Genomic DNA, 72,089 nt, shown 5'->3' with positions numbered 1-72,089 from the left:
TTAATTCTCTATGTACTCAAAATTTTCTTTTTAATTATGTCTTCGATTGTCATAAATTATGGCTCCTAAGACAAAATTCAGGCGTGGACAAGAATCTGTGTGTGGACAACAATTCCCTGAAGGACAATAATCCAGACAAAGTCAACAATACTCACGCGAGGACAAGAATCTAGGTATGGACAACCAACTTGTCTACATAATCAAATTATCTACATAACCAACTTGTCTACATAACTAAATTGTAGATAAGTTGTCTACATAACCAAATTGTAGACAAGATATTCATAGAATAATTACACAACCAACTTGTCGACATAACCAAACTGTAGACAAGATAACCAACTTATCTACATAACCAACTTATAGACAAGATATTCATAGAATAATTACACACAAACTCGGATTGGAAGACCAGTCTAAATGGTAAGTGGACTTCACCGAATACACATGGTGCACAAGATGGACAAGTCCTAATTATTTCGAGTCACTGTAGACAAGAGTTCCTTAAGTTGTCTACAAAACAACTTACTTTGTAGACTATTTCTTTTGATTTTCTTTTTTTTTTTGTTTCAATTTTTTTTTTACTTTTTATTAATTTCTTTAGATTTATTCGATGGGGTTGAAGATAGTTGTTGGCAAGACCGGATATGAATTATTATTGACAGGAGTGTGTTTGTTTCCAATCTCTTGGGGGGCCACAACTTTTTATTTGGATTTATATGATGAAATGAGTAAAATGAAGCAAGGGGCATTGCCGTTTTTCTCTTATAAGAGTGTGGTAAGGAGTTATCAAATGTGGTAAAAAACATAAGAATTTTTTTGAAATGTGGTAGATTTGTTAAAAAAACTCTTTTATTTATAAAAACTAAATGGTGTGTCTATTTAAATATTCATGTCTTTTGAACTCTCTTTGTATTTGTCTCTTCATTAGTAACTAACAAGTTCGTTGAAACAAAATTTTCATTTTATGTTGAATCTAAATAATCGAAAATTAATATCTAATATTCAATGTTATTTTCATGAGAGTCAATATATTATTTCCTACATACTAAGTGTTCTTCTCTCATCAACCTTCAACATGGTATAAGATCCACAATGATCTAATGATCGGCTCCATTCCTGTTTGTAAGCTATGTTCTTTTTTCTTCTCTTTTTTTTTTTCTTTTTTTCCTTTTTTTTTTAAGCTAAGTACTTCATCATGAACATTTGAATCTAAGCCATAGAGTTTATCTTATTCAATTCTACCATCTTAGACCTATGAATCTAAGCCAAATGCTTTTCTTTATAATTTTTATTTTCAAGCCAAAAGTGCTTCTATCATTCAGTTTATCATAAGCCTCTGAACTAAGACAAATTTTTTTTTTGAATATTATTTTTAGAAAACTGCTACTATCGTTTTCTCAAGCTATATAGTGCTTCTTTCTATTTAATTTTATTTAAAAAAAAAAAGAAATCGGATCTCATTCTCTAACAATCGTTGATGCCGACCACCTCAACATCACACAACTCATCACCAGATCGGGTCTTTAGCAAATCTTGCTCAACAACAACAACTCATCTTCTCAATTCATAACAGGATCTCCTTCTCAACACTTCAACTTGTCAATCTCAAACCGTTATTTCCGCTTTGCTTCATCACCCCAGGATCTAGAAGATCCTTCTGATAAAAAAACATATTATAAATATATTATAGAGATTTGTGTATATCTTATATGATTCTATTAAATAATTATGTTAATTCATTCCCTATCTAATATATTAAAGGAGAAGTCAAAAGAGCTCACATTAATCCTCACAAAATTTGACCTCTTTTACACTTAATAAAAAAATTCCCTTTTCAAAAAAATCGGACAAGCTTTTTTTCCCTATTTGAATTGCAGAAATGCACCACATTCATCCTCAGACCTGAGATTACTCTTTTGTCATTAATGAAAATCAATTCTTGACCTTTTTACCCTTTTCTAAGTTTAAAATTTTTTTTTTGATAAAAAACGGAAATTAAAAAAAAAGTATTTGTTTTACAAAATCAAAAATCTAATATATTTATGCAATATCTCTCTTTACAAAAGTAGAAGAAAAATATTAGAATATATTACAAATATTCGTTTAAAGAAAATTTCTATTTTTAAAATATTAAAATGCTAAAAATAATTATAATGATTTTCCTTCTAAGCTATATATATAGAGGCTAAGCCAAAACAGTAGAAGTCAGATTCATTAATCTAAACATATAGTTTTGAGAGTATATATATATTTTTTTGTATTATTGTGGTTCTAATCAATCAACTTTACTATTGTATGATTTTGATTTTTTCTTCATGTTGATGTACTATCGATATGCTTTGGTGCTTTGCATGATTAATTTTTATGCTGCTATAATTTTTAATTATTATGTTGAATCATATTGAAAGTTTTACTCATTTTGTACTGTTTGATTGTGTTTTAGGTCTACCTGTCATGGACCATGGGTGTTTTTTTGTATATAAAAAAAAGATTGGACGAACGAGTTGATGAAGCAAGCACAAAAAATCAAATCGGTAAAGTATTATTAGTAATTTTGTTTTATTTTTGGTGGTGATTGTTTTTTCTACAAGCAAAGGAGAAAAAACAACTTTTGATAATATAATATTAGTTATATGATTCATCAGATTCTAATTTTTATGTTCTCTTTTTGTAGTGGTCGTTTGGAAAGCAAGATCGAAAATCATAGACCATGTTTTAAAACATATATGTTGTATTATTTTCTATATTTTGTCTTGTAATTTAGTAATTTGAAATTAACTCTTATATGTAACCTAATACATATTTTTTTCTGTTTCAGTTGAATTCATTGATGATCATAGATCATAATTGTAAATCTACAAAATTGAATATAATGAAATTCAGGTATTAATTTTTACTAAACCGAATCCTTAATTTTTTAAAATAATATCGTTGCTAATGTTTTTTTTGTAATGATTATAGTTGCAGAAAAACTATGGTGGATTCTATTCATAAAAAATATGTTAATTTTCTAAAAACTTGGATTTATTTCTCTCTACAAATAGTTTTGAATTATAATTCTATTTTTATTAAATAATAATATAATATTTGTGTTTTTTTCTCGAAAATAAAATGTTTGTACATAATAAATATTTTTCTTTTAAATTAACAGAAAAAGGTGAATTTATGGATGATCATAATTGTGAATCTACAAAACTGAATTTAACAAAATTCATGTATTAATCTTTGCTAACCCAAATATATATATTTTTTTAAAAATACTATTGATGCTAACGATTTTTTTGTAATGGTTATAGTTGCAAAAAACCATGGTGGATTCTTCTCATGGAAAATTTTTGGTAATTATTTAAAAGTTTTGATTTCCTTCTGTTTACAAATAGTTTAAATAAACAGAAAAAGAAAGAATTTTAATTATAATTATGTTAAATTTTTAAATAATAATATAACGTTTGTGACTAATATTTTTTCTTCCTCATAAATTGATAGAAAAAAAGGAATGAGTATTAATTGGATTCGCGAATTAATCTCTCATATGATTATCAAGAAAGAAGGAAGATTAAGGAAGCTTAGGCAGAGTTTTTTAACAAGTTACAAGTATTGTTTATTTGAAATTGTTTTAGAAGGATATATACTATATAAGGAATTGTAAATTTCCCCTTTTTCTTATTAAAAATAAGAAATCTAAATTTTATATTCCATTTAAAATTTAAAAGTAATAGAAGATAAATACTAGAATATATTGCGGATATATTTTTTTAGAAAAACTCCTATTTCTAAAAATGTTATATAGAATAATTTTTCTTTCACCTTTAAAAATAATTCATTTTTAAAAACGAAAATCAGAAAATCAAATTTGCATATCTTTTTAAAATTTTTTAAAAATGGAAAATAAATATTAGAATCTATTGTAAATATTTGTTTCGAGAAAATTTCTATTTTTTAAAATATTAAATTTCTATAGATAATTATGAAGGTTTGACTTGGAAAAAAAGAACTAAAAAACTCAAGACCACAAATATCGATTTAATTTGAAGATCATATGACACAATCTTCAATGATCCAGAAGAAATTTCATAGGGTTGCTGCAAATCTCCGGTAAAAAACCATGTATTATCGGCTGGATACACAGAAGATCATGACGATTATAATTAGGAGGAGGATAAATAAAAAATAAAAAAAAATTGTTAATTTAAAAAAAAATTGTTTTTCACTTTCAAAAATAGAGGTTTTTAAAAACAAATTATTTTTTTATAAAGAAAATTAGAAAAAATCTGAAATCAAATATTCATATCCTCCTCCTCCTATAAAATGGAAAATAAATACCAGAATCTATTATAAATATATGTTTCAAAACATTTTCTATTTATAAAAAAGTTAAATTTTTATAGATAACTAGATTTTGAACCCACGCTACGCGTGGGTTTATTTGATAACTTTTGATGAAAATTATATATACTCACTCCGTTTCAAAATATAAGAAATGACCACTTTAAAAAAGTTCAACTAATCATAAATAAAACCTTATAATGAAATATATTAAACTAATCTAAAAGTAGCATAAAGCTTGAAAACATCTTATATTATGAAACAAAAAATTCTTCTCTAAAACATCTTATATTAGGAAATGCAGGGAGTATGTGTTAAAACATCTTATAAAAATAAATTACATTAGTATTAAATAAAAATTTTGATACACAATTTTTAAAAATATAAAAATGAGTTGTGTTATACATTCAAATCAGATCAAAAAAATCATGAATTTAACTCGACGTCCAGACAAGGCAAATCAAACTGGTGACCTCACATATCCTAAACCATTTCTTTGACCATCAGAAAAACGAAATAATTTTGTAATCTTGAATTTATCTCGTTTTTCATATTTAATTGATCGCTACCACCTATGTTTTCGTGTTTTTTATTCAATGTTTTCTTATTTCACATTCTTTCTTGTCATTTTCATTTCAAATTTTTTGGTAATTGTCATCATTACTTTTATCTTGTTCTTCGTTATAGTCTTCTTCTTTTTCTTCTTCTTCCTCGTCAACTTTTTCACATTCTTTCACTGAAAACCATTTTTTTAGACTATCATACAACTTGTTAACCCATCAAACTCCAAGACCAAAATCTTTTATTTTTTCATAAAATTTGTGCAATTCATAAAGACCAGCATAGTTAACACATGCATCCAATTATTGATAATTTCATCCATATACTTATTCGGTTTAAGATCCACATGTATTGAAACTTCTCGATCCAAAATACTTACTCGCAGAGAAAGTAATATGAACACATGTATAGTTAAAATAATATTTGTGCTTTTCGTCGATCCTTCTTCTTTAAACTCAAATAACATCAACTCAAGGTCTTGCGACGTTAATCCTTCTTTCTTAGACTTAAAATAAGAATTTTACTGCAAGAATATCAAATCATATTTCTTTTATTTCTATAAATTTTAATTTTTTTCTTCTTAAAATTCTTAATAATATAGATTACTACTATATTTCCAAAAATGTTAATTAGTGAAATATCTAATTCTTATTGGTTGTTTTAAATCCTATATGGACACCTTTAGGAGTTTATAGCTTCAACTTTTTTATTAGTATAGATATAATATTTTAAAATTTCTATGGAGGTTAAGTAATTGTAATATTTTCAAACATTCTATGAAGTTTAAATATTATTAATATTTGAACCTTTTAAAAGTTTCAATATTTATAATATTTTAAACTTTTAAAATTTATAAATTATTTTTTTAAACCTTTATAAGCTAATAAATTTTTAAAATTCAAAGATCATAAGATTTTGAAGTTTTAAAAGGTTTGAAAATATAATATTTGAACGTTTTAAAATTTTCAATATTTATAATATTTTAAACTATTTTAAAAACTTTTTAAAAGCTAAGAACTTTTAAAAGTTTCAATATTTATAATATTTAAACTTTTAAAATTTTCAATATTATAATATTTTTTTGAAACTTTTTAAAGTTTTAGTTTGATCAAATAAAAAATCAGATCAAACGAATAAAACATTTTAACTTGGACGCCTGATAAATCAAGATTTCCTGCTCATTCGCTGTTGGAAGCATATTAATCTTTATTTATACTGGTTCTGAACCAATGTCTAAAAGATTTCTAGCCGATGTGGAACGTTGTACCTAGTTCTTTTATTTCTATAAATTTAAAAATTTTCCTTTTCCTAAAAATTCAGGAAATTGTTAATGAATGACATGTCAAATCCTTATAGGTTGTTTAAAATAATTCTTAATATAGAAAATTCTGGAGATTTTAAAAATGTTAATGAGTGACATGTCTTATCCCTATTGGTGGTTTAAAATCCTATGTTGACGCCTTTAGGAGCTTATAGCTCCTACTTTTTATTAGTATAGATTATGAAGGTTTGACTTGGTAACTAAGCTATCAATATAGACGCGCTCAGTCACAACATTAGAAGTCAGATTCGTTTGGCCTAAACATATAGTTTTGGTAGTATATATATATATATATATATATATATATATATATATATATATATATATATATATATTCATATTATTTTGATTCTAATGAATCGGATTTACTATCATGTGATTTTGATTGTTTTTCCATGGTGAGATGCTATTGTTATGCTTTGGTGCTTTCATAAGTTGAATTTCTTATTGTAGTTATAATTTTAAAATAACAATATTTTTTAACTGATTTTAGCATGAATTTTAACATATTATTATTGCAGTTATACGGCAATGTAATGTCCACGAATGGTAAGTTATCCTATGCTAACCTCTTTCGTATTTTCTTTTCTTTGCTCCTGATTAAAATAATATATCATATCAACACCATTCAAATTTTTTTGTTATGTAAATGTTGGTGTTTGGGTTCCAGTTATGAAATTTACATACCATTCGAGTGACTACAAAACACTTTAAAAATGAAAAGGGACTGATTTACATATCCAACAAAATCAAACAGGCTAATTCATAACTAAAAAATATTCTTATTTATCTAGAAATAAAAAATAAAAAATCATTAAGACATTTCGTTGAATATTTGGTATGCAATAGATTTTAAACTTTAACTATTCAATCACAAGCTAATAAATCTATCACATCTTCTTATGCAGAGTTTATACTATTGTAAGAGGTGAATAACTATTTTTTTTATAAACATTTCCAATTTCAGTAGTAACATAAAATTATATCAAAGCTACTGTATAGAAATAGGATGAAGATTTCCATCGATAGAGCATTGAAGATGACTAATAATGCTTGGGAATTATATTTTGCTTTTGTTTTTTCCTCAGCCGTCCATCTCGTCTTCTTTTTGGGAACAAAAACACCTTTCTCCTCCTATACCATACGAGATGACCAGCCATCCTCCACAGCACTCCAAGCTTCCACACCAATGCTCAAAATGGTCTGCTTGACCATTACTTTCCATTGCCCAAAACTCTCAGAGTCGAATTTCAGTAGTTTTGGTGACACAACGAAACCTAGTGATTTCTCCATACCAATGTCGCAAGATCTCACCTGTTATAAAAGTATATCAGAACTTTTATCAGGTATCTGCTCTGATACCAATTGTAAGGGTATAGAGATACACACAAGCAATAAACTCACTTGGAACCGCGCCAAGCAAATGCTTCTTATTCAATCTTATACAAAAACTCACGTTTCTTACAAGACTTGAAACTAAGCTCACTCTCCTATCTATCTAACACAACACCCTGTGTAGATTTAAGAGAAACTAACACACTCTCCTTCTAAGCCTTTTTATGATTGCTTGAAGGTTACAAATCTCACAACTTATATCCCCACGAGTGCTACCTTTTTTCAGGCTAGCCCCCGTCTACTTATACTTGCATCAAAGATTTCTAACCTAAATCTTTGTGCATCCTAACAAAAAGGAAAACAATCTTTTACGAATATCCTTATTCCCTTATCGAGATATGCTCTCAATATCTTCGAGTATATTACGATCGCTCCTTCCTTCCAAATCCAATGACTCGTCACCTTGTCGAACAATCTTCCTCCACATCAGCTTCTCATGCCACGTCATCCAATCAGACCTCTTTGACCCTCCACAGCATCCTGTTCACAGACAGAGCTCTGTTGCACTTACAATCTCCCCCTTTTTGACTGAATCTTGCCACACAAGCAACCACCACATCAAACCTGAAAATACACAAACAACAGCCAAGACAACAACACATCCATACCAGCAAGATATTGCAACGCTCAAAAGCACAAACGGTTAACCCGAGAAGAACTTGTTAAAAAAAAATTGGATCATCAAGCAATCCAAAAACGAGTCTTAAAAAAAAAAAAACAATAAGTCTTAAGCTTAAACAGGGAACACAAATTAAACAAAAGAAACCAAAAAACTAAACAAATGCTCCCCCATAGTCCAAACTCCCCCTCAAGCTTTAGAATCAGACTCATCTCCCCCTGCTTGTTTGGCACAGGTTAGTCAAAAACATCAATAGAATATGCCAGGAAGAGAATACAAGTAGAGAGAGTACTACTTACCAGCGTCCAAGGTGTCTTGCAGGATCTTGATAGCCAACCGGATGGCTTTGTGCGCTGTAAACGAACCACTCTGAAGAACAGTGTTAGCAGGTACTGATGCAGTCTTCTTCCCCTTGGTCGTCTTCGTTGCCTGTGGCCGAAGACTCTTAACAGGTTGCTGAGCTTCCAAGAGCTGATAGATGAGGCTAGGAAACGGAAACCGGAAACCAGATTGAGCTTGAAGACCCAACTGTATGACCTGATCGTAGATCATCCTCCCAAAGTCGAACGGGATGTGATGCATGATCATGTAGATCACCATGGATCTGTTCGTCGAGATATACCCGGTGTTCACCGTTGGAGACCAGTTGCTGCAACATATCTTATGTAGCTCCTTGATGACTGGTTTCATGATTGCTGTAGCCACCAGCTGTTTGCAGGACTTCACCTTACCACCGGACAGAAACAATGCCAGATCCTCCTCCAGGATAGCAGCCGTCTGCTGTCGCTGTTCACGCACATCAACGGATTGTAGGCCGAACAGAGCATTGATTCGACCCGGTGAAAATTCATACACCCAGTCACGAACAAGAAAATCAACTGAATCCCCTTCAATCTTCACTGCATGGAGATTCGCCCAAAACTCATACACCACATCCGAATCAAAAGACCCGACTTGAGAGATAGTTTGCAATAGACCGGCTTGATCAATTAGCTCTCTGGCTTTATCATCAGCACCCAGAGAATAGCTAATTTCAAAGGCAAGGGTTCGTGAGGCAAAGAAACCATATTGTCGGGCTGCTTCAGCGGATGTGAACCGTTTCACATCAAACTCTTTCGAAGAGCCGCTGCGAGAAGTTGAGACGCCCTTATCCTTGGCGAGAGACGGACGCTTGGAATCGCGGCTGTTGGAATCAGCAGTCGCCTGTCTCTTGCGCGAACGAGACGAGATTCCATGACTCAACAGAACTGTCTTGGGAACATCACCGGTGAGATCAACAACCGGAAATTGAGATGGCACCTCTCTTGGCGGAGAAGACGAAGAGTCATAGGTTTTGTCATCCTCGCCGGTAAAGGAGGGTGTGGATGTGGGATTCTCCGGAGCGAGAATTGCAGTGGTCGACTCGTCACGAGGCTCGTAGACTACCATCACCGTGGTAGGATCAACCGGAACACAAGGAGTTGGTGGTGGTAATGACGACGGTGGCGTGTGAAGCTCCTCATCCGAGCTGGAATCGTAGTGGAAGCCGCTGAAGATTGATTTCATGGTGATTAGAGATTTGAGTACACTAGCAGAAGCGAAGAGAGGATAGAAGCTTAATCGGCAAAGGTTTGATATCGCAAGGATGAAGAGGAAAACGCCAAAAACCCTAGCTGCTCCTTTTATACACCCTCGTGTGTTTCAATGGGCTGCAAAGACTCAGCCCAAAACATAAAAGACAATCCTGAAAACACTCAATTAATCATTAGTGTACACTGAATTTTCTCCCCTTTTCAACTCCATATTCTTCCCTAATCATCAATTCCAATTAACGATAGGATCTTAATAAAACACGTTCTTCTCCCTCTTTCCTTGATTTCAGTTTTAAACATATCTTTAAAAAGTTCATGAACTCACACATAATATGCACAGCCACTTACAATGAACATGGAGGGACCAGATCAAGAAACAACACAAGAGCACAATTTTTTTTTTTTTTTTTTTTTAAATTAAACAAAAATCAGAACACTAGCCAAACCTGTGTCATGTCAACCACTTGTTCGGAACCTTTGCTAGGAACTATCACAACCTCTTGAATTGTCGAAGATCAGAGAACTGTTGCATGTGGGTAGTCTTTCACACTGGCATGCCTTCAGTCTACAATCCATCCCAACATGTTAAGACAGCTAGAGATCATCTCTTTGAAGAGCAAATTTTTTATTTTTTTTTATGTTATTCCACTCAGCCTTTTGGTAGTTGTTTTCACCACCTTGAACTTCAAAGACATCACTTGGTTTTGTCAATCACTGATTCTAGGCTGATCATTCAACAGGGCATTAATCCTGAGAATATATGTGCATGTCTCTTCACAGCTCTTTGACTTCCTTAAATCATGACAACATTTAACAGGATGGACAGACCGACATGACAGGCAGCTATTTCCCACAGCTATTTTTAGTGAGTTGATCTTCTATATATTCCAGGATTCCACGATCTGTCCTAGCGCACGTTCCTGTCTTAGGTTAACACAACTCAGAGAAGAAGGTTAGAATTCATAGGCATCAAAGGCTTAGTAAACAAAACAGCCAACTGAGAACTTGTGCTCATATGGTTCATCTCGATCAGTTTCACCTCAACTAGTTCACAAACAGAGTGGTGTCTAATATCAAAGTGTTCAGTTCTAGAGCGTTGAACAGAATTCTTAGAGATGTTTATTGCACTCAAATTATCATAGTGAATTATCAGAGTATAAGAATTCATACCATAGTCATACGACATGTGCCGCATCCACCCGGGCTGTGTGCAACAGCTCCCTAAGGCAATGCATTCAGCCTCAGCGGTTGAAAGGGAGACACTGTTTTGCTTCTTGATGTGCCAAGATATCAGATTGTTGCCCATAGTAATCTTTGCTCCTTTACTTCTCCCTAATCCAAAGCGCTGTACCCACTCTTTGGCATAGGTGCTTTGAAACATGAAAATCCCATCAGATGATTGTTCAACTTGCAATCCCAGAAAGTATTTCACCTCTCCCACAATACTCATCTCAAACTCCTATGGCATATTTTCCACAATTTGTTTTACCAAAGGTTGACAAGTGAAACCCAAAGATGATGTCATCGACACAGATCTGAACAAACATCAGCGCGTTGTCACTGTTGAGAACAAACAATGTTTTGTCTACACTCCCACGAGTGCATCCGTGATCCAGAAGGAACGTAGTCAACCTCACATACCACGTTCTCGATGCCTCCTCAAAACCATACAAAGCTTTCTTCAGCCGATACTCATGCTCAGGATGTTGTGAGTTCTCAATGCCTTTTGGTTGACCTGCAAGGACCTGATCTTTGTTTCTCAAGATGCATCCACTGGCATCTCTCTTATTCTTGAAAATCTACTTCGCTACCACTACATTGACATTAGCCCACCCTTTAGTGAGCTCCCACACATTACTCCGCTCAAATTGCCCCAACTCATCTTGCATTGCAGCAACCCATAATTCTTCATGAAGTGCCTCGTTGTGACTCTTTGGCTTAATAGTTGAAACGAAACAGGCAAATTGAACATTATCAGAGTCCTGAGAAACAGTGTCAGAAACAGCAACCATCTGATTCTTCCCAGCCAGCTGAGCGAAAACAATCTGCTTTCCTCTGGTAACTCCACCCCCCTGAATCGCACCGATAACACCATTAGAGGAGTGATTCCGATGAATCTGAGAAGACGCAGAAAGAACATCCGATAAAGACATGGTTCTAACCGAGTCATTGTGACTTGCAGGTTCTTGCTCTTGCTTCTCATCATTTGTTACCAGGTCCTTGTCATTCAGAATGTAGTGGAGACATCCAAACACATGAAGATAGTTTACTGTGGGAGACTTCCCATTCCACAATTCATAGGAAGTTTTGTCAGTTCCTGATTGAACATAGACTCGGTTGATGGTGTAGCAGGATGTATGAAGAGCTTCACCCCAGAACCGATGAGGAACCTTATCTTTATGTAACATAGCTCGTGCCATCTCCTGCAGTGTTCTGTCCTTTCGCTCTACAACTCTATTCCGCTCTGATGTTCTTGGGACAGAATGCTGACGAATAAGACCTGGATGTCCACAAAGTTGATCAGACCCATCATTCTGTAATTCTCCTTCATGATCACCACGAATAGTTAAGATAGAACACTTTTCACTCTTGTTGCAAGGACCACATATGAAGTGTGGATCATCCTTCAGCTCAGAAGTTACATGCGCAGCTTCTTGATTAGCAAGTCTCATCGTTGTGCGTATATTCAGGCAACCAAGCCTCAGGTGCCACAGATCAGTGCCCAACCCAGTGGTTGTGTTGACGCACTGCATTGCAGATTCCCACATGTAACAGTTGTTACTAGATCTCCTTCCTCTGAACCGAACAGATCCTTGCTGATCAACTACCTTGCACTCCTTCTTGGTAAAAGTGACATCTAGACCTTCATCACACAGTTGACTGACGCTTATCAGATTTGCCTTCAAACCATCGACCAATACAACACCTTTTAGGTGTGGTTGAGTGTCACCACCAGTTGTGCCCTTTCCTCGGATTATTCATTTTCTTCCATCACCAAAAATAACTTTCCCTCCATCGACAACTTCTACATGTGATAGAGTGTAGATCTCTTCTAGGGTAGATGTTCTTAATGCTGATCCTATATCTGAGAGGGTAGGATCTGATCTCAAGCATCTTAACATCACACCAATGTTTAAGAGGCATAGATAAGAGATTAGAGGTTTTGTTTGGTATGAGACATATTTCTTAATGCCTGCTTGTGTAGATTCTTCACTTTGTGATAACAAGTCTAGAGATGCATAGGTTTGATTGATTCTTGCCATGAGAGTGGAAGAAACTTGTCTTAGATTTATATGTCTAGAGATTAGCTTAAAGCTTTGCTTGAGATTTGTTGGCCAAAGTGTGATAACCTCATTCATTAGTCTAGCCCATGAATCCCTCCTCAAGGCCTTCTTTGTTTATTGATTTTTAAGTCTTAATCATGTTGCTTGCTTGTTGTTTGATTCGTATTTGCATTGCTCTGTTTTTATTGTGTTGCTCTGTTTCCCAGATTATCTAGCTCGACCCTGTACTCGATCTACACTCGATCGAGTTCATCCCCAGAATTCTTGTTTATGTTTTGTGGTTGTCCTGTCTTACTTTCTGCATTTTATATTTCATCATAGGACTGTTAGTGACAAACATCCTTTGCATTTGGTTTGACTTAGGCATAATAAGCATATCCTTAGTGATTACAGAACACTCAGATTGGATTGACACCTCTTATTCTACAACTGCATAAGGGGAATTGAAACACCCATCCATCCATTCCATATATCACCATTGCATACATTCATCATCACCCATCACACCAAAAAAATATTGTTTCAACTTTGCAGCCTGCAGGATTCCCATAAGCCGGAAAGCCACTAATCGTCCAAAGAAGCATTGCCTTCAGTTTAAAAGTTGATTTACTGAATGCATCATATGTTGTCTCTCCATTGTTCCAGAGATGGTTAAGATCCTCTATGAGCGGCTCTAAGTATACATCAATGCTATTACCAGGCTGTTGTGGTCCAGGTATCAACAATGTAAGCATGATGTTCTCCTTCTTCATGCATAAGTCAGGTGGCAAATTGTAGTTTACTAGCAAAATAGGCCAGCAACTGTAGTTGTTTTTCTTCATATTGAATGGATTAAATCCATCTGTTGAAAGACCAAGCCGCACATTCCTTTCTTCAGCTACAAAGGAAGGATATTTGGCATTCATCTGATCCCATGTTACTGAATCCACAGGGTGGTGGAGTTTACTATCGTTGCTCTTGTTAGTTTGATGCCACCTTAAGTCCTTATCCATCTCTTCGGACCTAAACATTCTCTTCAGCTGTGGGATTATGGGAAAGTAGCGTAACACTTTCTGTGGAACACCTTTCTTTACTTCACCAGTAACCATGTTCGTCTTCCATCTAGAAGCCTTGCATTTAGGACAATTTATCGAGCTTCTTGTACTTCTTTCTGAATAAGCAGCAATCATTAACACTTGCATGAATCTTCTGGTAGCCCATATCAAATGACTTAAGAAATTTCTTCACCTCATATAGTGATGTGTGTAGCACATTGTCCTCTGGTAACATTTCTGACAATGTCTCCAGAGATCATTGAAACTCTTATCAGACCAGCCATTATGTGTCTTAAGTCTGAATAGGGACACAATTGCCGAGAGTTTACTATGATTCACACAACTTGGATATAAGGGTGTTATAGCATCTGCAAGCTTTGCAAGAAACTCATCTTCTTTCTTGTCCTCACACTTTGCAATCTCACCGCGTTCAGCATTTCTAACAAAGTCATCATCCATGAACTCAGCAGCTTGATATAACCCATATATCTCATCATTCAAGTGACTGAACTTATTGTCACCTTCAACCCCAGACTTTAACTCTCCATGATGATACCAATCTGACCGCCACTTATAAGCCTCATCCATACCCCTTGTAACAAGATGGTCAACTACAACACTGGCTGAGTGACGATCGATGTTACGACAGTCAATGCAAGGACATATAATCATATCACCATCTCCCAAATCAGCAGCCACAACTCGTACAAAATTTGAAACCCCTCTCTCATAAGCTGGATCAGCTCTTCATTGCATAATTGAAGAGAAAAAAAAAAGTAAACTCTCTAAACCCCTACTTAAGTTAGCCTAACCTGTATAATTTATGCAATGATATACCTGCAAAGATGCACCAAATCCTTGTCCACCATTATATGATCTAACCTTAGTACATAAACAACATATACGATTTATTGACAGAATTTTAGACATGAATCACAATCACAAACACATATATCGCATATATTAAATCAATAGCAATCACAAACACAAAACAGTATTTAGACAACTATATCGCATATATTAAATCAATAGCAATCACAAACAGAAAACAATATTTAGAAACAACCAAACAGAAAAAAAAAAAAAAAAAACAAGATATACACTTAGCAAGATTATTCAATACACATAAGAGACGGAAAGAAAGAAGCTACTAACCTGTCCTGTGAATGGAGATAAATAAAAGCTTGTTCAATTCCAAGATGTACACTTAGCAACACTTGCAAAACATAATTAGAGAAAGAGAATAAGTTTCAATTGGATACATAACAAAGTCGGATACTTAAACAAAATCGAAGAGACTAATTGGATACATAACTAATTGGATACTAATGTGCTCTGAATCAATTGAACAAATCTATTGCATGTCGAAAACTAATTGTGTATTGTTCCAATTTCATAACTGTGAATCAATTTCATAACTAGTCGGATACTAATGTGCTCTGAATCAATTGAACAAATCTATTGCATGTCCAAAAATCAAAACTTATATAAAACAATCATATGAGGAAGAAAACAACCTTCGAATGGAGCTCAAATCCATAACTTAACTCCGGCGGTACTTCAGAGGGCGGTGATGGCGACGGCGATTGACAAACCAATTGGTGTGTGTAAGAGATTTACGGGTAACTGGGTGAAGTGCAGGAGAGAGACTCAAACAAACCAACCTTCAACCGAGATTAAGTCCGGCGGTGCTTCTGAGGGCGGCGACGGCGAGTTTAATAACGGAATTGCCTCTCGAGATTTTAGGCTTTCAGCAACTAAAAGAGAAAAGGGATGAAGTGAAGGAGAGAGAGTGCGATAAAGTGTTTAGTATTTTTATTTTTTGGCAAAATTTGCTAAGTGTTTGGCGGAATAAGTGATTTTAGTTCCCGCTTCTTAAAAAACTATTATAGTGTTTATACAATGCTATCATATGGTAACCAAATTATAAACTCAACTTCGATAGCAGTTTTGAAAATCGTGCTATTACGAGGTGCTATCAATATATATATTTTTTGTAGTGTACCCACAAATGCTACTCCCGTCTACTTATACTTGCATCAAAGATTTCTAACCTAAATCTTTGTGCATCCTAACAAAAAGGAAAACAATCTTTTACGAATATCCTTATTTCCTTATCGAGATATGCTCTCAATATCTTCGAGTATATCACGATCGCTCCTTCCTTCCAAATCCAATGACTCGTCACCTTGTCGAACAATCTTCTTCTAGATCAGCTTCTCATGCCACGTCATCCAATCAAACCTTTGTGACCCTCCACAGCATCCTGTTCACAGACATAGCTCTGATGCATTTACGACAAAGTGTAGGATTACATCGACGTTGGTTTAATATTGATCAGTGAAGTCACTATCCCCACCAAGAACCGGTCCTTATACGTGGCTAATCCAGTTTCAAAGGAATGCGTAGAAATACCTTGTCATGCTCATCTCAAGCAATATTCATGGCCCTTGGGAATTGCCACACAAACTGAGAATGACGTCCTTTTAGGTTACAAAGTTGTTCTGCTTGACTTTGATTACTACAGAAACAGAAGTATGAACTTGACTTTTCGTATATATTCATCTGAGACGGGGTTGTGGAGTCTCAAAACTGTCCATTCTCCTTTCTCTTTGTCCTGTCAGTATTTTGGAAATTCCTTTAGCTTGAACGAAAGTATTCACTGGCATGGCCTCAAAATGACACTGAAGAGGTTGTTGTGTCCATGGATTTCTACGCAGATGGCATGGGATATGATCAATATCGTGTTACGTCCTTCCCTGATTCAGAAAAGCATTTTGGATTCGAAAGAGTTTGCAGAATTTCTTGTGGATTTATTATGTATATGAACATATTCTCTGGATCTCGCCTCCAATGGCCTACAAAGATTCATGAAGATACTAAAACACAATTAAAAAAACTCTAACGGTACAAATTATATCATGATTAAAAACCGTAAAAACCCTCTGTAGATTCATATGAATCTCTAACGAAAGTTGTAACCCTCTGTCGATTCATTTGAATCTCTAACGAAAGTTGGTTTATATGGAAAGTGAAGTGTTTTGGTCGTTTAATTTGTGAAGATGAATGTAAAAGAAAACAAAACAACAAACTTTTATTTGAAGGATTATAAAATACATAAGGGATAGAGGTACATATGAACCAATCCTCTCGGATGGTCAACGTTACAAAGTAAAATAAAAAGGTTCGATGGGCTGTAAACCCAATTATTAGAACATAGAAAATATGGAAATTGATTCTTGAACAACAAACATGGATAAAGTTTAACCGTGATGATATTTTCCAGAACCGTTGATCTTTTCGAGAACATGGAACCTCGCCTCAAGGATCAGTTTGCTATGATTAGCCACAGTTTCACCAACCTCCTTAAGTTTCTCTGTTAATGTCTTTACTTTGTCCCTGATTGAGTAGAGGGCAAGTTGCGTGTCCACCTCATCTCCTTCATTTTCAATTGCCTCATCCACATATTTGAAAAGAGACGAGATATTTTTCTTTAGCTGGTCGACTAATTCAGATACGGTCTCCATCGATTCTTTGTTAGTTTCTGCACCAATCTCCACCGATGACATTTTTTCTTTCAGTTTCTTTAGAGCTTCCATCTGTCTATTCAGAGCATCCATCCGATCATTTAAGTGAACGTAGACGCCCGCCCATATACTTATCAACACTGGTGGTGCTGCTACAGCCAGTGCAATGCCCACAGGCGCACCCACTCCTGTTAGAATTAGAGCTACTGATCCTAACATAACAAGGAAACCAACAGCGCCGATAATCACACCCGAGAGAACACTCCATTTTTGTGCATAAGCATATTCATCAGCAAGCTCTTTTATTTCCTCATCAAGCTTTTTTTTAGCCTCACTCACTTCTTGCAGAAGGGACTCCTGCTGGTTTTGGATCAACTTGACCTGAGTCGTGAGCACTTGGCCATCAAAAGGATCTCCCATGGCTTTAAACTTCTTTAGCTCCTTCAAGATGTTTTCATACCTCTTCTGTTTTCCACCTACATTCTTCACTGCCGACTCTTTGTCAAACTGTGCCACGGCCTCTTGAATGTAAAGTCGGCCCATTTCTGCTTTCTCCACGCAATCCATTACATTATCGAAAGTCTCCAAAGTCTTCAAGGTATTTTCAAAATAGGCCTTGACCAAAGATTTTAGAGCTTCGCTCTCCTACAAACTGTCTTCGCTTTCAAGAATGAAGTTTGCCACATCTTGGGTAACTTCAAGTAGGTTTTTGGAGACCTCCATGTGTATGTCGTGTTGGGACACATACCCGGTCCCATTCTCGGCTACAGTGGTGAGTGAGTCTATCGCTTTGATGGTTCGCTGCTGAAGCGAAGAATCAAAGGCTTTGAGGGCTGGGTGGTCTTCACAAGCGGATTTGTAAGCACTCATGTTTTCTGCGTAGTTCGACATCGTTTCTTCGGATAATGCCATCGATGATATTACTGAAAGGAAAAAAAAGAATATCAAGAAAAGGTAGAGCAATTTAGCACAGAGTTTTGCATACACCGAGCTTCCCAAATCAGAGATGTTAATAACCACTCTCCCGTTCACCAAAATAATAATAGTGATAGTGATATATGTCCCGTGTTGTAACTAATCAAATTACAGTATTTATAACTTTTAACTTTTTGATCTATGCAATATTTTGGATATTTTAAAATTTAATAATATATTTTGTTTTTAAAATTTAATTAAATTGCATACATTAGTTTTGACTCATAAAATAATTTTTTTTTATGAAAATAAGAAATCATAACTAATATTTTTTTTTATCGAGAATGATGTATGAATATTAAATTAAATATATAAATAGTTTTACAAAATTAGGTTTCATGTAATCAAGGATATTATATCTTGAAAACATTATTTTTGTTATAAATATAGAGTTTAGGGATAAAGCTCTTGTGATTCTTATTAATAATTCCCAAGGATTACATGCATATATATAGTAGAGTACAATGTCTAGGGTTAAACCGACTTAGAGAGTTAATGGCCGAGCAAGGCCTCGGCCCGTGGGCCGAAGCTATATGGACTGAGTATGGCCGATGGACCGAGACTCCATGGCTAGTATATGGGCCGGTCTAGTGAGTCCACTAAGTGTTTCACAACACTCCCCCTTGGACGAACGACCGTGCCTATGTTGGATGGGATCGCTGCAATGTGCTTAGTGGATGCTGCCTCATTAAAACCTTACCAGGAAAACCCATTGGGACAAAACCTTGGTGAAGGAAAAAGAGTACAGCACACATTGCTCCCCCTGTTCGAAACATCACTCCAAGTCCCTAAGTCTCCGCATTCCAATCTGGTGCGCGAGCTTCTTGAACGTTGTTGTCGGTAACGATTTGGTGAAGAGATCGGCTGAATTCTCACTTGACTGAACTTGCACAATAAGAACTTCTCCGGCCTTTTGTAGATCATGTGTATGGAAGAACTTTGGTAATATGTGCTTCGTCCGATCTCCCTTGATGTAACCTTCTTTGAGCTTTGCGATGCATGCTGTGTTATCTTCATAGATTACGGTTGCTTCTTTGCTGTCCTCCAATCCACTGTCTGTCCGAATATGCTGAGTCATGGACCGCAACCAAACATACTCACGGCCGGCCTCGTGCATTGCTAGTATCTCTGCGTGATTTGATGAAGTGGCTACAAGGGTTTGCTTCATAGAACGCCAAGAGATTGCTGTACCGCCGTGTGTAAACACATAGCCTGTTTGTGATTTCCCATTGTGTGGATCGGAGAGATAACCTGCATCAGCAAAACCAACTAAACCATCTTTGTTATAGTTAGTGTAATATAGACCATAGTCTGTCGTACCTTGTAGGTATCGCAGAACATGTTTTATACCATTCCAGTGCCTTATGGTCGGACAAGAACTATATCTTGCTAGGAGGTTCACGGCAAAACTTATGTCTGGTCTAGTGTGGCTAGCCAAGAACATCAACGCTTCTATAGCACTGAGGTAAGGCACTTCAGGCCCGAGAACTTCTTCATCGGCCTTCTTAGGAGCAAATGGATCCTTATCCACTTGTGTACTTCTCACAACCATGGGGCTAGTCAATGGGTGAGCTTGCTCCATATTAAACCTCTTGAGTACCTTTTCTGTATATGCCTTTTGATGCACAAGGATACCATTGTTTCTGTACTCAAGCTGCAATCCCAAACATAATCTTGTCTTACCTAGGTCTTTCATCTCAAACTCTCTTTTGAGGTATTCTATAGTTTGGGCGATTTCCCCAGAGGTTCCAAGGATGTTCAAATCATCCACATAGACTGCTATTATCACAAATCCTTTGTTTGCAAACTTCTTTATAAATATATATGGACTGATGGGGTCATGACTATAGCCTTTCTTTGCTAAAATTCGCTAAGTCTATTATAACACATTCGACCACTCTCTTTCAGTCCATAAAGCGATTTGTCTAGCCTTATGCAGTACTGTTCTCGAGAACCACTCTTATAATCGAGCTCTATACCCTCTGGTAATCTTTCATTTTCCAGTGGACCATGTAAGTATGTGGTTTTAACATCCATTAACCACAAATTACAGCCAGACTTATTAGATATCTAAAAGTCGTTGCATCCATCACAAGGGAGTAAGTTTCCTCATAATCTACTCTTGGTCTTTGAGAGAATCCTTGTGCTTCAAACCGTGCCTTGTATCTCACGATTTCATTCTTCTCATTTCTCTTTCTTACAAAGACCCACTTGTGTCCTACTAGCTTTATCTCATGTGTTATCCGTGTGATCGGACCAAACACCTTTCTCTTCTTCAAAGAGTTTAGCTCCACATCAATAGCTTCTTGCCATTTAGGCCATTCTTTGCTTTGAGTGTACTCTAGTATAGATGTGGGCTCTAGATCCTCATTTATCTCAAGTGCTACCTTGCATGCAATTATTTCATTGATGTCGACATCATCTTTGCGGTTCCATTTTATTCTAGACATGATATAACTTATTGAGATCTCATTGTTATCAATACCTTCAGGTCCTTGAGGTTCAGCGTCCCAAACCTCAATTTGGTACCTTAGGATTTGTCGCGGCCATGTCTATATTTTCTGTAATTCCCTTAACCTCGGTCTATTTTGCACCTTTAGATTTCCGTGGGTTCTTATCTTTGGAACCTACTGGTCTACCTCTTTTCAAACGGGTTCTAGACTCTGTAGCAACTTGATTATTGTGTTCCTTCTAAACATCAATACGTACTGGTGCATTACAAGCTAGTATGTACGATTTTCTTATTCTCTTTGGGTCAAAAGGAATCTGGAATTTTATTAGCTAGCTTTCGCATATATATAATTCTTTGGACCTCTGCATCTCATGCTAGAGTCCGAGGATCTTGCCAATTTAAGGATGTTTGATTCCATAATATTTTCCTTGACCAGCTTGTCTTTCTCTGCATTTCTCTCCACCCAACATAGGGAACTCGGATTCAACAAAGTGACAATCCGTGTATCTGGCCATATATAAATCACCCATAGTTGGCTCAAGATACTTAGCAATGGTGGGAGAATCATATCCATCATATATTCCCATCCTCCTCTGAGGTCCCATCTTTATTCTCTTGTGATGATGCATTCGATACATAAACGGCACACCCGAATGTCTTTAGATGGGATATGTCTGGCTCATGACCCGTTAGTAATTGGGAATATTTATTCTCACTAGATGGCCTGATGCGTATAAGCTCTACTGCATGTAATACCGTGTGTCCCCAAGCCGACACTGGAAGCTTCGACCTCATTAGTAATGGTCAAGCAATACGTTTAATAAGGGATTCATCTAATCCACTCTCTGTATGTTCATGTGCCACAGGGTGGTCCACACTTCCCCCCATGGACATACCACTATTATTAAACGCTTGGGATATATGCTCACCAGCACTGTCTAGACTTATAGTCTTAAGTGGATAATCTCTTTATTTGCTGGTTATAGCCTTATAATGAGTTTCCCTTGTGTACATGCTACACACGTGAGATTCTTAGGGATAACTCTTCTCTCTTAGGAGTGTGCCCATCGGCTTACGCATCATGTTAGGACCTGGATGGCCAATCCAGTCATGCCATAAAGTGAATTATTGAACATCTTGTTCATTTATCATTCTGTGCTTTGCCAATTTAGCCTCTATCATATTAATCTTAGCATGGTATAAACCAGAGGCTAGTGTAGGTATAGTCTATAGGATCTTCTTTTGTCCTTTTACATTTTCTGTAATGTATAGGAATTCTCTAGTCCCTTCACCCTTGGTTTCCACATGATAACCATTTAATCTTATATCTTTAGAGCTCAACAAGTTTCTCTTGGAGCTGGGTGAATATAAGGCATCACTCAATTCAATGTGTGTTTCCTTAGGCAACAACACGTGAGCCTGGCCGTAGCCTTCACTTAGGCTTGCTATACCCGCTTATCTTTGCTAATATTGGCATTCTTAAAGTTGTGTGGCTTAATCCACTATCCACCACACTTATTTTCTTGTCCTTAGCCATTTCCAATAATGGACAAGAATTTAAACCACAATAATAATCCAATAAACATAGAAATTAAACCAAAGCTATATTTAGGCAACCAGAAATCTCATAATTTAATTGGTCATCATTCTCATGGCCAAATTTCCTTTACCATCGAGATGCACCAAAATTAGTGTCTGGATTCTTTTCAAATTCTCTTGATAGAGATTAATTAGATGTTTAGGAGTCATGCATGTCTTTATCCAATGGTTCTCCATACCATATCTATGACAAGTGGACTTGGTCTTATGTTGCGGTTTGAAATGACCCGCGGCCTTTCCCCCCAACCACGGCCGAAGCCTAATCGGTTTCTACGGCCTTGACCATCATAATTATGCCTTTGGTAAGTCCCACGACCAGGACCACCATGTCCACTTCTTCCTCGGCCACGGCCACTCTTGTCCCTACGGACATAGTTAGACTCATTGGTCTCTTTTGGCTCTATAGGCTCTTGAGGATTTTTCTTAGTCATATCGACCTTGTGGGCTTCATTGCACTTTTCATCAATAATATCTCATTGTTTTGCTTATCTAGCACTAAACAAGAGTTTTAGGTATGCGTAGGTTTAAAAACCTTTCCTCGCGATATTGCTGCTGGAGCACAATGAAATGTTGAGAATGTCTTCTCCAACAATTCCTTCTTAATGACCCTAGTACCACACAACCTTAGGATTTAGACAATCTTTAAAAGCTCTGAGTTATACTCATCCAGGGATTTGAAATCCTGGTTCCTTAGGTTTTCCCAATCGAATTGAGCCTTTGGTAGGAGCACCATCTTTTTGTGTCCATATTTGCTTTTAAGCTCTGTCCAAAGGTCAATAGGATCATCTGTTGTGAGGTACTGGCTTTATAAGCTCTCAGCAAGATAATTATTTGATATCTATATTTTTCAGTGCAATCATCATTGTTCTTAATGCATTCGCATAGATCATATTTGTAGATTATTAATCTTTGACATTCACAAGATTTATGACATGCATCATATCATTAGCATGCGGTATTAGCTCCCGTTACCATGCAAATAGGTCATGCGGATTTGCCCCCATTACCATGCCTTTAATTTGTTCATAGGCCATGTTAAAACATGCCTTGCCTTTCTTATAATTTTCGGCTTTGGTGTTTTATCTCATAATTTCGAACTTAGGACATGCGATATTTGAGATCAAACCATGCCTTAGGCCATGCGATATTTAAGATCGAACCATGCCTTATCTTTGCTTATAATTTTTGTGGTTTAATATGTCTTGTGTTTTATCTCATAATTTCGAACTTAGGACATGCGATATTTGAGATCGAACCATGCCTTAGGCCATGCGATATTTAAGATCGAACCATGCCTTATCTTTGCTTATAACTTTCGTGATTTAATCTATGCACACAAGACAACAAAACTAAATAGCATGCAATAGTTTCCTTTTCTTAGATAATCTAGAAATTTTCCTTTTTCTTAACCTTTCCTTTTCCAATTAGGAATTTAAACAAATTTTTATGGAACTAGACTTTCTCTAGATTCCGATTTTAATTTAGGGTTTTAGGGTTCTTATGCAACCTAAATTTATAGGAAAATTCTATGCCAAATTCGATTAACAATACTCTTATGCAAATCGATTTAATTTCAAAGATGCATGCATGAAACAATCCAAGTTTAAATCTCCTAGAACAGTTAGATCGAATCCTATCTTATGATCCTAACAATTTGATTCTAGGTTCTTATGCAACACAAACAATCAAGCAATCATAGACAATTTTAATCAACCAATTCGGATTTTAAGCTTGATGGAAGTTTGGTGCAATTATCAATCAATCTAACAATCCTAACAATCTGATCTTAAGTCTTAGGATTTAGGGAATTTAAAGTTTGTTAGATTGTGTACTTGGATGTTTTAGGGTTCAATAGTTTTAGATCCAAGTTCGACTATGGTTCTAAGAGAGTTTTGATCTTGTTTACCTTTCACCAATTAGGGTCTGACTGGTTTTGATCTGGGAGCTAAAGACCTCAGATATCCCTTGATCACGAACCACGAACCTCGGACCTCGATCTACTATGGACCTGATTCTCGTCCCGCTCGCGTACTGCTCTCGTCTGGAATCTCGTACCGCTATCGTCCGGATTTTCGTACCGCTCTCGTCCGGATACGTCTAGGAACCGCGAACCTCGACCAAAACTCGAACAAAACTTGATCATCGAACAGAAACCGGATTGCGAACGATGATGGATCACGAACAAGGAATAATCGCCGAGAGTTTTGGACTATCGTCGAGGGTTTTGGACTATCGTCGAGGAATATGGACTATCGTCGAGATTTCTTCGAGGCAAGGGGATAAATCTCGAAGAAGAAGAAGAAAGGCGGTTTAGGGTTTTGGAATCGGCAGCGGCTCTAGGGTTTTTAGGGCTAGAGGCTATCGTGCTGATAATGTGTTATGAATATAGAGTTTAGCGATAAAGCTCTTGTGATTCTTATTAATAATTCCCAAGGATTACATGCATATATATAGTAGAGTACAATGTCTAGGGTTAAACCGACTTAGAGAGTTAATGGCCGAGCAAGGCTTCGGCCCGTGGGCCGAAGCTATATGGACTGAGTATGGCCGATGGACCGAGACTCTATGGCTAGTATATGGGCCGGTCTAGTGAGTCCACTAAGTGTTTCACAACAATTTTTAATAGATCCCATTATTTTTAAAATCCATTCTTATTGTAATATACGAATTACTCAGATTAATTAATAATAATGCATTAAAACAAAAACTTAAATAATCATTTTTATAGAACAACACAAAAATTAAAACTAGTAGTAAAACAATTATTTACTTCTATAGTTTTGTGTATAACAGAATTTTTAAAAGATTGACATATATATATATATATATATATATATATATATATGAAATATTGAAAAGCAATGATGTGCCTAACAGATCAAATCGAGCTAGAGTTGAAGAGATAGAGAAAGAGGGAGGAATATTATCAGAAATTGGATCAGAATAGGAGAGAATAACCTTAACCTTCTATGCAACTCAGGTTTGTAGTTTGAATGATTTGTTAGGTTAGTGATCTACAAGTATTTATAGGAGAGGAAGGAGAAACTTGTGTTGGCTAGTTACTACTGTAACCTCAATAAATATAAAGTCAACCTTGTACATGTGACGCAAAGTAGTTAATTTCTTATTGGAATATTAAGTATCATATACTAAATATTACTATACAATAATGGGGTTGTCTTAGATATTATTGGCTAACTTCAATTATTATAAACTTTTTTGGGTAGTGATTATAGTTTTGCAGTAAAAACTCATTTTAATAGTACTTTTAAGAAATATCATTTTTCTTACCAGCAACAAATGTTGAGCTTAACGAACTCATCATAGTCAATATTGACATAATTTAATAAGTTTTATTCAATCTATAATACTATTTTGTTTTAAAATAGTTGTTGTTCTAAGGTTTATTTGTTTGTTTGGGTTTAGTTGTGGTTTTCGTTTTTCAATTTTATTCTTAATAGAAAATTATCTCATTTACTCCTTATTAAATAAATAAAAATTAAATCATTTAGAATTCTAATAGCCAAAAAGGGTATAATAGAACATTTGTTCAACTTTTTAATTTGTGTGAAAAAACACAAGTAATTAAAAACGAGGGAGTGATAAAAAATTGAAGCTATAGCTTCTTAATACGTCCACGTGAGATTTTAAATCACCAATCAAAATCAACTATTTTACTAATTATATTTTTGAAAATACAATAGTTTTATACATTAATTATTAAGTTTTTTGTAAAAAGGAAAAGGTATAATATATGGAAAAAGCAATATTTGAAAATAATAATTAAGGATTATTTATAAAAATCATTCAAATTTTCCAAATATTAGTCAATTGATAAATAAAATAAATATATGTAAAATATTTCATATCGGCTAGAAAATTTTAGGCAATGGTTTAGAACAGTTATAAAAAAGACTAATATGACTATAATAATGAATGAGCAGGAACTTGATTTATCAGGTCTTCAAGTTTAGATGTTTTGATCGGTATTATCCGGTTCTTTATTTGAGCAAATTAATAAAATATAATAATATTTATAAAAAAATTAAAATCAATATATACAAACATACCCGCATGTAATGCGGGTTAATAACATAGTCCATACTATATAAAAGTCTGAGCTATTAGTTGAGGTTTCCACGTGAGATTTTAAATGACAAATCGAAATTAGACATCACAATATTTACCATTTTCAAAATTACTATAGTTTTCTTTATGAAGATTTAGTTGGAGTAAAAAAAGTACGGTATATTGAAATGAAACAAAATATATGAAAATATGGAATATTTCGTAATTTTTTTTGTAGGAAATATTTGACAAAGAAATATTTGAAAATAAGGAATGATATGTCTATATTTTGTCTCTCCTTAGCATATTTTTATCATGCATTTAGCTAGGATAATTCATTGGTTTGCATCATTTTCTAGTCCTTTCTATACACTTTGCATATCTAGGTAGTTCTTGCATCATCCTTGCATACATTGTGCATTTTGGAGTATCTATACTATTAAAAGAGAAGCATTTTTAATAAGTAACATAGACTAAAAAATTATTACATGAAATGCCAAACATATATTAAATGGATTACGGTTAGCCAAAAAATCAGAGCCAAACAGGTATTAATTGATATTTTAGTGTAGATGAACTTAAAGAGAACAAATAAAAATTGTAGCCAAACAATATGATTGCACGATATTAAAGTGTATATTTCCTAAAGTTAAACAAATCTTCCCACAAATCTATACTATTAAAAGGGAAGCATTTTTAATAAGTAACATAGACTAAAAAATTATTACATGAAATGCCAAACATATATTAAATAGATTACGGTTAGCCAAAAAATTATTGTTGTTACGATTAGGAGATTACAATATTATAATACCTTTCCTTAAAAAAATTATTCCTTCAATAAAATATCATCTTTGACAATTTACACATAAATTTCGGATAATTACCATATTCTAAACGATTTCGAAATATTCTTATATATAAAATTTTAGCAACTTACCAATTATAATTATAGACGATATGATTAAATCTTAAATACTAGAAAATAATTTTTTAAACATGCCCTACAACTATAAATACAGTAGACGTAATGAAGGTGTAACTCATCTCGAATACTGCAAACCATCTAAAATTACAAATTTTTCCAAAAAAAACAAAAAAAAATGGCTGCAAACAATGATTTGGAATATACAAGTGAAGATTGTACCCAGTTTGAGGCAATATACAACTTTCTTAGAAGAAACCTTAAAGATGATACTCGATGATGATGATGTGAGAATACATCATTTATGTGTAAGAAAACTAAGTTAAAAAAAAACAGCATAATAGATGAAACAAATTTTATTTTAAATGTTTTTTGTTTTAATCTTCTATATGTCTGTTCACAACTTCTCAATTTTAGGATGGAGTGAAGAAAAAAATGTCAAAGAATTAGAGAGATTTGTGATTAAACTCGATTGGAAAATAATTGAGAAGAATTATGTTTCTGATTTGCAAGTTTCTCTTTGATTACAGATTTAAGAGGCAATGGCAGATGCATGCTATCATGATCATAGTTGGAACTTGGAAGCTATTTTCAATCAATTCTCTATGTTGAAAAGGATACCATCTACAGTGTACATATAACTATAAGGTTCACAAGGTTTACATGTAGGAGTTATATTTTCAAAAATTACTTTGTCTAAGTTTATTTAGTATTAATTCAAATCTATTCTGATTAGTTTTCAAATGAGAAGTTACGAGGATTAAATTACTAACCTCTTATTTCTATGGAATGGCAGGTGCTTGCATATGCTTCTCTTGCCTAGATCCATATTGCTTAGCTTTTTGTCTAACTTATTAACATGACAAAAAAGAAACTGATTTTGTCTTTCTTTCCAATGTAAGAGAGTATATTTGACGGCAAAAAAAAAGTGTATTAGAAAGGTCATTCAAATCATCTATTATCAGAATAGTTTTAACAAAATCGAGCATCACTTTAATATTATGCCTAGAACCCATAATCGGATTTGCAAGAAAAAGTTTATATTTAATTTTAATCATTTACTAGACTTGGTATTCTAGATCAATAATCGTAGAAAATAAGAGTTGTGATGGTGACAATGATATTCTGCGAAAACAATAAAAATTAAGATATTGAAGTCACTGAGTCATTCAGTTTCTCATAGTTATAGTTTGAGAACAATTTACAGAAAACTTTTTTTTTTCTTTTTTTTTGTTGGACAAACAATTTACAGAAAACTAAACAATTAAAAACACACTTCGATTCAAAACTTTAATAACATACACAAAACAAGAGAATAATAAAATTGTAAGAACCTGATTAACGTTGATGACTGATGAGCCTTGCTTTGACTGATAGAGGAAGGATGAAGAACCGCATGCGTCTTTGACGGAAACAAAAAAGTAAAGTTCTTGACAGAATTTTTTTTCCTTGGGCCGTTTAAAACCCAACAGTAATTTCAGTAATATAAATTACTGAAATGTTTAGAAGAATTGTTCTTAAAAAAAAAACTCTAAATTATGCTTTTTTTCTTTTTCCAAACTCATTTTTATATTACCTATTTGGCACAAAATTAATTCAAAGCATGCATACTTACATCACTAATTAAGGTTGGACAACTAAAATTCGAAATAAAATTTTGGGAGAAAGAAAACAGGACAGATTTATTTAATTTTCCAGTGAACCCGCAGCCTTTCAGGTTACTTGCGAGCTTACAATGATAAACCAAATAAGTAAATATAATCTATAAATTTTCAGGTATATATTATCTAATCTATAGTATTAAAATCTTATAATAATTTGTAATAGATATGAAATAATTTGTACCAAATGCCCAACTGATATACGTTCGGGTTATAAATGTTATACCAAATCTTTTAGTTATTTTTTAATCTGTTGGAATAAAATATAATATTTTAAATCAGTAACTTATTATTTAAACTATAGTTATGAATGAGAAAACATGATATATATGGGATGAGACGAATCTGAGATCTCGAAATAGACATACCACCTTTCTCTTTTTTTTGTCGTTTACTTATAACAAAAACAAATTTAATTATTCTGTTTGTATAAACTGAACTAAAAACAAATCTATTACTAAACAGGTACAAGTTTGGATTATGAATGTTGATTCCTAAAAAATATGTTTACAAGTATTACCTCACATGTATATAATATAATGCATACAGGATAGTAAACTTAGTTTTTGAAATCAATTCCGCACGTACGTGCGAGTCCGAATCTAGAAGACTTACAACAACCATTAGCTTTGCCAAACGTAATTGTAATATGTATGAAGGACTAAGAAAAACTTTATGTTAAAATTGATCCAAAAATTTATCCCCGGAAGCTATTTTACAACTATGCATACTATTTTTTTTTATTTTACAACTATGCATAATATTTGTAATACAATATTTTTACAATAAAAACTCTCAACAAACCCACAAAACAAATATGTAATTAACAACAATATAACAAATTCTTTTAGAAATAAAAAAAAACTTATGAAAATATCTCCGCACGTACGTGCGGGTCCGTATCTAGTTTCAGGTATTTAGGAGACGTTGAAAGCGCGTCCGTCGGAGCCACTCTCACTCGCCACGCACTCCAGCCATCCGTCCGAGCCACTCTCACTCGCCACGCACTCCAGCTGGCTTAACTCGAGCCAACACCATCACCGTTCGAGTCGACTTCACTCGAGCCACTTAGGTCGAGCCACGATGACATTGCATTCCACTCAACGCGCACGGATTCGATCGCACATTTCAGGAAGAAAGACGTTTGGTCTCACACGCTTCAGGGAATTCCCAAACCGACTCTTTACCTTGTCGTTTTAAGTTTTAGGGCTTTCCATGTTGGACTAATATATATACATTTTGTTAAGTCTCTGCAGAGACGGCGGATCTTTTATCTCATATTGTTTCTTTTCCTTAAGGTTTTTACCGAGCCACAAAACACGTTCTGAGACTTGTATTCCGATATCTTTGAGATTATTCAGTTTTTGCATTTGATTCTGTCTACAAAGTTCTCAATCTTATTTTTATTTATCCTACAATGCTTGATTCAATATTTTCCGAGTTTGCATCCTTGATGATGATTTTCGGATCTGAGTAGTGTAGTTGTCCTTGAGGATGGGATAGATTAGGTGGAGGATCTTAGGATGTAGAGTGTTTAAGCTTTGATTGTATGATTCCCTTCTGGACTAGAGTTAGAAATACTAGTTTCTCTCTGATCAATTGGAACTAGGTTTTAGACATTTCCGCATCCAAAAGGTGTTCGATGAAATGTCTGACCAACTAGTGCTAGAGACTTACGTTCCTAGCCTAAGAGATTAGTTGTCTAGGATGTTTGTTGACGTGAATGAACTTGTTTTTCATGCCATGCTTGATCATGTTTCTCTAGCGAGAGCTAGGTTTGGAAGTGGTTGAGTTTGAGTAGCTTCTGCCAAGAGATTGGATTAGCTAAGAAGTGATGTTCATTGTTTAGGGATGGTTTGCTTTTGGCATGTTAAACACTCTATAGACTATAATACTCCACCGACATCAATTACTCCCATCCTTAGAACCTCTTTCTTTCTGATTTTTATTACATTCCTGAGACTGTTTCGTTTCTTGCTTTTTAGTTCATGCTCAGACTTGTTTCTGTTTTTATTCATTTTCGCTTCTCGTCATGCATTCTCGTTTCTAGTTCTATGTCTCATTTCCATTTTGCATTTTGACCATTCTAGGATTGTTAGACAAACACTCTCTTTAAATTGGTTTGACTTGTGATTTCTTGATTGCATCTCAATTGTTAGTAAAGTTTCCCAACTGGATTGACACCTTAAGTATTACAACTGCATAAGGTTAATTGAACCTGCTAGGACATACAAAAATCCTAGTATCAAGGAACCATTTGTAAATGTAATTTTTTTGTTTTCAAAATAAATTAATGATATAAAACTAATCAAAATAAAAAAAATAGGTTGAAAATTTATTCAATCTAAAAACTAATATACTTAATAATATATGTAATTATAAACGAAAATACTTACAAATTTATTAAAATTTATACGACATTAATTATTATTTTTATGAAATTTCCCAAGGGAAGTACTTAAAAATTTATTGTTGAATTAATATTGTAAAACATCATATTTGCTAATCATGTACTGATTATGAATTTCTTTCTTTTGTCCAGAGACTGTTTCTCAACGATCCTTTCTCGACCATCTAGCTAATTCCGCATCAAAAGAAGTCTCAGTAATCGTGAGTTCTCTTTATTTTTTTGTTACAAGAAAAAATAAAAAATAATTGTACTGCTTAATATGGAATTGTTCCGTCTTATTTGTTCTTTTGCTTAAAGGTTGGGACTTTGGACATAGGAGCGTGAAAAAAGGGAGATTTTTTTTGCAATTCGATCTGATTGATGCCATGTAGGTTCTGTGTGTTCTTTCGCTAATGTGAAGCTACAATGATATTTTGTTGCTGGATTTGGATAAAATTTGTTAGGGTTTAACGTGTTTTAATTTGACTGTTGTTACTTGTTGTAACTCGAGATTAGATTAGTGTCATCTACTCTTGTTTTGAAAGAAAGCTTACATTTGCTCATCATCAGAATCTGACAGCTACCTTGGTGTAGCTACTTTCGTACTGAAACCGCAAATGTCCTGTGATCTGACCACGGATGTTTCTGCCTAGTTTGTGTCTATATATACATATACCGCATGATATCTGCCATCTTATCCCAGAATCTTTCTGTTTCGAACCTTTTACTATCAAAGTTGTCATGTTACCATTTACCAACCAAGTAAGCTCCTATCATCACATCGAATGAGATGTACACCATGGCGAATATCATTTCCCGCATACTAACAACGTGTATATCTCTATACCTGCATGAAAAGAAACTTACCAAGTTAGGGGATGGGTATATAAACCGAAACAAAGCAAAAAGATTCACCAAGTTTTCAGTTATCAGAACTTACCAACAGTTGCCATAGTAACAACTGCAAAGTACATATAAGTAGTGTTTACCTAGTCCAAAGATCGATCTTTCTAAACTGCGAGAGTAACTATCTCCCAACTTCAAGCTTTCGATCCAAGTGTACCGTTTTCGGAAGCAGGCAGCGTCGTGACCACAAACTCGACCATGACTCCCACATCAACCAAACAAGGCCACATGAGCCACGAAAACACACAAACAAGTCAAAGAATCAATTACCATTAGAAGAACAAAAAGAAAAGGAATAAAAAAAACAATGTGTAATGGAATAAACAGCTTTTGAGGAATGAAAAGAAAATCTGCAGAAAAATAATAAAATAGTAAATGGTAACTAAACAATAAATATATTTTTAAATATATTAAATATTAAATAAATCAAATTCAATAAAAATTGTAAATTAAATTTTAGATATGTGTTATTTAATATTAACCTACAATACAATTTTAAAGGTAATTTAAAATATTTTTAGTTTTTATTTACGATATAAATATGAGTCTCTTAAAATTATTTTACTATATATATATTTTTCAAATAGAGGCTTAAGATTATTATAACATGAAATTCATATCAAAATTATTTTTTCTATCAATACATTATGAAAATATGAAAATTATTATATTAGAAAATTGAAATATTATTAACAAATATATTGTTTTATTTATTTTAAAATATGAAAACGAATTTTATTATTTGTTCTTTTTTTCTGTTCCATTTGTTCCTTATCAATTTTGGGGAGGAACATTTTTGTTCTATTGTTCCTTAGTGTTTGAAAAATGTAGAGGAATGTAGAGAAAAAAATATTACTACCAAATGATAAAAAAATTGTGGAATAAAGAGGAATATCACATTCCTTCTCATTCTTTTCCTAAATTCTGGTCACCAATTATAGACTTTTAATCGTTTAGATAAGTGATGCATTATTCAAAAAGAATAAAAGATTATGTACGAGGAATACTTGCATGTTATTTTTGTGAAGAACCATAATATTTATATACTGTATTATTTTTAAAAAGAATTATATAGATCTCAAAATAAATAGGGTGTACACTAAATGCTAAACACGTGAATTGCTCCCTATTTCCATTTAGTCAACTTTATCAATCGGTTTAGTCAAGTGGCCAATACTATTAAACTTGAGCATTGGGGAATCGCTCGGAGGAAATACTGTTCCTGTCTCCCCAATATTAAATGTATGTTGTTGTTGTGTAGATCTACTAGGTTTTAACCCGCGGTACACCGCGGGATAATATTTATATAAGTACATATATTAGTATTAAATTTTTACAATTTATAATTTAATATTTCAATTATATGATTAGGCATTGTTGGTGTTTTAGATTTAATTTGTAAAACATATGTAATTTAGTTAGTATTGTAATTACAAATTAGAAGTGCCAAAAGAGATAGTAAAGATTTATTTATATATATATAACAAATTTTTTTTAACGTTTGTTTATTGAGTATAGAAACTATGTGATTATATTTTTGGTGTTTTTAGATTTAACCCGTACATATAATTTAGTAATTAATATATTTTACTAAATCTAAATCTAAAAACACCAAAAATATAATCACATAGTTTAGGTACGGGTTTAGGTACGGGTTTAGGTTTTCGACTTTAGGTACGGGTTTTTTAACGTTAGATTTAGGTACAAATTTTTTTTTAACGTTTGTTTATTGAGTATAGAAACTATGTGATTATATTTTTGGTGTTTTTAGATTTAACCCGTACATATAATTTAGTAATTAATATATTTTACTAAATCTAAATCTAAAAACACCAAAAATAAAATCACATAGTTTTAATCTAAATAGATTTAGTAATTTAATAGATTACACCCGTACATATAATTTAGTAATTAATATATTTTTGGTGCTAAATAGGTAAAATAAAACAATTACTAATTAATATATTTTAATATTGTGGTAGCATGACAAAATTGTATTTTATTGTTTAATATAATGATTTACAGTTTATTAGGTCAATTTTCACACTTTCAAAAATATGTTTCTATTATATTATTATTAATATAGTTGAAAATTATATGTATTGTTGTTGGGTTGTTATGTTTGCAAAGTAAATTTGTTATTTTGTATTGTTGCACTTTGCATAGTTGTAAGATACAGAGAAATACTTACGATCGGATATATCATATATGAGACGCTAAGCTCTTTCAGATTTTCTTTCCAATCACAACAACAGACGCTAAGCATATAAGTTAGGAACATTGACTTAAACATATTATTTTGTGATGCCAAAAACAAAACAAAACGAATGTTACAGCGAAACCAAATGTTTATGTCTTCGATAATATACTTCAGCCAGTTGCTCTTAAATATTTACTTCACCAAATGTTTCTCCACTTATCTATACTATTAAACCAGAAATACTCCCTAGACTCAAAATGGACCATAACTTGGTTTTGGTAGGTTTTTCATTAAAAAAAATGATTAGAGAATCAAAAAATTTAATCTAATTAACCTATAGTTTTGATTTCTTTAAATGACAAAAATACCCTCGGTTGATCATTTAAAAAAATATGGGTCGGGACGCGGATCCTAAAATATCCGACTACAGAAGGAAAAAACCCACTGATATGTTTGTACTCTAGAATAATCAATTTCGGATCCAGTATATTATTTCATTCAAGATTAGTTATTTAAGATCCCAAACAGAGTTATTCGTTATAGGCAAACACTCTGATTTCATTTTCCTTTAAGGTATTTAAATGAAAACCATAAATTTTAATTACCAAAAATTCGGATATTTCCTTAATTACCAAGATTCGATCTTAACAAATAATCTTTAAAAAAGGAATATTTTGTGATTCTAAGAACCATAATAGTATCCTAAATAAAGCATAAATCAGGATAATCTTTCCATATCTTTGTTCCCAAAATTATATCGATCTTCAATGCTAATTAAACAAATCAAACAACATTCAATATTTTAAGATTATAGAAACTAGAATATCTTAATTACATCTTCGATTTAGATTATATGGAAACTGGAAATCATATAATTAATAGCAAATGGAAACCAATATTGCATATTCTTAATCATTGGTATATTACTCGCATATTCCATATATTGCTAATCACTCACCTACAACCCTAGGATCTCCTTATAAATCTATAAATACTGCTCATTCACCAGAGCTCATCACACCAAAAAAGTGAAACACACAAGCAGAAAATTTTAATTATAATCATTTTTTTTTTACTTTTCTAATACGTTCGCTCAAACTACATTTCTGAAATTTAGAGTTTTATACAACTTATGCACTGAAAATTGGTTATTAACCATTGCATACCTAGCTTGATCAAAATTATTGAGCTATTATGGCTGATTTTGTTGTGTATTACCAGCCACCTATCAAGCAAATGCATTTTACTACAAAACTACTATCCAATATTGCGGTGACAAGCTACATTCTACAAGCTACATTCTACAAACTACTTACTCTATTAGAATTTCCAATTTACTGTATAACACCAAATATATAAATAAACACTATATAAACAAAGAAAATAAGTCAAAATAAAAAACTACATTACAAAAATATAAATTACAAAAAAGAAACTAACAAAATATATAATCCCGTGCTGTAGCACGGGGTATCACCTAGTCTGTTATAAAATCACATTTTAGAGATGGATCTGAAAACCATTGTAATCATTTACAATAAGACGTAAAAATTTATGCATATCTCTTTGTCCATAAGAGTCCTTAGTAAGATCCTAACCCATGAAAGCAAAGAAAAATAGAAGCAAATTACACAACTATGTAATTACTAAAGCAGTAAAGAGCAAGAAACTAAAGTGAAGAGGTCATAGATTTGAGAGTAACCTAGTGCATGTCATCCGGCTTCATGAACAGCTTGTGAGACCAATGATGCCTCCCCCGTACACAGGATTCAATCTCCTCGTCACTTGTTTCACAAAACAGAGGAAGGATCAGTTACGTTGGGGCATTAATGTTGCTGTTGATGATTAAATGGATGTTTTTCATTGACTAAATAACTTTATATAATGAAAGAGTATCGATTTAGGATTAACAAAATAAAATCTTCTAGTGAATATTTTTTTAGCTTGGAGAATAATTTAAAATCGTGTAGTGAAATCTTCTTTTAGCTTGGAGAGCAATCTAAGTGATTATTGTTTTTTTTTATTAGTTTTTTATTAAGATTTTGTGCAACAATATTAACTTACCAAATATGAGATATTTGATTTAATGTATTTCTATTTAAAAATGACTTGAAATCTTTTGAGAATATTTGTTGTTAGGTTGAAGATTTATAAAATCGATATACTTATTGTGTTTAATGCAAATTTTTAGGGATTAATTTTGCAAATAACTTTTTAAATAAGTACAAATAAAAGGGTAGAACCCAAAATGTACTTCAAAAATGTATATATAGATTCGTACACAGTGATTTTAGTTGTAATATTTAACTGTATATATTTATAACATACATAATAATAACATTTTATGAGAAAGAGTTTAATTTGCGGTTTACTTATATAATTTGTTAGAATTCGTTTATATAATTTTCGACTCGGTTAAACTCGATCATATAACTCATTTATTACGTGAGTTTAAAAAGAAAGTTCGAATTCATAAAGTTGAACTGAGTTGATGAGCTAATCAACAACTTGTTTTGACACCGACCCTGCAGCAAATACGGGTTGATAATGGTCCGATGAACACATAGCTCCATGTGGTTTTCTACTTAATTCGATATATACATATACGAGCAGCAATACCCACATGTAGGCCTGAGCATATTAACCATACCCGAAACCTAAACCCAAATTCGATCTAAAATAGGTAGTTTGGTTTGACTGGTATGTAATATCTGATCGGGTATCTGAACTACCCAAACTGAATGTAAAAATGCACCTAAGGGAATTCAAACCCATACCTTAAGCATTTAAACTTACATCTTAAACCATTTTGTCATTTTACTATTTTGCCATCTTAGTTTTTCTGTTTTAATGTGAAATGTTAAATGTTTATATATACACTAGATTCAGACCCGCACGTACGTGCGGGATTGATTTCAAAAATTAAGTTTGCTTTCAAAAAATAAGTTTGCTATTAGATTTATAATATATTACATATATGTGGAATTATGCTTGTAAACATATTTTTTTTAGGAATGTTAACATTCATAATCCGCACTCATACCAGTTAAGTATTCAATTTGTTTATAATTTGGTTTAGACTAAAAAAGTGAGCAGTTTTGTCTTTGTTATATATAAAGATAAACTACATTAAAAAAAAACAGTAAGAGAAAGACAGTATATCTATTTCAGGACATAATATAGTAAAACAAAAGTAGTATGTTTCGTCCTATATATGATTTCCATCTAATAACCGTGGTTTTAATAATAATCTACACATTTCATATTATATATTTTAGTTTATCAGATAAAGAAATAAGTAAGTGTTTTGGATCCTCACGTATGTGTGGGTTTTGTTTGTAGATATATTTAGTGTATAGAATCTATAACATGAAATTATAACCCTTTCACCATAGAATTTATTAGAATCGTAGCAGTTATGATATTAATCCACTAAAACTATTCTTAAGTGTTAAAAATTGTTTTTTTTCCACTTATGAACCAAAATTTTAACATAGTATATATTTTGAATTAATATTTTGGAAATTGATAATATTTAAATTTTTTGAGATACTAATAAATCTAAAATCCAAAATTTATATAAAGAATATACTACTTTTCAATATAGTAAATCGTGGTTAGCTTATATATTACAAATATAATAACTGTTTTCATAATTGAAAAAAAAAAAAAAAATTTTGGTCTTAATCTATTTATTATAATCAAAATTAATTAGTATTATTGATAAACTTTTTTTTGAAATAAAAAATAAATAATGATTTTATAATGGACATATTCAATTAGATAGTCGTTTTTGGAAATAACAAATAATATACCATCAAATTAAAGAAGTTTATATATATAGAATATTAACTTTAATAATCTGATCTGTTAACTTTTAAAAATGATTTTCAAAAATATTGGGCATAAAACTATTGATATTCTAGGAGTCCATTTTTTTTCCTTCATTCAACAATATTATTATACACTTGGTAAAATAGAAAACAAAAAAATGTAAATTTACAATATCTTTGTAAAATATATCAATAAACACTTTATATTTTATACCACACATATATATATATCTTATACTAAACGTGTGGATGGATGCACAAATCTTATATACAACATGTTGTTTGCTTGTTTAAGTCTAAACACAATAAAATCAATCACAAGTCGATTTGCATTATTTATTCGATTTTCACGTAAGTATATTGTTCACGTCATAATTAAAGTCCCTTGATTTTACTACTCCATGTTTCAACATGCATGCTTTCTTCTTCACATTGCTAATCTCACAAAAAATATGGACATCCTTATGTGTGTTTAGTGACTGCAGCCAAGCTATCATAAAATGGTTTTCATACTTTCTTCTTGTGTGATGCTTGTCTTAGGATGAGTTGGAATTGTACATAATTTTCAGGTTTATTAGTCATTTATTCTCGGTATGAACATAAAACATTTATTAACATAAAACTAAAAAACAATTTCGTTTTGATCAAAAAAGATGACAGTTTCATATACTTCTCAACTAATGTATAAACCCACCCACATTATTAGCTAATTTAAAAATATTTTAAATATTAACAACAATGAGAATCTTAATGTTTATGTATATTACATACATGAGTTTGATTCCCAAGTCCAAATTATTGAACCAAAGTTTGCCATCTACAAAAACAAAACACACAAATTAATAATACACAAAAGTCACCTTAAAACTCAATACTAACCACAAAATTACATCATTATTTAACAAAATAATTACAGCTCGATGAGTTGATTCGAGGATCCATGTTCTATGAAAAACTCTTCATGCTCTTCTCAATATCCTTATAACTTTTTTTGATGATTTAGTAAATCAATTTATAAACTCTTTCAATCAAAGGGTGTGTCATACAAAATAAAGATTAAACTTAACATAATATAAAATTCACCCAAGTCAAGAAACTAAGTAAAATTCAAAAATAAATAGATCAAAGTACCATAGTTTTGAAGAGATACTGACACACAAGCTGGGGAAACAACTCTCTCCATGCAACGGAGAAATCAAGAATAAAAAAACCTCAAAATTAGATTATAGTTAAATTAGCAAATACAGTAAAACCTCTATAAATTAATAAAGTCGGGACCATGAAATTTTATTAATTTATAGAGGTTTTAATTTATCGATAAATTAATAATTATTAATTTATAGAGAGACTTTCCAAATCTGGTAAAAAAAATATTAAAAATAAGATTTAATCTTTATAACTAATATTTTTATAAAATCAATTACAATGACAATAACAATTATCATGTTTTGAAGATAGCACTCAAAAAAATTTATATAGTAAAAATATTAAAAATGAATTCTAATAAAAATTAATATGTAGATATATACATATATTTAGATAATTTTATATAATTATTAATTTATATTATTGATGGGACCATATATTTACAAAGGAATTCCAAAAAAATTATTATTTTATTATATTATCGAATAGTGTCAAAAATTACACTAGTCCCAACTTGGGACCAGAGAAATTTATTAATTTATAGAGATTATTAATTTATCGAGTATTAATTTATAGAGGTTCTACTGTAGAACAAAAAATATATGTACTATCGAAATTGAAAAACAAAAAAGAATATTCTAGGCTTTAAACATACATTTTCGTTATATATATAGGAAAATGGTATGACATAAGTTAAATATATGTTTGTGATTTTTCATTTATTGTTAAGATATTTTTTGCCCAAAACATTTTATAAATTTCTTAATTTTTCATTTATTGTTAAGATATTTCCTAAATATAATATTTTATTGTTATTATTAGAAACATTGCAGCCGATAATTTTGCAAATTTGTTAATTTTACATATTTAGAATGGCCCCTTATCAAAAATATATTTAGAATTGCCTTATTTTGCGTGACTGTGGGGACACAGGTATAGTTTTCTTTTTTCATTATTAATGATATTTGATAATTTTGCAAAATTTGTTAATTTTACATATTTAGAAAAGTCTTAATTTTTGCGTGACTATGGGGACATAAGTATAGATTTGTTTTTCCATTTTTATTGCTATTCGAATTTTTTTTTTAGGAATACAATATCTTAGTAGTTGACGATATTTTAGTTATTATTTCTTATTTAAAAAATTATGTTATGTTTGGAAAGATTGGAGATTTTTGGACTATTATATTTATTAGGACTCTAGATAATGCCTTATTGGATCTCCTTCGTTTGGGCCGGACGTGTTTAACTAATTCAAGGGACTTTGTTTGTTAATGGGAATAATTAATCTGACTCCGAACACAGTATACATAATCTGAATTAATGAATCCCGGTTCACATACGGATCCGCACGTTTGGACGTTTTAAATTACTTTAATGTCCTTCTTGTATTGTATGCCTTTTAATTTATTCAGGGTCATTTTATGTTATATATTCTGGAATTCATTTTGCCTTGTAAATAATGCTTCCCATTTAATAGTATAGATTTGTTCTAAAATTTCTAAAAAGATAAAAAATAGGTTTTTTTTTTTTTTTGTTTATGGTTTGTTTGAATTCAGATTTACCCAAATTACCCAAGCTCGAAAGAACCCAATCCGATTATATAAAAACCTAAATGGATTCTATATGTCGAAACCCGAAAACTCAAACCCAATCGGGTTCAAAAACCCGAATTCTGAGGACTAGTCAATAATTATATTAACATATCATGTATTATTAAAAAGGTAATGCACGAGGAATAGTTACATGTTATATTTAGTCAAGACCTATATTATACATTATTTAACAGGTTGTATACGAGGAATATACTCACATGTTAATTGGTCAATAACTATTTTAACATACCATATATTATTAAACAAAATATACGAGCAATATTAACTTAGTGTTTTTTTGTCAAATGTTCTCATAGAACTCCAGTATTAATTAAGCATGATTATACTAATAGTTTCAAAATAGATGTTTTGGCGGAGTCGAAATTGTGCGAGTGACAAAAAACACAGAAAAAAATTATAGGATAATTTGTAGTATTGGTAAACAAATTTTTAAAAGTTTTCCAGACATGTCAAATCAGCCGTTGGATATAGATGGATCCACACACTAGGAGTGAACATAGGAATTACTAAAAAAAGTGATGGTTGAAGCATTAAAAGTGGTATCACAACCAAATTCAGACGAGTGTGGAGTCAAGGGTCCACACTATCGAAAGTGACGGTCTTGATATGCAATGAAGATGTTGTGATACATTAGTAAAGGTGGATTGTGATAACCCTATTTGTGGATAAATCTCATAGAAAATAATTGTCGGAATCATATAAGTGAAAAAATAACACTTGAAAAAATTATATGGTAATTTATAAGATTGATAAACAAAATTTTAAAACCTCTTGAATATTGTACTCATGGTAAGAAGCTAATGACAATGTACTCATGGTAAGAATGTATTCAAGAGGTTTTAAAATCGGCTGTTAGATAAGAATGTAATTTTTTTCTTCAGTTTAATAAGTGACGTTTTCTTTTTTTGTCAACTGAGAATATATATTGATGAGTAAGAGAGGGTTACATACAAGACTTGCGGAAAGTCTGCATCTATACAAAGGCCAAAAGACTAAACATCGAGTCACTTGAACCCCATCTAACACTAAGCCTGGGTACACCAAAGGCCTTTACAAAAGAATATCCCAACCTTAGGACATATACCAAAAAATTAAACAGAGGAAAGAACTCTCTCACTGTTCAACAGACCTGATAACCAAAAAGGAAACCCTGCAGCCACATAAGAGTGTAACCTGCTGTCGTCTGTTACACTGCGAGCAATGAGAGAAGCTCCTCTGTTGGAGTTTACTGATTCACCAACCAGAATCCAATCTTCAACCCGAGATAAGGTAGAGAGAACCTGAGAAGACTGGAACAAAAAGGAAGGCCACGCCTTTGGCCTATTAACTGCAGTCACCAAAGCATGATCCTCTAAGCCAAAAACAACTTTTTTCAACTTGTGACTGATCATGCTCTCTACTGCCCACAACATAGTAGCCAAAATAGCATCTTGCTTGGATTTTGTATTAGAGAAAGCTCTTCTACTATGCATTAAAACAACTCCCATAGTGTCTCTCACAACCCAAGAGGCACCCGCTAACTGTTTGTTTTTTGACCAGGCAACCCCCACATTGCATTTAAGCCAATCCTGAGGAGGAGGAGACCACGGCTCAATAGCTCTGTGGTTTGAATCATTCCTCTGCAACACAGATGATAATTCTGTTGTAACCTGTTCTGGTTGCTCACAAATTTGGGCCTCAAACCACACTTCTACATCTTCCTTGATCTTGATTGCTGCTTCCATTGGAGAGAAAGATTTTCCTTGGAAAACTAGAGTGTTCCTGTTTTTCCAAATCCTCCACAGAATCCAAGGAAAGCTTTTTCTAATCTCCAAAGGCCACAGAAGGTTATCTTTATTACTTAGAAGGTGGTGCATATGTGTAAAAACCGAGTCAACCTCAGGAGCAAAGTCTGGCGCAGGGTAGTTCCATAAAGCCCAAATCTGTCTAGACAAGGGGCAGGAAAACAAAACATGGGCAATGGATTCACCCTCCATCCCACACACTGAGCATCTTCCATCAAGTCTCATTCCTCTGCGGGCTAAGAGATCCCCGACTGGTAACGCTCTGCTCAGGGTTTTCCACAGAAACACCTTTATCTTAGGCCCCGTTTGCAGCTTCCACACTTGAGCTTTTAAAATGTTAATGGATGGCAAAGCTGATGCCTCTCTGAATAGAACCTCCTTTTCTATCTTGGAGGCCAACCAATAACCGGATTTGACAGAGTACGCCCCACTTCTATTAAAATCCCACACCCAGAAATCCTCAATTGCAAACACCGGTATTATCTCCTTTATTTTGATCACATCTGCTGGATAGAAAAGGTCATCAAGAATCCTTGAGTCCCAGTCCTTTGTCACAACATCAATGAGATCGCTAACCTTTAGGTCGATGTTGATAATGGTGAGGGAGCCCTCAACCCCCCATCATCTAACCAGCGATCACTCCAAACTCGCATACTAGCACCATTGCCAACTTTCTTGACCAAACCCCTTACAAGCAAGTCCCTTCCATGCAAAAGACTTCTCCAACCATAAGAAGGTCTATATCCTATACCTGCATCCAGGAAATTACCTCGTGGGAAATATCTGCTTTTTAACAGCCTGGAAAAAAGGCAATCCGGATCATGTATGATTCTCCACGCTTGCTTGACCAAAAGCGCCTGATTAAAGAGACCGATGTCTTTAAAGCCCATTCCCCCTAAAGTTTTAGGTAGACAAAGTCTCTCCCTACTCTGCCAATGAATCTTTCTCACATTTTCAGAGGAACTCCACCAGAAATCAGCCATGGCACTAGATAAAGTGGAGCAAGACTTTTTTGGGAATTTAAAGCAGCACATGGCAAAAACAGGCATAGCCAAGGCCACAGTCTTTATCATGATCTCTTTTCCTCCCTGGGATAGGGTTCTGGAATACCATCCTGAGAGCTTGTTCTGAACTCTGTCTTTTATGTAGCTCAACATTTGAATTTTTGAGCCACTGAAACATTCTGGTAAACCCAAGTACGAACCTGCTCCTCCTTGATTCATAATTTCCAGGCGAGTCTGAATATCCAGTTTAATGTTTTCAGGGACCCTCTTTCCAAAGGTAATAGAGGACTTGTTAACATTAATGACTTGCCCTGTAGCCCCACCGTAAGCCTGAAGGATACTTTGCAGGTTGGATGCTTCGTCTCTAGTTGCTTTTACAAAGGAACAAACTGTCGTCCGCAAAAAGAAGATGATGAATGATCGGTCCCTCTGGAGAGAATTGAAAACCAGATATTTTGTTTTGCGCTTGTGCTTTGTTTAATAAGTGAGTGAGCCCTTCAGTACAAAGCACAAAGAGGAAAGGGGAAAGAGGATCCCCCTGCCTTAAACCTCTCTCTGGGATGATCATACCCGAAGCCTTGTCGTTAATGAGCACTGAGAAAGTGACCGAGGTCACACACTTCATGATCCAAGTGATCCACCTTTGATGGAAACCCAATGCAGATAGGAGAGCTCTCAGGTAGGACCACTCCACTCTGTCGTAGGCCTTTGACATGTCAGATTTAACTGCCATATACTCAGAGGCAAAGGGATCCTTGGTGATCAAAGAATGAACCGTTTCGTGAGCTATCATGATGTTGTCGGTGATGAGCCTGTCCGCCACAAAAGCAGTCTGGGAGTCAGACACTATGTTGGGGAGGAAGGGCTTGAACCTTTCTACAATTATATTTGAGATCACTTTATACATTACTGAGCATAAGCTTATTGGTCTCAGGTCAGGCATTGCAGAAGGGTGTGGAATTTTTGGAATGAGACAAAGGAGAGTGTAGTTCCATTCTTGAGGCATGAGACCTGTGCGGAAAAATTCCTGAACCTCAAGAATCACCTGATTTCCGACAATGTGCCAGTACTTTTGAAAGAACAGGCCGGTCATACCATCTGCACCGGGCGCACTGGTAGGATCGATAGAGAAAACAGAGTCTTTTATCTCCTTGGCCGTAACCACCCCAATGAATCTCTTATTCATGTGGTTTGAAATTCTAGGTTGGAGATCATGAAACCAATTTCCAAAAGGAGCAGGATTTGAAGACTTGAACAGATCTTGGAAGTAGGCAGAGGCAACCTCACCCTTTGCACCTTCAGAAAACTGGTCGTTTCCATTGATATCCACTAGTCTCTCAATCCTGTTTCTCGCTCTGGACTCCTTCACTGAAGCTTGGAAAAATTTAGTGTTACGGTCACCACACTTCATCCATTCCGGCTCTTTTGGTTCCAAAAGATTTCTTCCTCTCTGTAGGCCTTTGCCAAATCCTTTTTTAAAGACACGACCCTATAAAAGCACGGTTGGAGGGCAGATTGGTGAGCATCCAAATCTAGCTCAAGCTTTCTGATCTTTTCTTTGGAATTCAAATTGTTAACTCTCTTCCAAGAACTCAAAGCCTTTCTGCAGGACCGCAGCCTATTAACTAAAGGATGGTCGTCGTTTGCTCTTCTAGAACCCCAAGCTTGTGAAATGGTTTCCTCCACTCTCGGCCTGTACAATAGTCTTCTATCGAATCTGAAAAGACCATTGTAGGAGTCTTGAGAAACCATTAAATTGACTAGCACCGGCCTGTGATCTGACCCTCGCATTTCCAAGAAAAGTTGATTCGAAGCTGGAAAAGAAGCGAACCACTCTGTATTCCCAAAAGCTCTGTCCAACCTACTTTGGATCCACAAATCATATCTTCTTCCTGCCCAAGTGAATCTGTTTCCATTACTTGCCAACTCATCCATCTCACAGGCTTGAAGCATTGCATAAGGGTTTAAAAAGAGAAGCACATCTGCTAGGCCCTCCAATCTTCTCACCATTATGACAGATGTCATTAAAATCTCCAAGCATGATCCAACTTTCTATTCTACTGGAACCAAATCTAGAGATTCTTTCCCAAACAACTTGTCTTTTCTTGAAGTCTGGGTCGCCATATATACAAGATACAAAAAAACTGGAAGCTCCAAACTGAACTTGCATATCAATTAAGTTCTTATCCGCAAAAAGGAAATCCACTTTTACACTATTCTTCCAAAAAACTGCCAAACCTCCACACCTCCCAACAGGTTGGATCGTGAAAACTCTGTCGTAGTTTAAAACTTCTTGCAAATCAACTAGCATATCTCTATTGTGCATTGTCTCCATCAAGAACACCATCTCAGGGAAAGAGGATTTTACCAATTCCTTGAGACGAGGAAAAGTCAGGTCTTGAGACCATCCCAAGCCCTGACAATTCCAACTCAGGATGCTCATTGATCATGGGGCAATCCCCCATCTGGGATCGCCTTTTTAGGGTTAAGCTTTGTGAACTTTGCAGTGCTTGTACCCTCGTCAACTGCTTTCCTTTTCTCTTTGACTCCCGTAACCAAACCCAATTGTAAACCTTCATCAAAAACCTGTATGTTTGGATTCTTTGGCTTAGGCTTTCTAGAACTTTTCTGAGGTCTACGTCTTGCCTTTCCTTTTTTCTGAACAGTGCCGGAGGGACCAGCCACAAAAGAACTAGTCCCCTGAACCGTTGCACCGTCCTGAAAAAGTTGGGACAGAGCTAGGAAAAGACCTGGGTTGACTTGCGGTTGCATCTCTGGCTGGAAAGCAATCCTTTCAGACATGAGCCAATTCATAGCGGATGATGAAGGAGACGGCTGAGACGGTAAGAGTGCCTTCTTTGAGACAGAACATATCTGAGGCGAGGCATGATTAGGCTGCTCGAAACCGAAAACTAAACCTTTGTCCTTGTTGACATCACAGTGAATGATTGGGGGTTCTTCAAGACAAAGAACAGTTTTCCTGGCAATAGGATATTTTTCAACTTCTTTGACTGATTTCTTTACCCTATCCACTTTAACCTGAAGATCTTCCTTGGTATTAGCCCTCAGGTACTGTCTCATACCTTCTAATACATCCTCTGCAATACAGTGTCTACCCGTGGATGGGTCAATGCCCACTTGGTCCTCCCTCAGCACTCCAAAAAGAGGGTCAGATTCTTTGAGGAAAGGAGCTTTTGCAGGCCTAGGAGTGGGAGTACCAGCTCTTCTTGCAGAGGCTGCGTCTTGTCTTTGCTTGACTAGAATTGGACAGAAGTCCACTTCATGGGTGAGACGTTGGCACTCATAGCAACGTTTTTGAATCCTTTCGTACTGGAATCTAACCACCGTTGACCCTCCCTTTGGCAAAGATAAAACTTTTGAGCGACGGAGAGGTCTAGATACATCAAGTGACGTTATGTTTAACATTCTGCGTCGGTAATTTACCAACGTTAATGTTTAAGTCGTTTATATAACCGACACAATGCATTAATCTCAGTTATTTATTGCCAAATTTTTTGATTATTATTTATTTAAAAAGAACTAGTAATGAACAAAAGTTTTGAAACCATAGTGGACCGTATAAAATTTATATTGATCAACCGTACAATTTTACACAGACACGTATATAAATGTGTCATGTAAACATATAATATCTTGAAAGCTTTTTTATTTTGTCTGTATCTTCAAAACTTTTAAAGTGGGACTCCTTCGGGTGGATTATAAATCCTTTCAGCAATGACCAGAGAAGTGTGCCTAAACACAATAATCATAGATTTTTGTAGTTTAGTCTTCCTGCATCCTACAATAAATGCTTTACATCAGATGACACATTAAACATACATATATATCTAACTATGCCGAAATAAAGAAAGACTCTAGTGGAAGTAGAGAGCTTGATTGTCATCCATTTATAAGGCGATAAGAATGTATCTTGGATTTTGGGAGGTAGAGCAATCTTGGACAGAGAGTGTTGAAGAATTTGTCTTCTCTTTACAGACCAAAAGTGAGAAGCAGAGGATTATCAGATTAGATGTATGAGATCAAATAAATAAACAGACCTTAACAAGAAATATTTCAAAGTGCTGCACTACTTTACTGTTCCATGCCAATCCCTTAGTGTTAGAATAACTACTAATAAAAGGAACAATTTGAGACTCCTAAACCAAGCCACATCAGCTTCTACAAAAACACTCTCACGCCACAGCAGCAAGCTATGCTCAACATGAAACGGAGTTCCCACATCAGCTAATCGATTTTCAAAACAATGGTTTCCTAACAATATGAAAAACTGAATCGCTTTTTGATAAACTCAAATTGTAATATCCTAGAGATAGTAACAGTTTTGCAGTTGTAGTATTTGGGGATCAAATCTACAGAAACTCAAGATTACACAATAAATTATAGAGTTGTATTATTATGCTAAATAAAAAAATTTGAATTGAAAATAGCATGCAAAATATTAAATAAAAGGTGTGTAAATTCAAGGAATTAAAACGTTAGGTCTAGAGAAATTCTCAGAAAATTATGGAATACTAAATCAACCAATTAAATAGGATTCGATCAATTAAAAAATGTTCTAGAACTCTAAACTCATTTGTAAAATAAATTAGTTTTCACTTTAAATAATATCTAAGTTTTAAAATCCAAAAATCCAAATCTCTTTGCAAAATCCAAGTTAAAAACCAGCTTTGAAAACAAGTTTAGTTTGTTCACAATTACAAAATCAAATCTCTTTGTAAAAAGTAATTTTGCTCATCAAAAGTTTTTGTGAGGAAATTATTTATATTCTCATATCAATTTATTTTTCCTAGTTTATTAATTCTAGGTGATCAATCAAGAATTAATATAAAGAACAACCAAAGATGAAGAACAAGAAGATAATGAATTCCAAGAATCAACAGATCTAATAAACCATGAAATCCTTAATGAGAAATCCTAAACCTAACAAACAAACTAATCAGACATAATCAATGAAGTACAAAACATCTTTTTGAATAAATTGCAATAGAAATCAAAAAAGAAAATAAGGAGTTTAAAAATCTTCTCTCTACATATGAGTTCAGATCTTTCTCTCCCAAAAACTCTCAATAACTCTCTCTCAAAGGTTGCAGCAAAAATTAAAGCATAAGGGTTTATAAGACCTAAAATCATATATGTTCTGAAACACGACGAGACTAATGTTGCAATTAGGGAAAACTTCTGGGCCACTTTGTAAATCTTCAAACTTGGGTTTCTTCTTGTGTCGGCAAAAGGGATGTCGACCAACATCAATAGTGGTGTCGGTCGACACCATCATCCTTTATCATCTCCAAGTTGATTTCCTTCGGTCTCAATGCTCCAAAATGTTCCAAATTGCTACATTTTGCTTCATCCGTACCAAAATCCTGGAAAACCTATAAAAATCACAAAAAATCTAAAAACATATTAAAAGACTCTAAAGGACTCCTTATATCGTGGTTACAAACCGTAGAAACTATGATATATCACTTCTTCTGCCAATATCTGTTACGGACAAAGTTATTTTTTGATTTATAGGTTGTTTGACAGAGCACAATCCTTCACCTATAAACCCTTATTTTTTTAATGTTCTTCACTTTAGAAAAGTTCAACATACGCTTTAGGGTTGTGTTCTTGTGGGTATCATTCCATAGATGAAATTATTTTGAAATAGAGTCAGTGAAGATTCTATAGAAAAAGAGTGACAATATAATATTAAGGAGGCATTTCAAACGATAAATCGTCAAATCCTGCCGAAGCGGTGGTGACAAAGTTTATAATTTTTTGGCATTCTTGTTTTAGCGTGATAAAGAGATGGCTCTGAATAATCGTCTTTTGTCCTTTCCGTCTCCAGATCTGCACTCCTTCCCTCCATCGAGTATCCTTTATAATTTTTTCTTTGTATGTTTTGTTTCTGTGGTATTGGGTGTGTTTTGTAATTTGGTATAAAATCTTAACATTAAAACCAAAAAAAAAAAAGAGATGGCTCCGCAAGACTTCCTCTGTGTGTAAAGATAAGTTTGCGCAAGAGCGGCTCCACCTTGGTCTTCGACTTACCAGAGAAAGGAAGCGCAAGAAATTAATAGAGGTAAATTTGAGAAACATTGAGACGTCAAGGTATCTCTCATTTGAATGTGGTATCATCTATTCATATCATTTGTTCGATGGCCCATTTTCTCATCTGATGTCATCTATCAAATGTGCGAGTCTTTGGTGCCTACCATGTATGATATTTCAAACTAACCTTTGGAAATGCTTCCAAGCTTTCATGTTTTCTGTTTTGATTAAATATTGGCTGACAAATTCTTCTTTACCTATGTACGCTTTCCTTTTAATTTGTTTTTCATTTCCTTTTGATTTGGTTGCTTTTCCATTAGTTTGATTGGCAAGAATATAATTCATTTGCTTCTTTGTTTTAACTTTTGGATTTATGCCGCACCTGTTTCTACTTAACTTGCATGGATTTGTTGGTCATGAGGACTCCTAACTCGATTTTTAGCTTTTTGTATCTTGATTGTTCTCTGTTTTTTCTTTTACTGGTGTAGGGGAGCTGTTTTCGAGGCATGCTTTCATCATTGCTTCATGTGAACTTGTGCGTGACACGACTTCAAACAATCTTGTGATTGGATGAATGGAGAGGCGCATTGAATGATAGTGATGTGATGGCCAATTATTACGGCGTCTCTCTGGCTTCCCCCCTTCTTTCTGTAAAAAGGGCTTTAGAGATGATCTTTCCATATCATTCCTATCTTAGCTTCCTATTCTACCTCCTCTTTTCTTACTGATTTTTTCTTCTTCAATGATCATGAGCAGCTGCGACAGTTTCAGCGAATGGGTGCCTTTGTACCGAGCTCGTCCTGCTCCTTCTCGGCAAAATCAGGTGTCAAGGCATGAATGTGTCTTCTTTGGCCGACCTCTAACTGACTGATCTTCTTCCTCAGATCACATTGCACCGACTACACCTAGTGATAGGTCAGGCCGCTTTGTCGCAGCAAAGCCTAGCGAACTTCCCTTGGAAGAAAATGTCGGTTGTGGCTGCACACACTACAAGAAATTTGAGTATTGGTACCATATGAGGGTAGCACGAATTCACTAACTGCTACTAAAAGTGTCATAATTGGATATCAACTCTATTGTAGCATTATTTTTGTACTGTGAAAAATTTTACTTTAAGCGGAAACAAAAAATAGCAACTATAGCTAAAAATTCATTTTGGAGGTAAAACACTTAGCCCAATTTTTTGTTTTTCATAATAAAAAAAAAGGAAAAAGAAAGCCTTTTGCATAAAGTCTTAAACCTTCTATTTTCTCTCCTTTATTCTCTTATCAGCTCTCTCTTTGGAGATTCGATTAGGGTTTTTCTTATTCTTCTGGAGATAGAATGATATTTTGATTTAGAGCAAAAATCTAATGTGTTTGGAGCTAGATCCGGCGGCAGATTTGGATAGGTTGTTTTTTCCGTTTATGAATCTGCTTGGAGGATTTGGAGCTAGATCCGGCGGCGGTGGACCTTTCAGGAACCAATAGGGCTATTGCTTCATCTATCTCGGCGAAGAAAATCACCGACGTCGCTTCCGCTTCCCTCCGATTCAGATTCTTGATCTGAGACTGATTTTGATGGCTTCTTACATGGCCTTCACGCCTTCTTCTTCACTCTCTCTCATGGTTCTCTCTCTCTCTCTTCTCAAGGAAACAAAGTTAGAGTCTTTTTTTTTTTTTTCTCGGTGGAGATTTTGTGAAATGGAAGCTTCATGTTCATGTGTACTTTTCTTTTTTCATCTTGGTGATTCGGTTCTAGGATTAAATACTCAGCCTTTATTAGTTCCCCTAGGTGAATGTTTTTCCTTTGACATTTTTTCTGAATCTTATTCAACGGTTTTGGTTTTAAATCTTGCAACTTTTTGCTTTTTATGCCTTCATTGTTGTGTGGATTCTTATGTTTGAATTATTATTGATTTTGTTTGTGTAGTATAAAGAGGCTGGAGCTGGAGAAGAAAAAGGTAGGCTTGTTTTTGTTGTTTTTCATTATAGTAGTACCTTAGCTAGGACTGGTGTTTGTCCAAGGTTCTGCTGGGTTTTAGATGACGAGTATGAATGTTCAAATGATCTTAATCTTGATGCTCAACTGATTTTAACTTGTTTTGCAGTCGAGGGAGACATTATCATTGGTGTATTGTGTAAGTTTATTTATTGTTCTCCTCCTTAATCTGCTTATTTCCTTAATCTGATTTTATTTAGTTTTATGAATCTTGAAATCGCTGTTACAGGTCAAGAGTATGTGGCCTAACATAGATGCTCATAGCAGAGTGCTGCTGAACTATTATGGTCTAACCGAAGCAAAGTACAAAATGCATCGTTATCACTTCAGTGTAACTAACCTTGGACCTTGTTTTGCTGAATCTTAGTTATAATAGAGTGACGTTTCTTTCAAATATAGATACTACATCTTGCTTTTTGATGTCTCAAGCTGCTTGTGTGGTGGCAATTGTTATTAGTCTCTGCACATACGTTATGACTCTATGAAGATACATTACAGCAGCATTACTAAAATGATATAAAACAGTATTTTACAACAATAAAAAAGGCCATGAAAAACTACATCATAACACAAATCAAATGTTATAAAAGATTATTTTTTAACAGACGATTAGTTCTGTAATAGAACTACAGAAAACTAATTTCTCATGTTCTAGCGTTTATGGAAACGTTACCAAAGCCCTACTATAGTAGTGTTTTTAGTGTGCTACTAATGCCCATATTTCTTGTAGTTCTCTTGCCTTTAGGCCGGCACCGCGGGATTTGATGCCGGGTGTTGCGGAAATTCATGCTGAATTTCTTGAGTCTTTCACTCCTTCAAGAGGCTAGTTGTAACTGGCTGGTACAGGACGGTGATTTTATTCATCCCCCCCCCCCCGCCTCTTTTAGATCCAAGTTCAGCATTGCGCTTACAGTTGTCATGCCAAACTGGTGGAGCAGATGATGGACATGGAGATGGGAATGTGAAAGCTGGAGGTTGAGCCAAAGAATTGGGAGAGGTTTTGATGAAACAAAGACAGCTGAACCAGACGCGGACATGACTTTGGACTTGGACACAATCTTTGACACCGACGCGACCATACCAAGACACATATCATGGACGCAACTTCAAGTCCACAAGGATCATGTTCGGGGTGAACACACGGAGCAAGAGTGCAGCAAGGAACGTGAGGAACAAGTGCAACCTCTCTGTCTGACGGTTTGTCCATGACCCACTACAAAAAATATGCGTCTATGGTAGGTTTATGATAGCATTTCTATAAGCGCTATCTTTTCCGCTGCCATCTTAGACCCCCCATCTAACATAGCGTTAATTGATGTGCTATTATAAATCAATATACGATAGCACTATTGTTGCTGCTATAAAAGGGTTTACAATAGCATCTATTATCTGCCATTTGATACTTTATTATGGTAATTCCTGTATGCAATTATAAACTTAGTAATGACAATAAATTACTGCTATTTTATACTTTACATTAGCGTTTTGTTTCTGCAGTACAAGATTGTATTATAACGTTTATCTGTGCATTTCAATATTCAAATATTAATTAATACAATATTGTAATTTAATTATAAATATTTATATTGAATTGCAAATTGCATAAATCATTCATACAAAATACTTAAATATCTTCACAGACCAAGTTCAAACTCATACTAAACTTAAAAACCATGTCTGAAACATTCAAGATAATTAAAGTCTAATGAAAAAGAGATGAACAACTTGGATAGCTCTACATGACTTCAATCCTGGGAGCACATAACTTTGTCCTCTGGCCATGCAATAGAAGTACCAAGCGCATCTTCATTGTCTCAATTTCAGAACTTTTCCTCCACACTGCTGCACTTTTGATCTTCACAACATCTACCCAAACTCGAACTGCATCTGGACCCAAGGGTACACAATGGATATTAACACATGGATCATTTGATGCCCATCGTCCTTCAGCAACAACTCGGTTACTACCAGTTATATCCATGAGCTTGCATTTTTTATTATCCTTCATGACATTCTGCTGCGGAGTTGAGAAAACCACATAACAAAATAACTAACTAATACCACATAACATTCTAGAGTTTCACCAAGCAATACCCAACAACAGTTCAAAAAAAAAAATCTGTACTTCACCAGTTTGCATGTTAATCTTCCATCTTGAAACCTTGCATTTTGGACAACTCTCAGCCATCTCGTACTTCTTTCTAAATAAAATGCAGTCATTTACACATGCATGTATCTTCTCATAACCTATACCTAATGATCTCAGAAATTTCTTCACTTCATAGAATGACGTGTGAAGAACATTGTCCACGGGTAACATTTCTGACAATGTCTCAAGCAGCTTGTCGAAACTTTTGTCTGACCAACCATTCTCAGTCTTTAATCTATAAAGAGTCACAATAGCTGATAGCTTGCTATGACTTGAACAGTTTGGATACAAAGGTGTCTCCGCATCTGCTATCTTTGATAAGAACTCATCTTCTTGCTTGTCTTCACCCTCAGGAATCTCATATAAGTCATCCTTCTGAAATAGTTCTTCATCTAAATATTCAGCAGCTTGAAATAATCTGAAAATCTCATCATTCCACTTGGAAGTTTTTCTTCCATCTTGAGCCTCTGAGTCCACTTCTCCATGATGAAACCAATCATTCCGCATCTTGTAAGTCTCATCCATTCCCTTTGTCACAAGATGATGCACTACAGTGCTTGGTTGATGACGATCTAAATTTTGACAGTCTATACATGGACATATTACCAAGTCATTATCTCCTAACACCGCATTAACAAAGCTCCAAGCACCTCTATCATATGCAGGATCAGCTCTATAGTGTAGTAGTATGAAAGCAGACAAACATAAACTCTTATTCATCCTATGAGCACTCATTTAAAACACAACCTACATATATATATACTCCATACCTGCGAAGATGAACCCATGCCTTGTCCAACATTTTATGTTTAAACCTTAGTGAAGGGTTAAACAAGTTCATCAAACTCAGATTATTCAAATAACAATACCAAATAACAACTTAATCATTAACAGATTTTAATAATATATACATAACACTCACAGCTTATTCAACAGTCAAAGACACAAGAAAAACTAGCTACCTTCTTTGTTATCGAGAAAAACATTTAAGATAAAATCACATATATTATTCTTTGTCAAACACATAGACATAACAATAACAGCTTTTGTCAAACACATAGACATAACAATAAAAGCTTATGTCAAACACACATGAACATTGGGGAACATTGATTCTTACCTCTATAACCAAATGCCTCAAGGAGATGATTGTCTTGCTTCTTTTCAGTACTAAAACAACTGGCTTCTTTGTTACCCCTTGCTTGAAACACAGAAGAACAAAATTAATTAGTAAGTAAAATACGAACTACTGAAGTTGAAGAAAAACCTAATCGACTTATTCAAGTGAAAATAGCAAACAAAAGAACAATCAAATACTGACTATTAATAGGTTCTAAATTGAGTCCTAAATTTGACAATGTTGAGTCCTAAATTTAACAATTTTGAGTTCTAAAAATAACAAACAAAAGAACAATCTCACACTCATAAGTTGAGTCCTAAATTTAACAATGGTGAGTCCTAAATTGAACAATGTTGAGTCGTTAATGACATCGTCTTCTTCACTCAATCATTTGGGCTAAGCAGTGTCACCCGAAACACAAAACACAAAGCACATCAAAGAGGACAATTGAAGCCGTCGAAGCTCGAAATTACCAGATACAATTCGGGTAAAGGAAAACCTAATCGAGGTATAGATTGGTGAATTCGTACCTTCGAGTTTCGTCTTCTTGCAGAGATCTGATGTGAACTCGAATCTGAAGAACCCTAATTTGAACGATGGAGATGCAAATTTCAGCTGCCGAAGGTGGAGATTAGCATCGGAAATGTGGAGGCCGTCGAAGATAGAGATTATTGTCGGCAAAGAACATAGATTATTGCCGTTGAAAATAGAGATTGTTACCGTTGATTGCAATCGAGATTGTAGCAGAGAAAGATGTGAAATCGAGATGTTTTTTCTTTTAGTCAAAAATATATTTTTTTTTCTTTAAGAAAGTTGTCTTTTTTTACTAAGTATGATGCTCGGTATTGGCGCTTATAGCACAATATTAGGCTCCAAAACACAATTTAGCTTCCCGCATAGTAAAATTACGGTAAAGCACTAATCTAATGCTGTAATAAAGTACCCTAACCAAGTTTGCTATCTACAATAGCAGTTTCCAAATTAGTGCTATCCTCATGTGCTATGAATACACATATTTCTTGTAGTGACCACGACCCCACCTCAAGCCGCCAATTGATGACGTCCGACGATGCAATCTGGACAATGTTCATCCGTACCCAAGGATGAAGACACCAAAGTTGTTAGGAGGATTTGCACTCTTTTTCTTACTTTGGGTTTTTCCTATGGGGTTTAGCAAAGAGGTTTCAACGAGGAAAAGAAACCTAATGCATTACCAATGACATGGCGATCCTATCTTCCTTCTTTTTCTTTTAGTTCTTGAACCTTGTTTTCTTTATGACCGTTTTAATAATACGAACCGGATTCGAGAAATTTTTTTAATCCAGAATGATGAGATCGATTCAGGATCTTTTGGGACTGATGATGAACGAGTTTAGTCCAATTAGAATTGCAGAGAAACGAAAAAACCCTTGACTTTGATCGAGTTGTACGTTCTTCTATTTTGATTTTTTTTTTTGGTAAAAGTTCTTCTATTTTGATTTTGAATGTTTTCTGGGTTGAGCAGCTTTGATTGAAGAAGAGAGAGATTATTAGTTATTACAATGGTTTAATTAAAACCTAAAAATTAATTAATTAATATATTAATTTTTTTTTTTTTTGTTAAAAGGCTTTCAATTTATAAACATATATGCCCAAAGAGCTATTTTCGGAATAGACCCATACAATTATCCCCTTAGGGCCCAGTCCAATTACATCAAACCAAACCAGATAACAAAGACCAAAATTGACCCGGGTATACCAAACTAAACCGATAGCTAACCGGTATGAGCCAGAAACCCTAATCTGCAATGGAGAACCCTATTGCAGCCGCCCTCCCACGAAGTTGCGGATACTCGTCGGCCCAGGACCACCGGCGAGCCGGGAAAACGGGAGTCAAACGGAGAAGGTGACACAGGACCATCACCATCCCGCCACCGTAGAGTTGTGAAGAGAAGGAAGAAGAAACCGATCTAGTAATCCGGAAGCTATAGTTCAGTCTGATAGAGATAGAGCAGTAGGGAGTAGATCTAAACAGCCATCGACGGTGGCTTAGCCTTGCCTTTCCGGCAATAGACCTCCCCCGTCAAACCACCGGCCGTGACAAAACCTCCTGCGTCTCCAGCCGTTCAGATCTAACCGCCGTATCTTTCTCATACCTCGCCGAGAACTACCTTCTTCTAACCGCATAGCCACGCCGCCGGTAGAGCTCTTACCGGAATTGTCCTGCGGAAGCTTCTCCTCGCCACAAACTCCCTTGATTTCGATCTGGTGACCTCGCCGGTAGATGCAGTGGACTACGGATGAAGCGCCATGGACCAGTGGTTCCTCTCACTACAAGAAAACAGGTGATTAGCGACTACACATAGCGACCACATATGTAGTCGCCAAAATTAACGACTACATAGTGACGATTTAGCGACTATTCTGCGACTACGTGGATTTAGTCGCTAAATAGTCACTCTTAAGCGACTAATTCATGCAGTCGTTACGGTGGTCGTATATTAACGACTAAGAGGCGACTATATTGTTAATGGAATTATATAGTCGCAACTTAGTCGCCAAATTAGCGACTACAGTACGACCACGTCAAATAGTCGTAAACGTTGGCGACTACGTTGCGACTCATTCGGCGAGTCATAAGGTAGTCGTAAAGTAGTCGTAAAATTTAGCGACTGTTAGGTGACTCTTACGGCGAGTCATTACATAGTCATCGTGTAGTCGCAAAGTAGTCGCAAAAAACAGTTAAAAGAAACGTGTTTTCCATGCGGGGGTTGGTGTACCAACTTTTATTATGTAGTCGTCTATTAGTCACCTATTAGTCACCTAGGAAAGTCTATAAAAAGAAGTTGCACTCATTTGTTCTCTTCACTCCTAACTCACTTTCCTCCTCTAAAAAAAAAATTCTAAATCAAAAAAAAAAAAGTTTGCTTTATATAATTTTTTATATATATAATTATAATGGCAGAATATTACAATTATGGTGGTAATAGCGGTAATTATCGGGAGTGGATGTACAAGAGGTTCGATGAAGTGACGGGGAATTTTTCATCTGAATTCGAAGTGGGGGTGGACCAATTCTTAACGTTTGCAAGTAGCCAAGAAACAGTTCAGAATAATGGGGGTAAGTTTCTCTGTCCATGTAGTGTTTGCAAAAACAATAGATATCTCTCGGGTAGAAGAGTTATGAGTCATCTGTTTAGTAATGGATTTATGCCAGATTATTATGTTTGGTATAACCACGGCGAAGAAATTAATTTGGATATAGGAAGTAGTTACACTGATAGGACGTATGATGGGAGTCATGAAGAAATGGGTAATGTAGTAGAAGATCCATATGTGGATATGGTGAATGATGCATTTCGTTATAATGTGGGTTTAGATGATAATTATCATCAAAATGAGAGTTATGAGAATGTGGAAGAACCGGTACAAAACCATTCTCAGAAATTTTACGACTTGTTAGATAGTGCAAAAACTCCTTTATATGATGGTTGTCGTGAAGGTCACTCGCAATTGTCGTTGGCTGCTCGAGTCATGCAAAATAAGGCGGAGTATAATATGAGTGAAAAGTTAGTAGATTCGGTTTGCGGAATTTTGACGGATTATTTACCAGAAGGCAACCAGTCTACCGGTTCACATTACGAGACAGAGAAATTGATGCGTAATTTGGGCCTTCCATATTATACAATTGATGTTTGTATTAACAATTGTATGATTTTCTGGAAAGAAGACGAAAAGGAAGAGACATGTCTATTTTGTGGTTCACCAAGATGGAAGCCTAAGGAGGACCAACGGAGAACAAGAGTACCCTATAGTCGTATGTGGTATCTACCTATTGCTGATAGGTTGAAGAGAATGTATCAGAGCCAAAAGACTGCAGCGGCAATGAGATGGCATGCAGAGCACCAATCAAAAGAGGGAGAAATGAATCATCCTTCTGATGCGGCGGAGTGGAGATATTTCGAAGAGCTTAACCCTCGGTTTGCGGAAGAACCCCGTAACGTCTACCTTGGATTATGTACCGATGGGTTCAATCCATTTGGCATGTCTCGTAATCATTCAATGTGGCCTGTGATCTTGACTCCATATAATTTACCCCCTGGTATGTGCATGAATACGGAGTACTTGTTTCTTACAATTCTGAATTCTGGGCCAAATCATCCGCGAGCTAGCCTTGATATCTTCCTACAACCTCTTATTGAGGAGTTAAAAGAGTTGTGGTCTACTGGAGTCGATGCATACGATGTGTCTTTGAATCAAAACTTCAATCTAAAAGCAGTGCTGATGTGGACGATAAGCGACTTTCCGGCGTATAGCATGTTATCGGGATGGACCACCCACGGTAAATTATCTTGTCCAATTTGCATGGAAAGTACAAAGTCGTTTTATCTACCCAAAGGAAGGAAGACATGTTGGTTTGATTGTCACCGAAGATTCCTGCCTCATGGTCATCAATTGAGGAAGAACAAAAAAGATTTCCTGAAGGGAAGAGACGCTTCTAACGACTATCCACCGCAGTCTTTAACTGGTGAGCAAGTTTATTATGAGCGTTTAAAAGATGTAAATCCACCAAAAACCAGGGAAGTCGGTGGTAACGATCATGAAAAGAAGATGCCAGGCTATGGAAAGGAACATAATTGGCACAAAGAAAGCATATTATGGTCGCTACCTTATTGGAAGGACCTCAATCTCCGACATAATATTGATGTGATGCATACCGAGAAGAATTTTGTGGACAACATCTTGTATACTCTTATGAGTGTACAGGGTAAATCTAAAGATAACATCATGTCAAGATTGGACATAGAACAATTTTGTTCTCGACCACACTTACATATTGATAGGAAGGGTAAAGCTCCATTCCCAGCATATACATTGACAAAGGAAGCCAAAACAAGTTTATTGGAATGTGTCAAGCATGCGGTGAAATTTCCAGATGGTTATTCGTCAGACTTGGCAAGTTGTGTTGATCTGATCAATGGCAAGTTTTCAGGAATGAAGAGTCATGATTGCCATGTTTTTATGGAGCGACTTCTTCCATTTATCTTCGCAGAACTCCTAGACCGGAACGTTCACCTTGCATTATCAGGTAGTACAGATTACCTATTTAATTAAATTAGTAGTATATATTTTTAAATATAATTTCCTAAGACATGAAATTTTCAGGGATTGGAGCATTTTTCAGGGACTTATGCTCAAGAACTTTGCAAAAAAGTCGCGTTCAAATTCTTAAACATAACATTGTTTTGATCTTATGCAACTTAGAGAAGATATTTGCACCATCATTTTTTGATGTGATGGAGCACCTGCCTATACATCTCCCATATGAGGCAGAATTGGGAGGCCCTGTCCAATATAGGTGGATGTATCCTTTTGAAAGTTTTTTCAAAAAGTTGAAAGGAAAAGCGAAGAACAAAAGATATGCGGCTGGATCAATCGTTGAGTCCTATATCAATGACGAGATTGCTTACTTCTCTGAGCACTACTTTGCCGATCATATACAAACAAAATCAAGGTATAATTAAATGAAATTAAAATTTATACTTAATTTGAATTATTTTTAATTATCTTATTTGATCAGGTTAACAAGATTCTATGAAGGTGAAGTCCCAATATATCATGTCCCTGGAGTCCCTAATATATTTACTCATGTCGGTCGCCCAAGTGGGGAAATGCATGAAGTATGGCTTTCAGAGAGAGACTATCAGTGCGCACATGCATATGTTTTACGGAATTGTGACTATTTTCAACCAATTGAGAGGTATATAATATAGACTCGCAAATATATAGACTCCACAAATATTTCTCATATATATTAAATATATTTAATTTTCTTAGTATGTTCGAGGATTTTCTTTCTACCAAATATCCTGAATTAACCGAAAAAGAACTGTCCACGAAAAGAGCTGAAGAATATCATGTGTGGGTTAAAGATTATGTAAGTATACTCGAACCCATGTAACCGACTCTGATTATGCATTTATTTAATTATATCATTGATATATAATATTTATATGTATACGCAGGTTATATACTGGAACGCCACAAATCCATTTCCTACTTGGGTTCAAGAGATAGTGCATGGACCTTTACACAAGGTCAAAACTTGGCCAATATACTTTACAAGAGGCTATGTGTTTCATACGCAGAATCACGGCGCTGGACGGAAGACATGTAACTATGGTTTGTGTTAAAGGTGAAAATTACACTGATGCATCTGATGGTGCAGATTTCTATGGGAACTTAACTGATATCATAGAACTTGAGTACGAAGGGATGACCAATTTGAGAATCACACTTTTTAAGTGTAAGTGGTATGATCCTGTCATTGGTAGAGGGACTCGGAAGAGCAATAGTGGCGTTGTTGACGTGAACTCTTCGAGAAAATACAACAAATATGAGCCATTCATTTTAGGTACGTAAGACTTGTCTAGAATTTATATATAAGTTTATTTAATGTAACTATCCATACTAAATTGCGATTTTGTGCAAACAGCATCTCAAGCGGATCAAGTTTGCTATATTCCGTATCCATACACAAAGAAACCAAAGCGAGAGTGGCTAAGTGTTCTGAAAGTAAATCCGAGGGGAAACATTTCAGGAGAATATGAAAACAATGAACCGACTCTGTTGCAAACAGAAAATGATGATGCTGTATTGATGACTACAGTTGAAGATCTCATAGTCGACAATTTGGTAGCAGATGCTAATCCAATAAACCTTGATTACGATGTTGGAGATGCGGATCCAGAAGATGAATTCCAGTGTAATTTATCGTCTTCTGATGATGAAGAACAAGAAGACGAAGAACAATAATTATTTGGCAAAATTACTATGTATTTGTTTTTTAATTTTTGTCTTTTTACTGTGTAATATTTGTGTATTATTGTGTAATATTATTGTGTAATATTATTATGTAATATTATTGTGTAATAAATTTGGTTATATAAATAACTTGTAATTAAAATTTTAAAATTTGGTTAATTAAAATTGTAATTAAATAAATTTGGTTAATTAAAATTGTAATTAAAATTTGGTTAATTAAAATTGTAATTAAAATTAATCAGTGTTTTATAAATAAATTTGGTAAACTAAAATTGTAATTAAAATTGTAAAATCTGGGCTTAGATTAAAATTTGGGCCTAATTAAACATAAACCCAAACCCATTATCCCAAACTAATCCTAACTAATCCTAACTAAACCCAAACCCAAACCCATTATCCCTCTTCTTCTCTCGATTCCCCCTAATACGAAAACCCTAATCCCCATTATCTTCTTCCTCTCGCAGCCTTCTCTTCTTCCTCTCGATTCGATTCTCCCAAATCTTAACCCTAATCCGCATCTTCTTCCTCTCAATTCCCCCAAATCTAAACCCTAATCCTTCTCTTCTTCCTCTCGATCCCCCAAATCTAAACCCTAATCCTTCTCTTCTTCCTCTCGATTCCCCCAAATCCGTAACCCTAATCGTTCCCATCATCTCAAACGATGCCTAATCGAGGAGGAAGGAAGAGGAAACCTGCTGCTCCTAACGTTTCTCAGAGAGTCGGAGCGTCAACAGCAAATAAACGGCCGCACAGTCTACCCAATCAGTACAACTTCACGCCGGCGGTCCAATCTCCTCCTCCGCTGCAGACGCCTGAAGTACAACGACAGTCATCGGCGGCCCAGATCCGGAACTATCCTCCGCCTCAACAGCTTTTTCAGAACTCCTACACTCACCCACCGCAGCCTACAGTGAACCCGACCCCTTCTCAAGAAGTCCACTACAATCCGTCGCATCCTCCGTCTCAACAGCTTTTTCACAACTCCTACACTCACCCACCGCAGACTACAGTGAACCCGACTCCTTCTCAAGAAGTCCACTACAATCCGTCGCATCCTCCGCCTGCTCTAGTTGACCCTCCGCCTACTCTAGTTGACCCTCCGCCTTCTCCAGCTGAAGTCTCTCAGACTCGCAGTCATCGTTCGCATCCATCGTCTCAAGGCAACAATTTCCAAGCTGATTATCCTCCGGTGTTGCCGGAACTCCAGGAGGACACATTGCGGGCTCTGAATGCACTGCTTCTAGTGCCAAACAGACATGAGTTCACCACCGTCCTCTCTCCCATTCCCCTACCAAAGACAGAATGGTACGGTTACAAACTCTTTGAATAATGGTTTTGGTTTTGTTTAGGTCTTGCTTAGGTCTCATTGTTTGGTCTCGATTGGTCTTGGTTATGAAGTGTTTGGTCTCTGATGCTATTACAAACTCTTTGAATAATGGTTTTGGTTTTGTTTAGGTCTTGCTTAGGTCTCATTGTTTGGTCTCTGATGCGATTACAAACTCTTAGAAGCTATGGTGTATCGTTTCTTAGACTTAGCATTAAGTCTTCTTAGTTTAGTTGATATCATCTCTGATGGTTGACTTTGGTTTTATTGTTTCATGTGTCTGGAGGTTTGATCGTGACCCTGGATCTACGCTCACTCGGAAGATTACTAAAATTCTTTTAAACAAATTTGAAGGTCCTTTCTACAGCTGGACATGTGTTCCTCGGGATAAACAGGAAAGATACTTCATTGAGTTTGCGGTTAAGTGTTCTGTCCTCTAGCTTTCATATATAGCTTTAAGCTTCATATACTGCTTTACTCTTCATATATTGTTTTATTTATTTGTGCTTCTTTTCACTCACATTAGCTATTTTCTTTTTGTTTTTTGTAGAAAACCCACACTTGGGATCCTTTGATAGCTGGGACTGTTCAAGCTCACTTCGAGACCATCTGTCAAAATCGGCTCAAAGACATGGTTAGCACCGTGAGAACTACTAGACGCCAACCGAAATGGATTGGAACTACTCTATGGACAACAATGACAGAATTCTGGGACACTGAAGAAGCACAACAAAGGAGCAAAACATATTCTGATTGCCGTATGTCTGACCGTAATGGCCTCGGTCCTCATGTCCACCTCTCAGGGCCAAAGTCGTATCGACATATTCAAAACGAAATGGTGAGCCAATTTTGTTGTTACACATTCGTCACTTTCATTTTTGACCTAGCTGTTACCTTAAAAATTTACTTGTCTGTTTCTTAACATTACAGGAAGAGGAATTGGGAAGAGAAGTACGTATTGGTGAGGTTTTCATCAAGGCACATACAAAGCCTGATGGGACATATGTTGATCGGAAGGCAGAGAAGATAGCAGAAACATATGAGAAGAATGTGCAAGAGAGGTTATCTCAGCTCCAGGAAGATCCTTCTGCCATCTCAGATGGGGAGTCACGGCCCCGAGAGCTAACAACTGAAGAATATACAGAAATCTTTCTTCAGGTTACGTTTTATTTTAACAATACAAAAATGTTATCTTGGAGTTTAATTTGACATCCTCTAATATCTTATTTTCTCTTACTTTGCAGTCCACTGAGAAGGATCAAGAGGAAAACCTTTTGGAGTTGGAAGCCTCCATGACTGCATTGTCAATGGCAAGGGGAAGCAAACAGGAGACACTTTAGCCTTTGTGGCTATGCAAGAACAATTGAAGGAAGCTCAACGGAAGATAGAGGAGCAGGCTGCTAATATGTTGAGGCGTGATGCAGAAATGTTGAAGCGTGATGCACAAATTGCTCAACAATCCGAAATTATTGCTGGGCAGAAGGAGAAGATTGACGAGTTGGACTTGGTGGGGAAGTATCTGCGGCAATGTGATCCACGGTTCAAGGAGTTCTTGACAGCCCATTCAGCTAAAGAGACTACCACGACAGAGCCTCTTCAAGAAGAAGATCCAACTTCAACTCCATAGGTTACTCTATGTGTTACCTACTACTAAGTAACTATTTTTTGATGAACTCAATGGTGACACTATGTGTTGTATGTACTTTGTGTTTTGAAAACTATGATAATTATTATGTGTTTCTTTAGGTTTCCAATTTAGAATCATTTGTTGGTTTGGTTGACAGGGTTAAAAAGAAAAAAGAGAAATTAAAATATTCTATATCCAGTTTCAGAAAATGTTAGTCGCCAAATAGTCATCAAATTTTAATAATATATTTAAAAACTAAAGTGACTATATAGTGACTATTACATATATTAGTCACTATATAGTCACCAAAACTTATACGACTATCTACCGACCAAATAAACAACCCATTTGTTCAGTTTTCTTAATCACAGAATAGTCGCAACCTAGTCACTAAAAATAACGACTACATGATGACTACTATGAATATAGTCGTAACTTAGTCGCAATGGAGTCACAAAAGTTTACGACTAAATGATGACTACTATGTGACAACATGTATATAGTCGCCTATTAGTCGCAAAATTGCGACTAAATTTACGACTACAACAAATAGCGACTATCGATTAACGATTGTATGAAATAGTCGCTAATTAGTCGTAAATCTTGATTTGGCGACTATTAAGTGACTAATAGTGTAGTCGCAAAATGCGTGTTTTCTTGTAGTGTCTTCAACGCCGGAATCGCCGGAGGAACCCTTCACTCGGTGCACGGAGTCGTGATCAGAAGAAGAGAAAGGAGGAGAGAGGAGAGAGCCGCGAGTGGAACTCACGCGCTCACCTCTAAAATGATATATTAAATTTATTTATAAACTTAACGTTGCTTTATTGCGTCGGTTACTACAACGACTCTAATTAAAATCCCTTTTTATTTTGAAATTTTACGTCATTTGTGAAGTGTTGTTGTTAATTAAGTGGCTTTTACATTATAATAATCTCTTGTAGTGAACATCTGCAATTATTAGAAGGACGTAGCGCAGCGAAGATTCAAATTTATTTTCAACAAGGAATTTGTTTGCGTCATTTGAAAGATAGGGATATGGTTACTGTTTTGCTCATTTAATTTGCAAAAAGATGAATTATAAAAATAATGGAAAAATCTCAGAAAAAAAACCTCAAAGTAACACCAGCTCCCAGTTTAAACCTTGAAGATTTTTCACTTCTACTTTTATACCTTAAAATAATAATACTGCTAACATAATACCCCAAATTAGCTTATATGTTCGTGGAATCACATAGTTTATCAGAATTTTTTATTTTGTTAATTAACAGAGTAGTTAACAATAGTTAACGCCGTTGAATTATTGGATCAAAACAGAGTTCATAAAAAAAAGAGAGACATAGAGTAGAAAAGGGAATTGAAGGATATAGAGTTCCACTGATTCGAAATGGCGTTTTTTCATTGTGATCCCACGTACATGTAAGTCAATATGGAGTATTATGCTAACAATATTATTATTTTGAGGTATAAAACTGGAAGTGCAAAACCTTCAAGGTTTAAACTGGAAGCTGGTGTCACTTTGATGTTTTTTTTTGGATTTTCCCTAAAAATAATACAACAAGTTTTTTTCAAACTTTATTTCAACAAAGTATAAAAATAAAAACCTAATAAACCAATCCTCACGGATGGGTCAACGTTACAAAGTAAAAGAAAAAAAAAGGTACAATGGGCTATAAACCCTAAAACATAGAAAACACGGGTCTTGAGACTCTTATTGAACAACAAACATCGTTATAAACTTTAAACGGATTAATATCATCCAGAACTGTTGATTTTTTGCAGAACATGAAGTCTGGCCTCTGCGATCAGTTTGCTATGATTTTTCACACTTTCACCAACGTCCTTAGTTTTCTCTATTAATATCTCTACTTTATCACTGATGACTTTGAGGACAAGTCTTGTGTCCGCCTCATCGTCTTCATTCTCAATAGCATTATCTACAAGTTTCAACATATTTTGGATACGGTCTTCTAGACCATCGACTAGAATAGATACGGTCTCCATCGCTTCTTGGTTGATTTTTATACCCGTCTCCAGACCTTCCAACTGTTTCTTCAGAGCATCATTCTTTCTACGCAAGGCAGTGTCGACGCCAGCCCATCCCGCCACAATCAGTGTTGACGATATAGCCCCAAAGCCGCCAAAGCCTGTTGCCATTAGAGCTATCGATGCGGCGGCAACAACGGCAAACACAGCCCCAAAAAACACATTCGCAATTGAACTTTCTTTCCCCAGATTAGTAATTTCCATTTGAAGCTTTTTAATAGCCTCACAAACTTCTTCCAGAAGGGATTCCTGCTGCTTTTTGATCAACTCCAACTGAGTCTTGAGCACTGTGCCATCAAAGGGATCTCCCATGGCTTTAAACTTCTTCAGAACCTTCAAGGTTTTTTCATACTTTTTCTTTGTTCCACCAACATTCGCTTCTGCCGACTCTTTCTGAAACTCTGCCACGGCATCTCGAATGAGAAGTTGGCCCATCTCTGCGTCCTCGACGCAACTCTCTATAGTATTGAAAATCTTTAAAGTCTTCACGGTATTTTCAAAATAGGCTATGACCAAAGATTTTAGAGCTTCGCTCTCCCACACATTGTCTTTGCTTTCAAGAATGAACTTTGCCACATCTTGGCTAACTTCAAGTAGGTGCTGGGAGACCTCCTTGTGTACTTCGTGTTGGGACGACAACCCAGTCTCGGCTCCAGCGGTGAGCGAGTCTATCACTTTGATGGTTCGCTGCTGAAGCGCAGAATCAAATGATTTGAGGTCTGGGTCGTCTTCACAAGCGGATTTGTAAGCACTCAAGTGTTCTGAGCATTTCGACATCGTATCTTTGGATAATGCCATCGATGATATTACTGGAAGGAAAAAAAATCAAAAAAAGGTAGAGCGGTTAAGGACATACGTTTTGCATTAACTAATAATAAAATAAATATTTATATAGTTCTATGTATAAAAACAAATTGGTTAAAACAATTTTAGTATAATATATATATATATATATATATATATGAGCAAAATCTTATACTCCCTTTGTTCCTAACTGATTGATGTTTTGAGAAAAAGTTAAAATTTTTATTGATAAATTAATATATTATTATTTTTTGATAGAAAAAGAAAATATAAACTATGAAGAACAGTATAAAGTGAAAAAATCATTTCAATATTTTAATCTACAAAATCAATCTTTTGTCTCGTAAAAGAAAGATAGTATATAGTACGTAAACATATCAAAATGAGTTAAGAGTTGAAGAAACAAAGTTACGAGAAACTGAATGGGAGAATCTTGCTCAATATATTGTAGGTTTAAAGTTTAAATGATCTGTTAGGTTAGTAATCAACTATTGAGATATATATACTTATTGAGGTTATGTACGAGGAATACTTGCATGTTATTTTTTTTGGTCAAGAACCATAATATTATACATATGAATTATATAGATCTCGAAATAAATAGGGTGGACATTAAATGCTAAACACGTGAATTGCTCCCTATTTCCATTTTTTAGTCAACTTATTATCTATCGATTAAGTCAACTGGCCAATATTAAACTTGAGCATTGTGGAATCGTTCGGAGGAAACACTTTTCCTGTCCCCAATATTAAATGTTTGTTGTTGTTTTGCAGATTTACACATGTGTGATAATAGCACAATTGTTTTGTTTGCTGTACAGTGATTTTAGTTGTAGTATTGAACTGTATATATTTATAACATATGTTAATAATAGCTAATAAAGGATACATGTTTTTTCCAATGTAGGATATATTCTAACAGTTAACTTATATAATTCGTTAGAATTCGCTCATATAACTGTCAACTCAGTTAAACTCGATCATATAACTCAATTACTATAGGTGAGTTTTAAAAGGAAATGAATTCATAAAATTGAACTGAGTTGATGAGCTAACAACTTGTTTTGGCACACACCCTGCAGCAAATACGGGTTGATAATGGTCCGATGAACAGATGGCTCCATGTGTTTTTCTACTTAATTCGATGTCTACGTATGCGACCCACATGTTATTTAGTCAAAAGTTATATTAACGTATTATGTATTAATAAAAAAAAGGTTATGTACGAGGAGGAATGCTTACATGTTATTTTTAATTAAGAACTATATTATACATTATTTAACAGGTTATATACGACTATACGAGGAATATACTCACATGTTAATTGTTCAATAACTATTTTAACAAATCATATATAATTAATCAGGTTATATACGAGGAATATACTCACATGTTATTTAGTCAATAACTATCTTATTATATAAAATTTGGTGTCAAATTTACTCATTAACAAGATCGTGATATGTGTTAAATATATTGGTTAGATGTTGACACATGTCAATTTTTTTTTAATAAACATAGTAGGACAGCTAATTATATATACAAAATTTTACATGTTTATATTTTAAAAACTTTATTTTTCTAAATCAAAAAGAAAAATTAACAAAATCAATATATTTTCCATTGTATATATGCTAATTAAATTATACATGTGTTCTCAATAAAATTTGACATGTGTAAGCCAAAAATTAATTTATTAAGCATGTATATTAATCAATAAATAATGAACAACGAAGTTAAAAAGAATAATATAAGTTATTTAACATAATTTTATTCAGATATAAATTGTATTTATCGTTGTAATATAATTTTATATTGTAAGTAAGTACACAAAACCTTGAAAAAATAATGAACTTAAAAATAAAAAATTTCAATACGTGATGTGTAAGTATAATTTTACATGTTTTATTTTAAAGATTTTAATGCATGTAGTAATATGAGAAACCTGGAAAAACAAAAAAAAATGAGTTTGTAGGAATGAATTTTTGGTTAATTGATGAAAATTTACAAAAGTATTACTTATGAAATTATGACATATAAAATAAAAACATATATATATTCTTTATAATATTCTTTATGTTTTTATTTTATTTAAAAACATATATACTATCAAAATATGGGGATATTAAAAACAATGGAAAATTTTTTTTAATTTTTTTTCATACATGCATTTGTAATCAGCAATTCACACTTTACAATCCACCAGACATGGATTTATTTGTCCTGTCTCCAACATATTAAATGTTTGTTGTTGTTTTGGCTTGTAGACAAGGGAGGGACTACGTTCAAGGGAATGGGGTCAGATGACCCCGGATATATTATAAAAAAGGTTGGTATTTTATGTAATACTTATTAGTAAACTTAGCTCAGTTGGTTATATAGGTTTTATGCTAATAAGAAACCAAACCCCAAGAATTAATCTTAATCTCTAATAGAGAATTAGGGTTAAGAGGGAGCTAAGCATTCATATCTTTCTTAATTTTCTAGCAATAAAGTGACTCATAACATATTTGTACATGACTTATTTTACCTCTCTAGCCAGAGTTCCAGTTCTCGCTAGACCCATTTTTCCAAATTTTTGGAGTTTTTGGTCGAAGTCCATTATTCTACTTTCTTTTTCCTATCTTTATTTACCAATGCTTTAATATATAATAAGAATTTTTTGTAGTATGACACACAAAAACTTATGTACGTTTTAATTATTATTTAGATTTATAACAGCTTTTAAAAAATTATGACCCCATTAAAAACAAATTCTGGGTCCGCCTTTGCCTGTAGATGTACTTAGCTCTCCGAGAGATGTATCCGTTTGTACAGTGATTCTCGCGGTCAGATACGTCAGCATCCTTCAGAAATCACCCTTAAAACTTGGCACTAGAAGTAGGGGTGTATCAACAATTTTAACCGCTTCGGATCTATACTTTTTTTACGGGTCAATGCCATACTTTATTTATAATTTACTTTCTTATTGCACATCTATATTTGTCCTTTTACAGAGGAAGAAACTATCTATCATGCAACTTGAATTTAAAATAATTCGACCGTTTTTTTTAATAACCTAATATATAGTGATCCCAAACAATAACATCAGCAGATAACAAATAATTCAAATCCAATTATCAATAACAATTAAAGAAATAACATAATATCAATTCCAACAACAATTCAGAACATAACTAATCATAAAAGCAACAACCTTAGTATCCGTTCTAGACCACTAAATTCCAGTCTAGCATCCTATCAAATACATAAAGCAAGCAACCGAGTCTCTAGAACATCATCCTCTTCATAGCCTTGATTCCATGAACACACTTTGCCTTTACCTGCACCACAACACAAAAGTGAGGCGTAAGTATTACCAGAAATACTTATTGAGACAATCCTTCCATCTACTGGGCTATACACACAAGCAATAAGATCTCTCATGCCACAATGAACAAACAATAAAACAAACCAGGCAATGCAAAAAGCAACATGACATAAACGGTTGCTGCAGAAGGGTGTCGACCGACACCAGGGGTGTCGACCGACACTGGTCATCTGGTGTCGACCGACACTACAACTGGTGTCGACCGACACATGTTCGACATTCCCAAAACCCTAACAGTATCGACCGACACCTCCACATGGTGTCGACTGACACTCGCAAAGTCTCCGAGTCATTCTCGCGTTGGTGTCGACCGACACCGATGCTGAGCATCGATTTCCTTCAAACAGAAACTCCGAATCTCGCCTCGAAGCTTCTCCCATCCGTCCCACATGATCCCAGGAATAGATCTAAGCCTCAAGAGCCACGAAAAACACAAAGAACTCACAAGAAAAAGGCAACACATCACCCAAATCACAGAAACAGAGATTTCAGCTTAGATAAGCCATGGTCATGCACTTACCTTTGCCAAAACAGTGAGATCTCACCAACAAACGACGAAAACACACCACCACAAGCTTGTCCAACGTTCTCAGCCTTAGATCTCCAACCTCGAAG

The 72,089-nt window shown here is 34.6% G+C and overlaps 4 protein-coding genes, 1 long non-coding RNA gene and 3 pseudogenes across 7 annotated transcripts; 3 read left to right on the top strand and 5 right to left on the bottom strand.

The window, feature by feature from the left end:
* Window positions 1–17,377: 17,377 nt before the first annotated feature.
* Window positions 17,378–18,305, bottom strand: LOC104715085 (UPF0496 protein At3g28270 pseudogene; annotated as a pseudogene).
* Window positions 18,306–42,502: 24,197 nt separating this feature from the next.
* LOC147937867 (uncharacterized) lies at window positions 42,503–45,610 on the bottom strand. Its single transcript, XM_087465313.1, has 3 exons — window positions 44,770–45,610; window positions 43,888–44,570; window positions 42,503–43,771 (listed from the first exon to the last, which is right to left on the bottom strand). The coding sequence occupies exons 1-3, from the start codon at window positions 45,608–45,610 to the stop codon at window positions 42,503–42,505; spliced, it is 2,793 nt and encodes a 930-aa protein (XP_087321439.1).
* On the bottom strand, window positions 45,607–46,134 carry LOC147937866 (uncharacterized). The gene has a single exon (XM_087465312.1). The coding sequence runs from the start codon at window positions 46,132–46,134 to the stop codon at window positions 45,607–45,609; it is 528 nt and encodes a 175-aa protein (XP_087321438.1).
* Window positions 46,135–46,638: 504 nt separating this feature from the next.
* LOC147937865 (uncharacterized) lies at window positions 46,639–47,625 on the bottom strand. Its single transcript, XM_087465311.1, has one exon. The coding sequence runs from the start codon at window positions 47,623–47,625 to the stop codon at window positions 46,639–46,641; it is 987 nt and encodes a 328-aa protein (XP_087321437.1).
* A 3,312-nt stretch (window positions 47,626–50,937) lies between these two features.
* On the top strand, window positions 50,938–53,706 carry LOC104710671 (uncharacterized). 2 transcript variants are annotated; one of them, XR_002033490.2, is made up of 5 exons: window positions 50,938–51,860; window positions 52,165–52,195; window positions 52,343–52,372; window positions 52,463–52,564; window positions 52,964–53,706. It is a non-coding gene; the product is annotated as an uncharacterized LOC104710671 (long non-coding RNA). The 2 variants fall into 2 exon arrangements; XR_002033489.2 differs by lacking the exon at window positions 52,964–53,706 and having other exon boundaries at window positions 51,467–51,860; window positions 52,463–52,631.
* A 5,404-nt stretch (window positions 53,707–59,110) lies between these two features.
* On the top strand, window positions 59,111–62,297 carry LOC147937864 (uncharacterized; annotated as a pseudogene).
* Window positions 62,298–62,745: 448 nt separating this feature from the next.
* On the top strand, window positions 62,746–65,365 carry LOC147937863 (uncharacterized; annotated as a pseudogene). The gene is made up of 5 exons (XR_015567238.1): window positions 62,746–63,611; window positions 63,917–64,049; window positions 64,181–64,468; window positions 64,561–64,788; window positions 64,875–65,365. The product of XR_015567238.1 is annotated as an uncharacterized LOC147937863 (transcript).
* Window positions 65,366–67,009: 1,644 nt separating this feature from the next.
* Window positions 67,010–68,101, bottom strand: LOC104715084 (UPF0496 protein At3g28270-like). Its single transcript, XM_019229884.2, has one exon. It carries the CDS (start codon window positions 68,096–68,098, stop codon window positions 67,010–67,012), a length of 1,089 nt encoding a protein of 362 aa, XP_019085429.1. The 5' UTR covers window positions 68,099–68,101.
* Window positions 68,102–72,089: the final 3,988 nt, after the last annotated feature.

The sequence above is a fragment of the Camelina sativa genome, chromosome 9, assembly GCF_030686135.1.
Source record: "Camelina sativa cultivar CO46 ecotype springtype chromosome 9, ASM3068613v1".
Classification (NCBI taxonomy): Eukaryota; Viridiplantae; Streptophyta; class Magnoliopsida; order Brassicales; family Brassicaceae; genus Camelina; species Camelina sativa.
The sequence above is the reverse complement of the archived record's forward strand: the minus strand, read 5'-3'. Positions and strand labels throughout refer to the sequence as shown.

Bases quoted from the DNA above. Each gene is read 5' to 3' on its own strand.
- LOC147937865 (XM_087465311.1), bottom strand. From the start codon at position 47,625: ATGTTAAACATAACGTCACTTGATGTATCTAGACCTCTCCGTCGCTCA.
- LOC147937867 (XM_087465313.1), bottom strand. From the start codon at position 45,610: ATGAAGTGTGGTGACCGTAACACTAAATTTTTCCAAGCTTCAGTGAAG. The intron at 44,571-44,769 runs GTATGATCATCC...CCTTTGTAAAAG, and splicing joins CATTAACGACAAGGCTTCGG to CAACTAGAGACGAAGCATCC. The intron at 43,772-43,887 runs GTAAGGGGTTTG...ATCGACCTAAAG, and splicing joins TGCATGGAAGGGACTTGCTT to GTTAGCGATCTCATTGATGT.
- LOC147937866 (XM_087465312.1), bottom strand. From the start codon at position 46,134: ATGGATGAGTTGGCAAGTAATGGAAACAGATTCACTTGGGCAGGAAGA.
- LOC104715084 (XM_019229884.2), bottom strand. From the start codon at position 68,098: ATGGCATTATCCAAAGATACGATGTCGAAATGCTCAGAACACTTGAGT.